The 72,089-nt window shown below is 37.9% G+C and overlaps 2 protein-coding genes across 7 annotated transcripts; both read left to right on the plus strand.

Annotated features, from left to right (window-relative positions):
• Positions 1-10,899: 10,899 nt before the first annotated feature.
• Positions 10,900-13,297, plus strand: LOC122009359 (rac-like GTP-binding protein 6). 6 transcript variants are annotated; one of them, XR_006119541.1, is made up of 7 exons: positions 10,900-11,271; positions 11,431-11,518; positions 11,595-11,704; positions 11,885-11,948; positions 12,425-12,489; positions 12,582-12,679; positions 12,948-13,297. XR_006119541.1 is itself a non-coding variant. In XM_042565478.1 (7 exons), exons 1-7 carry the CDS (start codon positions 11,173-11,175, stop codon positions 13,002-13,004), a joined length of 549 nt encoding a protein of 182 aa, XP_042421412.1. In that variant the 5' UTR covers positions 10,900-11,172; the 3' UTR covers positions 13,005-13,297. The 6 variants fall into 6 exon arrangements, 4 of the variants coding, with proteins under 4 accessions (XP_042421412.1, XP_042421410.1, XP_042421413.1 ...); XR_006119540.1 differs by lacking the exon at positions 12,948-13,297 and adding an exon at positions 12,766-12,907; XM_042565478.1 differs by having other exon boundaries at positions 12,614-12,679.
• Positions 13,298-14,546: 1,249 nt separating this feature from the next.
• Positions 14,547-17,070, plus strand: LOC122009361 (rac-like GTP-binding protein RHO1). Its single transcript, XM_042565482.1, has 7 exons — positions 14,547-15,031; positions 15,235-15,322; positions 15,388-15,497; positions 15,632-15,695; positions 16,185-16,249; positions 16,333-16,398; positions 16,485-17,070. Exons 1-7 carry the CDS (start codon positions 14,933-14,935, stop codon positions 16,578-16,580), a joined length of 588 nt encoding a protein of 195 aa, XP_042421416.1. The 5' UTR covers positions 14,547-14,932; the 3' UTR covers positions 16,581-17,070.
• The last annotated feature ends 55,019 nt before the right edge of the window (positions 17,071-72,089 follow it).

Below are 72,089 nucleotides of genomic sequence, written 5' to 3' on the forward strand. Positions count from 1 at the left end.
ACTATATAGACAATAATAGAGATACCTAGTGTAACATTACATTAAGTCTTCAGACTAAATTATAACTTGCTATTGGTACTCTCCAAACAACTCATAATTACCTTCATCCACCATATAACTCGCCTTCTTTTGGGCCAATTATGCGCATGATACTTTATTTATGAGTTTCCTTAGTTAGCTTTGTTGGAGGATCTTGCGGCCGGCTAGAAGGGGGGTTGAATGGACGACGCCCCCAAATCCTTGCTTCCTACGATGTTAGTGCAGCGGAATACAAACGAACACAAATAGAAAGCTAAACACCAAATACAAGAATGGAAATGCAAACCGCTAACACGTTCGTTTACGTGGTTCGGAGATAACTTGCTCCTACTCCACGGCATGTCCGTAAGGTGGAGGATCGCTCAATCCGTCGGTGGATTAGTCCCCGGCAAACTCTGGCTAGCTCAACCTCCTTGTGGGTGGAGAAACCTCACCACAACACTCACCAAAAACACTTGGACACAAGGGAACCTTTGAGCACTTAGTGACAACTAATTAGGCTTTAACCAAGTCTAATTTCGTCGCCTTGGCCGGCCATCCCAAGCTCCTTCTTATAGAGCCTGGAGCAAATCAGCATCCTGATTTGCCCGTTACCAGTCGACTGGACCATGCACCAGTCGACTGGTGCCAGCCCAACGGCTCTCTGCTACAGTGCATCAGTTGACTGGTCCATTCACCAGTCGACTGCTACAGTAACTGCTACAGTAATGCTACAGTGCCGCTACAGTAACCCCCTAAAACTAGGATTTTACTCCGAGTACAATCTCTCATGCACTCGTACCCTCACGACTCATTTGACTCTTCTTTGCAGCCTTGACCTTTTGCCTTCAAGCCTACTTCCTTTGGCTCTCGTCTCTCGGATGCATCCAAGCCCACGGCTTGTCCCCAATGCCATCCTTCGAGTATGTCTCGAAGTCGCTTCCCTCGGCCATTGTCCTTGCTGCCTTGTCCACGGTCCCTCCGATGCTCTATCCTTCACCGGACCCGAAGCCGTCAACCTGAGACACATGTGTATCCTGCAGTCCTGCACAACTCAAGTACACATATCAAATAACAAGGGTGAACCTAATTTAAACCTTTTGCCCAAACACCAAAACACATGGTCCCACGGACCATTGAGATTGCTCCAACAATCTCCCCCTTTTTGGTGTTTGGCAATACGTTTAAGTTAGGGAAAATAAATAGCAAATAAACAATACTAATAACAGATGGACTTACGTCGCCAAGGCTACACACTTGGACTTACACCGCCGAATGGACTTACGTTGCTAAGGCTACACACTTGGCAACCGCCGAACACAAAATGCAAACATGCATTGGAACCTATCCCAAGGCTCCCCCTACACCTAAGCTCCCCAATGAGCTAGGATTTTCCGACAGGGATTTTTAAGAACCTATCACAAGGCTCCCCCTACGCAAAGGCACTTAAGGTTTCCCCAACTAAACCTTACTTCTCCCCCTTTGCCTAACATCAAAAAAAATCCACAACAATATCCCAATTGTTGAAAATTTATCATCCAAACTGACCCTAAACTCATGTATTTATCCCCCATAAATCCCATACATCTAAACGAGTTGACATGTTCAAGAACAGCCCTGAAAAACAACATCAGGCTGGTATCAGTCGACTGCCCAAAGTACCAGTCGACTGCCCCCTTCGACGCAACCTTACAGAATCATTCTGTGATCGAAAAACACTGTTACCAGTCGACTGGTGTTGGTACCAGTTGACTGGTGTCGTCAAAATGAGCTTACAGAAACATTCTGTGCTCAAAAACACTGTTACCAGTCGACTGGTATCTGCACCAGTCGACTGGCACCCTATTTCTACAAAAATCAGTCATTTCAGGCCAACTTCAAAAATGCACCAGAAATTCCCTAGACTTCCAAAAATTACCAAATTTTATGGAGAGGTCTATTTTACCCTTGTCTACTTGGGAAAAATACATTACTAAATGTATCTATTACCAATCCCAAGATTGACACAAAATCCAAAACTAGCTAAATGGTTCAATTGAACCTTGACCTAAAGTCCTAGTTTTGGCTTCCTTTTGATGTATTTGCCCATACCAACCCACAATGCATCCCTAGCATTGGTTTATATGGCATCTATACATCCAAAACCAAATATCATGCAATATGACCCCAAATGTCATATTTCTTGAATGAAACATAAACCATGTATGTCAAATCCCTAGGTTTGAGACTCAAGTCCGCCTCCAAACCACTTGGCACATTTCATGACCCAACCTAGACTCCCAAGTAGTACCCACCTGAGATCCATTAGCCATGGGTCCCAAATTGACACTTTGAGCGCCCCCTAGAGCTTTTAGCCTTAGCCACCTTCCTAGGTGACTCATCCACAATGGCTAGGCCATTCCAGTGCACCTCCGGTGACACTTGGCCTACAAATCTAACTTTCTTAACCTTGGACACTTTGTCCTTGGTTAATTTCTCCTTACCATTAAATGACTTTTCCTTTCCATTTATTGGCTTCTCTTTGCTATAGTCATATGCAACCCTAGCATAAGACTTTCCCTTAGCTTTGGAGAACTCTCCCTAGCCATGATCATTTGCCACCCTAGCACATGATCTCTCATTAGCCTTGGAGGAACTAGATCGGTATCCCAAGCCCGATCTATCATGGTTGGGTCTTTGGCTACCCAACACCATATTTAATTCCTTAGATCCAACATTGAATCTCTTAAGGAATTGTTCTAACTTATCAAGCTTTCCCCTTAAGACTTGATTCTCCTTCTCTAGGTTCCTAACCCTAGAGTTAATTTGTCCAAATTGGACATTCCTAGACCTACCTTTTCTAGGCATGTCTCCCCTTCTTGGGATTAATGCCTTGGGTCTCCTTAGGTCTTCCATTTCTAGATTTTTCATGAATGAGTCTCCTAGGGTTTTGATCTACAATTACCCTACTCTTAACATGATATTTGAAACCAAAATTTTACATGGGCATATAATGATTAACATTATTTTTCCTAACATGCATGGGAACATAAGAGTTTGAATTTGAATTACATTTCAAATTAGGGTATACCTCCCTTACCCTTGAAGCTCCCCCTTGACTTGAGCTCCTCTTCTTCTTCTCCCACTTCTTTAGATGCTCCAACCTCTTGAACTCTCCCTTCCTTGAGCATCTTGTGTGGTAGTGTCCAAGTTCTCCACATGTGAAGCATCTAATGTGCTTCTTCTCCTTCTTCTTCCTACAACTCAAATTAGATTCTAAAGAGATTGAATTGAGTTTAGGAGATACCTCTTTCTTACCCATAGGACATCTACTCTTGTAGTGTCCCTTCTCATTGCACCCGAAACAAATGATGTGATCTTTTGACTTTGCTTCGGTGGAGGTGCTTGCTAGATTGACCACTTCCAAGACCTCTTCTTCTTCTTCACTTGCCTTGGAATTTTCTTCAATTCTTGAGGATATAGATGCTATATCTTCCTCATCCACACTTGTGGATAACCTTTCTTCATCCTTTTCCTCAAATGTGATCAAATTTACTTCCTCTTCTTCTTTTGATGTTGAATTGGTCTCCACATCCGATTGGTCCTTCTTCTCCTCTTGGACCACTTCATCACTTTCTTCAGATTTTTCTTCTTCTTTTTGTGTAGGTAAAAATTCCTCCCATGGTAATTTCTTCACTTTACTCCACAATTCATGGGTGTTCTCATATTTACCTACACCACTTATCACATTAGGAGGCAAAAAATCAATTAAAATTGCTATTACCTTTGAGTTTGCCTCCGATCGTGAGGTTTGCTCCTCCGTCCAATATCGTGTTCGGAGCTTCTTTCCTTTCTTGTCCTTTGGGACTTTGAATGGCTCCTTTACCACCATCATGGTGTCTCAATCGGTGTTGAAGAAGATCTCCATCTTCATCATCCAATAGGTGATGTCCCCAAGGCTTCCTCCTTCAAACTTTGGAGGTTCAATCAAGCCGGTCATCTTTTGCCTCCTTGGCGGTTAGTCCAATAGAGAGCATCCTTGCTCTGATACCACTTGTTGGAGGATCTTGCGGCCGGCTAGAAGGGGGGTTGAATGGACGGCGCCCCCAAATCCTTGCTTCCTACGATGTTAGCGCAGCGGAATACAAACGAACACAAATAGAAAGCTAAACACCAAATACAAGAATGGAAATGCAAACCGCTAACATGTTCGTTTACGTGGTTCGGAGATAACTTGCTCCTACTCCACGGCGTGTCCGTAAGGTGGACGATCCCTCAATCCGTCGGTGGATTAGTCCCCGGCAAACTCCGGCTAGCTCAACCTCCTTGTGGGTGGAGAAACCTCACCACAACACTCACCAAAAACACTTGGACACAAGGGAACCTTTGAGCACTTAGTGACTACTAATTAGGCTTTAACCAAGTCTAATTTCGTCGCCTTGTCCGACCATCTCATGCTCCTTCTTATAGATCTTGGAGCAAATCAGCATCCTGATTTGCCCGTTACCAGTCGACTGGTCCATGCACCAGTCAACTGGTGCCAGCCCAACGACTCTCTCAACGACACTCTGCTACAGTGCATCAGTCGACTGGTCCATGCACCAGTCGACTGCTACAGTAACTGCTACAGTAATGCTACAGTGTCGCTACAGTAAAATCCTAAAACTATGATTTTACTCCGAGTACAATCTCTCATGCACTCGTACCCTCACGACTCATTTGACTCTTCTTTGCAGCCTTGACCTTTTGCCTTCATGCCTACTTCCTTTGGCTCTCGTCCCTCGGATGCATCCAAGCCCACGGCTTGTCCCCAATGTCATCCTTCGCGTATGCCTCGAAGTCGCTTCCCTCGGCCATTATCCTTGCTGCCTTGTCCACGGTCCCTCGGATGCTCCATCCTTCACCGGACCCGAAGTCGTCAACTTGAGTCACATGTATATCCTGCAGTCCTGCACAACTCAAGTACACATATCAAATAACAAGGGTGAACCTAATTTAAACCCTTTGCCCAAACACCAAAACACATGGTCTCACGGACCATTGAGATTGCTCCAACAATCTCCCCCTTTTTGGTGTTTGGCAATACGTTTAAGTTAGGGAAAACAAATAGCAAATAAACAATACTAATAACAGATGGACTTACGTCGCCAAGGCTACACACTTGGACTTACACCGCCGAATGGACTTACGTTGCTAAGGCTACACACTTGGCAACCGCCGAACACAAAATGCAAACATGCATTGGAACCTATCCCAAGGCTCCCCCTACACCTAAGCTCCCCAATGAACTAGGATTTTCCGACAGAGATTTTTAAGAACCTATCACAAGGCTCCCCCTACGCAAAGGCACTTAAGGTTTCCCCAACTAAACCTTACTTCTCCCCCTTTGCCTAACATCAAAAAAAAATCCCCAACAATATCCCAATTGTTAAAAATTTATCATCCAAACTGCCCCTAAACTCATGTATTTATCCCCCATAAATCCCATACATCTAAACGAGTTGACATGGTCAAGAACAGCACTGAAAAACAACATCAGGCTAGTATCAGTTGACTGCCCAAAGTACCAGTCGACTGCCCCCTTCGGCGCAACCTTACAGAACTATTCTGTGATCGAAAACACTGTTACCAGTCGACTGGTGTTAGTACCAGTCGACTGGTGTTAGTACCAGTCAACTGGTGTCGTCAAAATGAGCTTACAGAAACATTCTGTGCTCAAAAACACTGTTACCAGTCGACTGATATCTACATCAGTCGACTGACACCCTATTTCTGTAAAAATCAGTTTTTTCAAGCCAACTTCAGAAATGCACCAGAAATTTTCTAGACTTCCAAAAATTCCCAAATTTTGTGGAGAGGTCTATTTTACGCTTGTCTACTTGGGAAAAATGCATTACTAAATGTATCTATTACCAATCCCAAGATTGACATAAAATCCAAAACTAGCTAAATGGTTCAATTGAACCTTAACCTAAAGTCCTAGTTTTGGCTTCCTTTTGATGTATTTGCCCATAACAACCCACAATGCATCCCTAGCATTGGTTTATATGACATCTATACATCCAAAACCAAATATCATGCAATATGACCCCAAATGTCATATTTCTTGAATGAAACATAAACCATGTGTGCCAAATCCCTATGTTTGAGACTCAAGTCTGTCTCCAAACCACTTGGCGCATTTCATGACCCAACCTAGACTCCCAAGTAGTACCCACCTGAGATCCATTGGTCATGGGTCCCAAATTGACTTTTTGAGCTCCCCCTAGAGCTCTTAGCCTTAGCCACCTCCCTAGGTGACTCATCCACAATGGCTAAGTCATTCCAGTGCACCTCCGGTGACACTTGGCCTACAAATCTAACTTTCTTAACCTTGGACACTTTGTCATTGGTTAATTTCTCCTTACCATTAAATGACTTTCCCTTTCCATTTATTGGCTTCTCCTTGCTATAGTCATATGCAACCCTAGCATAAGACTTTCCCTTAGCTTTGGAGGACTCTCCCTTGCCATGATCATTTGCCACCCTAGCACATGATCTCTCATTAGCCTTGGAGGGATCGGTATCCCAAGCCTGATCTATCATGGTTGAGTCTTTGGCTACCCAATACCATATTTAATTCCTTAGATCCAACATTGAATCTCTTAAGAAATTGTTCTAACTTATCAAGCTTTCCCCTTAAGGTTTGATTCTCCTTCTCTAGGTTCCTAACCCTAGAGTTAATTTGTCCAAATTGGACATTCCTAGACCTACCCTTTCTAGGCATATGTCTCCCCTTCTTGGGATTAATGCCTTGGGTCTCCTTAGGTCTACTATTTCTAGATTTTTTATGAATGGGTCTCCTAGGGTTTTGATCTACAATTACCCTACTCCTATCATGATATTTGAAACCAAAATTTTGCATGGGCATATAATGATTAACATTATTTTTCCTAACATGCATGGGAACATAAGAGTTTGAATTTGAATTACATTTCAAATTAGGGTATACCTCCCTTACCCTTGAAGCTCCCCCTTGACTTGAGCTCCTCTTCTTCTTCTCCCACTTCTTTAGATACTCCAACCTCTTGAACTCTCCTTTCCTTGAGCATCTTGTGTGGTAGTGTCCAAGTTCTCTACACGTGAAGCATCTAATGTGCTTCTTCTCCTTCTTCTTCCTACAACTCAAGTTAGATTCTAAAGAGATTGAATTGAGTTTAGGAGATACTTCTTTCCTACCCATAGGACATCTACTCTTGTAGTGTCCCTTCTCATTGCACCCGAAACAAAGATGTGATCTTTTGACTTTGCTTCGGTGGAGGTGCTTGCTAGATTGACCACTTCCAAGACCTCTTCTTCTTCTTCACTTGCCTTGGAATTTTCTTCAATTCTTGAGGATATAGATGCTATATCTTCCTCATCCACACTTGTGGATGACCTTTCTTCATCCTTTTCCTTAAATGTGATCAAATTTACTTCCTCTTCTTCTTTTGATGTTGAATTGGTCTCCACATCCGATTGGTCCTTCTTCTCCTCTTGGACCACTTCATCACTTTCTTCAGATTTTTCTTCTTCTTTTTGTGTAGGCAAAAATTCCTCCCATGGTAATTTCTTCACTTTACTCCACAATTCATGGGCGTTCTCATATTTACCTACACCACTTATCACATTAGGAGGCAAAAAATCAATTAAAATTGCTATTACCTTTGAGTTTGCCTCCGATCGTGAGGCTTGCTCCTCCGTCCAATATCGTGTTCGGAGCTTCTTTCCTTTCTTGTCCTTTGGGACTTTGAATGGCTCCTTTACCACCATCATGGTGTCTCAATCCGTGTTGAAGAAGATCTCCATCTTCATCATCCAATAGGTGATGTCCCCAAGGCTTCCTCCTTCAAACTTTGGAGGTTCAATCAAGCCGGTCATCTTTTGCCTCCTTGGCGGTTAGTCCAATAGAGAGCGTCCTTGCTCTGATACCACTTGTTGGAGGATCTTGAGGCCGGCTAGAAGGGGGGTTGAATGGACGGCGCCCCCAAATCCTTGCTTCCTATGATGTTAGCGCAGCGGAATACAAACGAACACAAATAGAAAGCTAAACACCAAATACAAGAATGGAAATGCAAACCGCTAACACGTTCGTTTATGTGGTTCGGAGATAACTTGCTCCTACTCCACGGCGTGTTCGTAAGGTGGACGATCCCTCAATCCGTCGGTGGATTAGTCCCCGGCAAAATCCGGCTAGCTCAACCTCCTTGTGGGTGGAGAAACCTCACCACAACACTCACCAAAAATACTTGGACACAAGGGAACCTTTGAGCACTTAGTGACTACTAATTAGGCTTTAACCAAGTCTAATTTCGTCGCCTTGGCCGACCATCCCAAGATCCTTCTTATAGATCTTGGAGCAAATCAGCATCCTGATTTGCCCGTTACCAGTCGACTGGTCCATTCACCAGTCGATTGGTGCCAGCCCAACGACTCTCTCAACGGCTCTCTGCTACAGTGCATTCCATGCAACAGTCGACTGCTACAGTAACGCTACAGTAACTGCTATAGTAATGCTGCAGTAACTGCTACAGTGTCGCTATAGTAAAACCCTAAAACTAGGATTTTACTCCGAGTACAATCTCTCATGCACTCGTACCCTCACGACTCATTTGACTCTTCTTTGCAGCCTTGACCTTTTGCCTTCAAGCCTACTTCCTTTGGTTCTCGTCCCTCAGATGCATCCAAGCCCACGGCTTGTCCCCAATGCCATCCTTCGCGTATGCCTCGAAGTCGCTTCCCTCGGCCATTGTCCTTGCTGCCTTGTCCACGGTCCCTCGGATGCTCCATCCTTCACCAGACCCGAAGCCGTCAACCTGAGTCACATGTGTATCCTGCAGTCCTGCACAACTCAAGTAGACATATCAAATAATAAGGGTTAACCTAACTTAAACCCTTTGCCCAAACACCAAAACATATGGTCCCACGGACCATTGGGATTGCTCCAACAAGCTTATTATTTCAACTCACTCAAAATACTTCTAATCGACCACATAGTGACCCTTCCTTTGGGGCGACACACCATGCGTATGAGTTAGAAGTTTAACTTAATTCTTGAGCTTCGTCAAACATACATCCAGCATAAGAATGACCTTCCTTTAGGTCAATCGCCTTTAGTATGGATATATATCCCACTACACAAATAGTCAAAGTTTCCCCAATAGTTCTCACTTTAGCGATAGTACAAATTTAACTAAGTAGCAAAAGCGAAGAAGAATTTTAGAAAAACTATTAAAAACTAATCTAAATTCAGTTATCAATCGATTGATATCAAATATCAATCGATTGACACTCTTCTTAATCGATTAAGAATAGATGGGACTTGATTCACACACGTGCTAATCGGTTTCCCAACATTGGTAATCGATTAGTACGCAACAATCGATCCCCTGATCAATTTCGAAGGTCACTGTTTGCAGTTCATCCACTTTAATTGTTGGTGTAATCGATTGATGAACACTAATCGATCAGCCGATCTATTCGGAAACTCTCTATGGACAACTCAAATAACTATAATCGATTACTCAATCGATTAGTGAAAATCAACCGATCAATTCAGAAATTCTCTGTGGGCATCCTTAAGTTCTGTAATTGATTGGCTTTTCATGGTAATCAATTGATGAACGTCAATCAATCATCCAATCGATTTGGAAACTCTCTGTTCACAAATTAGGTTCAAGTAATCGATTGGTTCAATTGATTAGTGAACACCAATTGATTTGGAACTTTGTCGCGATCTGGTAATCTCAATCGGTTGGCCCTCATGCTAATCAATTGGTAAACACCAATCGATTAGCCCAATCGATTTGGGAAACTTCGTTGTGATCTGACAATCCCAATTGATTGACTCTTATGCTAATCGATTGGTAAACATCAATTGATCATTCCAATCGATTTGGGAACTTCCTTTTCGCAATTTTGAGCATCTTAATCGATTGAACCCATATGGTAATCGATTAGCGAACACCAATCAATTACCTAATCGATTGGTAACTAAAAAATCTAATTTTTTATCACAATTTTTCAACCCAAAGAATCCTAAAACTGCGTCGCCAATTGTGTTCTTCGCGAATAATGTGAAAACCTCAATTCATTGATTAAATCTTAATCTATCCATCCATACTTCATTCAATGGATATATATCAATTTTACTCATCTATATGAAATCAAATGTAAAAATTGATATATATGTACCAAATTATTAAAAAATAATCGTCTTAAAAATTGATAATAAGTTAATTCTTAGCTCTGATACCAATTATAAAAATTATGATATACTAATAATGAATTAAAGTATGGGTATCTACAACAGAATTTAGTTATCATCGATTTCTAGCCCACCCTTGACCCAACCAGGTAGACTTACGCTCAACATCGACGCTGCCGTTCTTCTCGTCAAAGCTGGTCAAGGAATTGAATCAACATCCTCTGGCGAACTTGAAGAGGACGAGGTCGTCGAACGCGGTTGACATCGCGAAGGTGGCGATGGAGGTGGTAGAAGAGGAGGATGCTGCTGCGGCTGCGGAGAGGTGGCCGGAGTTGCCAGACAACAAGGAGTTCAATGGCGCGATCGTTGAGGCTCTTCTGGGCCCTGTTCTCGAGAACGAACAGAAGGGAGGAGGCGGCAATGGCGGTGGCATGGATTCGAAGACGAAGGCTGGGAAGAGATTGAGGATGTTTCAGGATTTAACGCAGGAGACGAAGAATCCAATAGCAGATTGAATGATTGATCCATGAACTCATGAAGGAATGGGGAAGGAGGTAAAATAACAATATGTAAAGTATACGAGGTAAATTGGATTATTTTTTAAATAAATAATATAATGAGGAAAGACTTCCAAAATATACGGGGTAAAATGAAATTTTCTCAAAGAGAAAAGAAAGGGGGTGCAGAGTGCATTGAATTGAGTCTTCCTATGCGACCGCATCGATTTCTCCTCTTCTTCTTCCTCCTCCGAAGCCTGCGCTGCGCCCTCGCCTCTCCCTCTCTCTCTCCCCTCTCTCTCCCCTATATATTCCTCTCGCTCGATCGCCAAAATGCATCGCATTTGTCGACTTCCTCTTGCGGCTTTCAGGTGCGTCGCGCTTGTTGAGGCTGCGAAGAGCCGCAGAAGCGAGAAAACGCGGTCTTCTTAGGGTTTCGAGGAGGAGGCGGAGATGAGTGCCTCGAGGTTCATCAAGTGCGTCACGGTGGGTGACGGCGCCGTCGGCAAGACCTGCATGCTCATATCCTACACCAGCAACACATTCCCCACGGTCAGTCTACAACTAATCTCCCTTTTCCCCCAATTCTTGGTGGTGCATTATTTTATGTTTGTATGATTTCCTCACCTGATTCTGAAATGAGGAAAGATCAAGAATCTTTAAGCTTTCTTGCGATTTCCTTCTCGTTAACTTCTTGTTTTGGATTCACAGGATTATGTTCCGACTGTGTTCGACAATTTCAGTGCGAATGTGATTGTTGATGGGAACACAGTTAACTTGGGTCTCTGGGATACTGCAGGTACCCTTTCTTCCTGCCTGCTTCTCCATTATTGTCTCCAAGCGATCTGTTCTAATGTGATGGTGTGAGGAACCAGGTCAAGAGGATTACAACAGACTCAGACCATTGAGCTACCGAGGTGCCGACGTCTTTCTACTAGCTTTCTCTTTGATAAGTAAAGCCAGTTACGAGAATGTGGCCAAGAAGGTAATGCTAGAGCAAGAAGTTCTCTTTGTTAAATCATTGTGTTCTTGCTTCACTTTGTCTTTTTTGGATTGCAATTGCCATTTTTCAGTGTAAAAAGTTATGTTTGTTGTAGTTCTATTTTTCTTGCTTCACTTGTTAATGCCTCACTTTGTTCTGGATTGCAACATTTCAATGTTTCAGTGGATTCCTGAACTGAAGCACTACGCCCCTGGTGTGCCAGTTATTCTCGTCGGGTCAAAGCTCGGTACTCGTAACTCTTTCATCGCATTTTGTTGAATTATGTGGCTGTATTTGTATAGATTCAAACTCCAAGCAACCTTTTCTGAATGTTATTTAGAAATCTTGTTGGGGGCATTTTGATAGGTAGGGATTGAAATTATGAGTAGTAAAAGCGTAATAAGATAGCATTTGATGTGTCGTTCGGAGTTGGGTACAAGTATATGATGCGAAGCTAAGTGTTGTATGCAACTATTTCTGAAATATTTTTGTTTGTGTTCAAGTAATCTCACCTAGGTATGGAGTTAAAAGGAAGATTGCGTCCAAGCATTGTTGAAGGGCATTTAAATGTAATCGTTTGGTTCTTGGCCAAGGACCATGTTTGTTAAAACTTTGTTCAATTCTAGAACTGCAACTTGAGAAGTGTTTCTGTCGATCATCTAGACCAGGTAGAAGCTTTTACTTTTGAATGCAGCAAGTGACTGTGTGTAGCATTGTTGGCAGATCTCCGTGATGATAAACAGTTTTTCATCGATCACCCGGGTTCTCAACCGATAACTACTGCTCAGGTACCAGTTGCAACCCATTTTAAGCTTGAACTGTTTACTGACACTATGAGGAAACCCATTTTAAGCTTGAGCTGTTTACTGACACTGTCTAGTTTATTGACAATAACTCTCACCATGATTCAAGGGGGAAGAGCTGAAGAGAACCATCGAAGCCCCTGCCTATATCGAATGCAGTTCCAAGACTCAACAAGTATGTCGCATCCACAATGCTACAAACTTTCAGATCGTAACATCTTTACTTATAAGTTTCCACTTTATTGAAAATATGATATGCAGAATATTAAGGGTGTTTTCGATATGGCAATCAAGGTGGTTCTTCAACCTCCAAAACAAAAGAAGAATAAGGGGAAGGGGCTGTGTTCCATTCTATGAATACGAAATGGATCACGGCCACCTTTCCTCATAGTGTCTAGTTTGATTTACAAAATTGGTGTATATTCAACTAACAACAGCTACAGCAATTCTTTTGTGATCATGGAAGCAAAAAGTCGCCCAGTAGCTATCTCGACATCTGAGGGTGTGGGGTGGAAAGAGCCAGTACCTGATGATGGTGCCCACCGTGAAGCTTGGCCTCAAACTTGAAGAAGCCCGGCGCAAAGCTCCTCTAGAAGAGGAACAACTCCTTCGAAGCACTGTGGGCATTGCTTTCGCTCTCCTCGCACACAAAGCAAGAATCATACCAGTAGACCAAATAGCCACCGCACGCTTACTAAATCTGAAACACATACATTGATGAAAGTACTGTCTTGATTGTAGCTTTGTTATCTTTAGTTAACTACATGGGGAATAAAGCTTGTGTTATGAAAAATACATTTCCATGATGGCTTTTAAGTTGCGTAGAAATGCTGCATTGGTGAAAATTTTTACGACCATCATGAAATTCAGAGTTGATTTTTGTCCGAAATACTATAATAGGAGTAAAAGGTGAAGTCGTCATCTTCGTGGCTACGCAAATCACAGAGGGTATTTGTCTTTGTGTAATGATTCTTTGCATAAAGGGGATCAAGTACCTGATGATGTATTTTATATCTGAAAATACTTCAATGATTGATGAAAGGGGTATTGATACCCTTTGCACAATTAACTTTTACTCGAAACACTTAAGATGATGCACAAACATATCTAAATGATCATTTGGTGAATCGATTAGAAGACAAATGGTCATTTCAAGTCAATAGTTAAAATTCCAATCAACTGAACCAATCTTATAGTCGATTCAATGTCGACAAAGAGTTTACAATCAACTAAATACTTAAATCAGCTCAATTTGCTATAGCTCTAGGATCGAGCTTGACCATAAACTTGAAAGCTTGATCTCATAATTTCTCACACTTTACCATCTTTCAGCCTCGTCTTCACGTAATTTCTCAAAACTCATCGCCTCCTGTTAGTCTTCTAAGTCCAAAGACTCTTTGTCTTATCGTCCTAGAGTTCATGCTGTCTTTAATCCAACAATTTGTATAAAAGTTGTTGCATCCACAACCTTTGAAAATCACTTGGGAGGCCTAACGATTAGAATTATCAATTTAACTAGATGCTTTATCAAATAATTTAAACGGATTGAATTAAAATTTTATTTATCAGTCCATTTAAATACGGGCTTAAATGAATTAGCTCGTGCGAATTGCTGATCTAGGCAGTCCGACTTGTGGTGAGCTTGGGTTACATCATGAGTTTAGAAATTTTGATTTCAAAATTTAAAATTAAAATTAAAAATTTAATGGGAACTGACCTCTTCACAATTCAAATTTAAAAATTCTAATTTTTCTATATTTTTTATTTTTATTTATTTATTTAGTGAGCTGATGAATTCACTTGTCTAACTCATAATTTACTTGAATTTGGTTGAAGATTTCCTAATTCGATCGGCCGACCGGTCTTCCACCAGGTCGGACGGCTCAAATAAGGATAGATGACATAAATATTTTTAAGACAATAAAAAATAATAGTAAAATTATAAAAAAAACCATTTTTAATTAATATTTATTTAAATTATAAAAGGTAAAATGATTAAAAAATTATATTAATGAGAAAAGAATTGTAAAATTATACGGAATAAAATGAAATTTTCTCAAAGAGAGTAAATTCTACGGAGCCTTCCAATGCGACCGCCTCTACCGCTCGATTTCTCTTCTCCGCCACTGCTTCTTCTTCCTCCTCCGAATTCTGCGCTGCGCCTTCGCTTCTCTCCCTCTCTCCCTCTCTCCCTCTATATATTCCTCTCGCTCGATCGCCGAAAGGCATCGCATTGCAGACCTTCTCTCTTTAATCCTTCTCCTGCTTGTGGCTTCTCTCGGCTTTCCCTTTCTGGCTTCGGCTGACGAACTTGGGACTTCCTCTTGCGTCTTTCAGGTGCGTCGCGCTTGTTGAGGCTGCGTGGAATAAGGGTTCGAAGATCCGCAGAAGCCAGAAAACGCGGTCATTTTAGGGTTTCGAGGAGGAGATGAGTGCCTCGAGGTTCATCAAGTGCGTCACGGTGGGCGACGGCGCCGTCGGCAAGACCTGCATGCTCATATCCTACACCAGCAACACATTCCCCACGGTCAGTCTGCAACTAATCGACCTTCCCCCCCAATTTTTGGTACATTTTGCTGTTCGTATGATTTGACATGGGATGAGGAAAGATCAAGAAAGCTTTCCTCCCATAATTCTTTGAGATCTCTTGCAATTTCCTTCTCTTTCCACTGCAGATGTGAGGGGATGAACAATGATTATGCCCAATAACTTCTTGTTTTGAATGCACAGGATTATGTTCCAACAGTCTTCGACAATTTCAGTGCCAATGTGATTGTTGATGGAAACACAGTTAACTTGGGTCTCTGGGATACTGCAGGTAACTCTTTTGACGAATGGCCATTGTCTATTTCTCTGTTCTAATGTGATGGTGCGAGGGACCAGGTCAGGAGGATTACAATAGGCTGAGACCTTTGAGCTACCGAGGCGCCGATGTTTTCCTACTAGCCTTCTCCTTAATAAGTAAAGCTAGCTATGAAAATGTGGCCAAGAAGGTAATGTTTCAATAAGAACTGACAATTGCCATTCTTCAGTGTAGAAAAGTTATGCTTGTTAAAGTTTTATTCTTTTGCTTCACTTGCTGATGCCTCATTTTCTTTCTCTGGATTGCAACATTTCAATGATTCAGTGGATTCCTGAACTGAAGCACTATGCCCCTGGTGTGCCAGTTATTCTCGTCGGGACAAAACTCGGTACTCGTAACTCTTTCCATGCCTTTTGTTTAAATTATATGTCTGTATTTATATAGATTCAAACTCCAAAAAGCCTTTTCTGAATGATACTGTGTGAGCCAATGAAACTTTATGTACACTTAATGGATGCTACTGGGCACTATCCCAAGTTCCTCTCTACAAAGAAGTCAACTTAAATTCTTGAGTTGAAAAGGCATAATAGAATAGCATTTGATGTGTTGCTCCTAGTCATGGATCAATGTCTGACATTGATGCAAATCTGACTCAAATGTTCTCCACGTTGAGTGTCATCTATCAACATTTGAATGTTGTAAACTTGAGGTTTTTCTTGACCAATGACATTCTTTGTTAAAGTTTGTTCAATTCTAGAACTGCAATTTTCCGTTATTGAGCTAGAGCAAGAGGACTTTCTGTCAATCATCCACTAGATCCATGTAGAAGCTTTTGGTTTTGAATGCCGCAAGTGATTGTGTGTAGCTTTGTTGGCAGATCTCCGCGATGATAAGCAGTTTTTCATCGATCACCCAGGTTCTCAACCAATAACAACTGCTCAGGTACCAGTTGCAACTGATTTCTGAGCTCGAACTGTTTACTGACACTGTCTAGCTTATTGACAATAACTCTTGCACGATTCAAGGGGGAAGAGCTGAAGCGAACTATTGAAGCCCCTGCCTATATCGAGTGCAGTTCAAAGTCCCAACAGGTATGTCGTGTCCCCAATGCTACAAATTTTCAGATCGTAACATCTTTACCTATAAATTTTCACTTTATTGAAAATATGATATGCAGAATGTTAAGTCTGTTTTCGATATGGCTATCAAGGTGGTTCTTCAGCCCCCCAAGCAGAAGAAAGCTAAGGGGAAGGGCCTATGTTCGATTCTGTGAATACTTTTGTTCCAGAAAAATGAGCATTCCTTTTAGTGTCTAGTTTGACATAGAAAATAGATTTATATTCGACTAACAGCCGTAGCAACGCCTAGAAGAACAGATAAAGTAAAAAGGCCACCGAAGCTAGGAGCGGATGAAGAAGCAGTACCTAATGACAACACACACTATGAAGCCCACCCCAAACCCGGAGAAGTCTCACGCGGTGCTCACCCTCCACTCCTTCCAGAACACCATCATAGTGATTTGGGCGTTGCTCTCGCTCTTCTATTATCCTCCTTCCCTTGTTGACGGAGGCAGTGAGGCGTGTGGATTGAAATAACGGTGATCATGGCGGCGACGGCAACATGATAAATTGAACCTACTTGGTGCTTTGTGATCATGGTGTATATATTTTCAATCTCTACTTAGTGCTGCGTTTAATTTTATTGGCCATTATAAGATTGACATTGTCTCAAACACATAACTTTGATAATTCTAACTATTTTAGTCACTAAAACTTGATGATTTCCTCTTCTCTTTGTCGAGTGGAGTATCAATAGACTTTGTTGCACGAGTAGATATGATGTTCTTAATCATGTAAGGATAAATAGAACCTCCCGCTAAACCTTTAAATAGAAGCTCTTAATCCCAAGTTTCTTGATCCTTTACAAATTCTCCACACACTATCAAGTCTTCAATGTATAACTCTAAGAGATATCAAACTAGGAAGAGAACAACGAAGACTTGATTAGTAGTAATAAAATAAGATAAAATTTATTTAAGCATAAATAATGATATAGCAGGGGATATAACTCAATGACATAAAACTTGTAGGATAAGACTTGTACAAGTCTCTTGTAATGCCATTTAAGTTGTAGAACGCTCCATTGGTGAAAAATGTTATAGTCATCGTGAAATGTGCAATCGAATGATGATTGTATAAGCATACACGAATGATATTTTCTTGGAGGATATGGCATTTTGCTCGAAACATTTTAGATGAGCATATTTGAATGATGTAATAAAGTAACATATAAGCATACATAATTTGTTAGAACTGATAGCTAGAGGGAGTGGGAGTGGGTGAATAGTTCCTTCCGCATCGATTGAATCTTGTGTTAGTCTACAACACGGAAACAAAAACAAAACACTACAAAAGAAAAGGCAAGCACAAAGACAAATTAATTTTACTTAGTTCACCGCCTCCCAAGGCAGCTACATATAAGGCCTAGTCCTAACGACTATCATCACTAACCTTCTCCTTCTCGGATATCTTTCGAAGGCGGAGAAGCCTCTGACAACCTATTTCTTGTAACAAATACAAGCAATACAATCAAATACAAAGATACAAATGGATTTAAAGTAAAGCAACTTTATAAATGAAAATTTCACTTTGAATGCTTTTTTATATTGCTTTGGATTATCTCTTGATGGTAAGAAATACAACATTTCGTCTCCAAACCCTCATGAACCAGCGTCTCAAATTCTCTTCCAAATCCTCATTTATAAGGTTGCTTTCAAGTTGTTTTCTGCCTAATAGTCGGTTGCTAGACACCATCAATCAATTGTTGTATTGTGATTTCGACCGTTGCTTTGATCTGTCAGCTTAACGACTCATTTCTTGCTGCATTAGTCGATTGCTAAATATTATCAATCAATTGGTGTGCTTACCGATTGATTGATATTCCATAGCAATTGATTGGTAATCCTAAATATTGGGACTCGACCAATCAATCGATTACAAAACCTACTATATATTGCTACAGTGCTAGCAATCACCAACAATCAATTGATAGCCAACTAGATGAATCGCACAATTGAGTTCCAAACTCTCTGTTTGTTACTATAGTGTTGGTAGTTGACCAATTGAACCCCGCAGTTGAGTTCCAAACTCTCTGTTCTAGCAATCAATTGGTACTCGACCAATTGAACCCTACAATTTGTAGGATCATAGGGGGGGGGGGGGATGAATCACATGAATTTTAAAATTTGTTCTTTTTCGGCTTTTTAAAACTGAGTGCGGGACAGAATACAATTAAGTAAGCAAGAATAAAAATAAAACATAAGCAGTTTTACTTGGTTTAGAGCCTTCGACAACTCCTTCTACAAGACTCAAGTTCTTTGGATCTTTCCGATGGATAATCCACTAACCAATCATAATCAAATACACAGATGAACAAGAAGTGTAATAACCTACACTTCTTTTATACAGTAATTTAAATGACTTAAGAAAATATTACCAACACAAATATGAAGAATTGATTAGCTGGGGTGTTGGAGTTGATTCATCTGTAGTAGTTAGATGTAGCAGAATCGCAATACAGCAGTAATACGAGGTCGGAGCAGCCAAACAATCAAGGAATCGTGTAGAACATGTGTTGGATATTGGGTTTTAAAATGATTACTACGGTTTTGCAAGGAAAAATCGAGGTGCCATCAATCGATGAAAGTCAGAATTGACTTCTAAATCGAAATCTATGTTTCGCGTAGATGAATCTAGACTATTAATTTGCTCAAAATCAATTACGGGTGAATGAGAAATTAATTGTTTAAAGTTAAGCCCAAAATAACGTTAAGGAAGTAAATGGGGAATAGTTCCACATCTGAAAATTCCAAGAGTGACTGCTTCCTTATAAGTACTGCTGTGTTAATGAAGTTAACGTAAAAAGCACAAGTGCTCTCTTCCCATGGGCGATCAAGTGAGCCCGTCACTCGTACACGCGTATGTGCGCAATAGGCGTTTTGTTAGCGCACTTTGCACTTCAAATTTATGCTCCAGGTGATGATGACATGGCACTCGGATGACGTGTCATGTGCCTATGTGCACTACAACAAAAATGTTAAAAGACAACACCCCTACGACAACGATTTTAAGAGAAAATGTTGCGTATTTGCTCAAAGACAACGGTTTTTGCCAAAACCGTTGTCTTTGAACTCCCCATTTAATATAAAAGACAACAGTTTTGTGAAAACTGTTGTCATTGAGCGACTTCTTTTTAAAACAACAACACTTTTTACAACGGTTTTATAAACTGTTATCTTTAAGCGTGTTTTTAGGGGCAACGACAATAGTTTTGATAAAACTGTTGTCTTTGACTTTATTTGTTTCGTCATCCCCCCTGCAGTTTTGCTTTCCCTCTCTCCGAAAATCTTTTTAGCGCCGTGTTTTCCCCTTCGCATTCTCGAACCCTAAGCAATTTTTCATTCCCTCTCCCTTTCCCATCCCCCCACTTCGCTCTCTCTCTGTTCCATGGTGTGATGTGGACTGCAGTGTGAGAGCTGGAACCCTTGCTCGCTTCCTGTCTAGCGATCTCAAGGTCTAAACTTGTCGCAAGGTGTGGTTTTGCTCACGCTTTGCTCCCATTTTTTTGTCTTGTTTCTTGGGTTTCATCTTAGTTCTGCTAATGTCTGGTCTGGGAGGGCTAGATCTGCGTTCCTTGTGCTTCGATGTTCATAATCCGGGCGTGCAACATTCTTTTCCAGCGTGATTTGTGTTATTTTGGGGCTTGCGACTCGTCTGTCGTCGAAAGATGGTATTTTTATGTATTTGGGGTCGATTTATCAGTGCTCTTTGTCTTTTTCTCCATATCTTTAGTTTCTCTTGGATTGATGAGATTTTTGGGGTTCCTTTAAAGAGAAAAAACACATTTTTCTCAACGATCTAACGTCCCAAACCAGGTTGTATCTATCCTTTGCGTGGTAAAAGTTCCTTGATCTGCCGATCCTACGGAGGGACATTGTTTCTTGATACCTCTCGTACTACTTTCAGAATAATGTTACAATTTCTAAGATCTTTATACCATTTTTGTTTCATGCTGATGCGTTGTTTGAGTTAAAATCTTTATCTATTCGAGATGTATGAGATGCATAGCAGTTTTAGTCCATTCCATTGGAAATGCTTGCAAAATTTGCTTGTAAATTTTTGTTCAGGGAGTCTGGCTACATGGATCAGAACTCTATAAAAAGCTATATCTGTATTAATGTTCTATTTTGATTCTTGGTACTTCCTATAAAGGACGCATTTGGTTCATTTTGTTGCTATACTCTCAAATGCTCTATTCTCAACATTCAAGCCAACTTTCAAACATTCTTATTTTTGGTTGTGTGTAGTTTTCATTTTGAACACAAACTATCTCACAGAAAGCATGCCTTTTCAGCCATACTTGCTTTTCATTTCGTTCCAGTACATTCATCTCAAACAGACTGATAGACTATTTCATAGTTCACCAGGTACTGCTTATTTATTTATACTGGCTATATCTTCATTTTGTTTGTTTATTTATTTATTTTAAGCCTCGTGTACTGCTTATCGTGTGTTCATATATTTGTGTCATTTTATTTTACAAGTTCTATGGTTTCTGAGCGCTATGGAGAGAATGATTTTAAGTAGGTTTTTGTTTAGAAGGTAGGAAATGGTGAGTTTCTCTTATTCAACTATTTTCTAATATTCCACAAGTCTAGTTCTAAATAGTAAACATATTTGCTTCTGTTCTCTACTGCTTATTGAAATTTAGTTGTAAATGTATTGATAGATATGCAGCTATACAAGCTAATGTAATGTGTATTTGCTGGAAGTAATATCGATATAAAAGAAAATTCTGTTATATTTTGCAAGAATCTCCTATTTATCTTACTATGCTCTTCCGCTTTCTCTCAGCATTCCTCTTGTCTTCTCTCTTCTCCTCCACTTTCCATCATCTTACTTGATTGCTTTGGTATACTTTTCCTTCCTCAGGCCCCTTGTCTCCCTAATTATTCTCACCTTCTTTCTAGTTTCTTGACTTCTTGTTCTTTCTTTCCTACGTACCCTCTTCTCCCTCTTCTCTTTGTAACCACTGACATTTACCCTTCATCTCTTATAAAGCTTGGCATTTACCATGAGTAGGGTTGAGCACATATCTATTTTCAGTTTGTAAATTTTCAAACCAAAACTAGATCAAACAAAATTACTAAGATTTTTGAACTGAACTGAAAGTTTCATTTTGGTTTAGTTTAAACCAACTAATAAGTATATATATATATATATATATATATATATATAATAGAGCAATCTTTCTATTTAAATTACACCCATATGTGAATACATATGCATGTGTGTGTATATGGACTATGGAGTTATTCCTAAATACATATAATGTGATTGTGAGGCTACTGAGTAAAGAAGGGTGAAAAGGATTGATTTAGGAATACATGACTATGTTTTTTGGTTTTTGAATAGTAGTTATGATGTAAATTAATGGTATATTGGGCTATACTTGGTTCTTTCACTCTGCTGGCTTGGGTAATGGAATCATAGATACTAGCCAATGCATATAGTCCTTCGTATTCAAAATTTGGCCTGATGCAGGGCCTGTAAGATGTTTTAAGTTTTGGTTTCTTTACATCTTGTCTCATGTTTGTGACAGACTAGCCCTGAAAATTGTGTTTCTAGCTCTTGTGTATTTTTGCTAACTTACAAATCTGACAATTTTCATAATTGCATCATTTTCTATTTATTTCAAGTTTTTGACCTTTACTCTAAATAGCAATTACAGAAGACTTCTCTTGTCCTTTTTGTTTAGTGAAGTGTGCGAGCTTTAAGGTAATGTACATGATTTTTCTGCTTCTGCATTGTTTTTACTACTTTTGTAGCAAAGGTGATTACGCTCACCCTAGACACCCTTCACAACTTGTCTCCAAGTTCGGTGAAGGGTGATAAATTACGAGTTAGCTTATAGCCGACTGCCAAGTTAGTTAGGTGGTGGGAGGTGTTATTTATACTACTTGGTTTCGTATGTGGTGGTGTTTTCTGCAGGGTCTCAGATACCACTTGAACTCTTCTCATGACCTATTCAATTTTAAGTTTTGGGTTCGTAAGCTTTTGGAATTCTTTTTTGTATATATGTGTTGTGTCAAGCATAACATGTATTGTTTGGCTAATCTTTCCTCAGGTAACTGAAGAGTATCAAGCTGTAAATGTTTCTGTGAGAACTAATGTATGGAATTTTGAGGTTAGATTCCATTATCCATACCTTTTCTTGAAGTTCTGTGATTATACTTCTATTAAAATCATTGGTGCTGATTAGCCTGCTTATTATGAAAATGCTAAGTAGGACTTACTGTGATAAAAATTTATCTCCTGATAAAACTTGTTGCATCGTATAATTGTAGGTAAGTATGGAAATGAACAGGAAGAAAGGTCTTTAGACCTATTCTGACTCATCAGACATTGAGTTATTCGTGGTAGAGAAGGTAGAGAAGGCTGGCTTAAATATAATAAAGCTACTTTGCTAGTTCAAAGATGACTGGTCTGATAGAATAAATCAATTCAAGATCTAAGTTACAATTTTTTATTTATTTCTACTAGGTATTAAGTATGTTATCTTGTTAATTGAACATTTTGTGAATTTAGTTATAGATATTGTCGTGGTGTCCTTATAATTTTATTTTTGTTTTGTCAATTAAACTTTGCCTCCAGGAAATAAGCTCGTCGTATAGTGATTAAATTCGGCTGAGTTAGTAGACGGAGTTTGTAGCATGTTGACTGGAATTATGAGCATGTTTTATTTTTGTATTACGTATTTCTAATAGATGGAGTTTGTAGCAGTATGATTGGAATAAGCTCATCGTATAGTGATTTTGTGTAGATTTTTCTCTTTCGTTTTGTAGACATTAAGTGTTGTCATGGAATTCTAGAAATCCTTCTCTCATGTCCAGATATTAGAGCTATGCGAAATGTTTATTCTATAGTTATAGTTCAAGCAGTACTTACTACAATTCTCTTTTTTCTTATATTTTATATTTTTCTTTGATAAGTTTTGTTTAATTTTTCTCTTGCAGGTATGTAACTCGGGCAATTCATGTGGCTTGAGATTTTAGATGCAAGGAGTGAGCTTCGTTAGGTTGTAGATTGCCTTGCTAATGTGTAAAAGCCATATGGAGAACAGTAATGGAAAACATGTGATTTATGGTTTGATACTACTAAATTTGATGAATACAACTCATTTTGTATGTTTTGTATTGGTGGTTTGCTTATATTAAAAATATAATTGTTGTTTGGTATTATCATGTTACAACATGAACATTAAAGACAACGGTTAGAAACGTTGTAAAAAATACATAAACCACAACGATATTTTTTTTTTGTGAAAAGTGATAAAAGAAAATGGTTTTATTAGTTGTAAAAACATATTAAAATTATATTACAACAGTTTATAACGGTTGTAAAATACAAAATGAGTAAATACTATCTACCACAACAGTTTATATCTGTTGTAAAAAGGGTCTACCACAACGGTTTATATCTGTTGTCGAAATTATCTACCACAACGGTTTTAAAACGTTGTCGTATCCTTCGTAAACAAATTTTGAGCATATAAACAACAACAGATAAAAACCGTTGTCAAATGTCTACAAAGACAACGGATTCAAAACCGTTGTCATAGGGTAATACATTCTACAACGCCCTCAGTTACAATAGTTTTTTGACCCTACGACAACGGATAATATCCGTTGTCGTTTGCAGTTTTTGTTGTAGTGGTGGCATGGGAGAGGGAGATATGACTGTGCAAAACGAATGGCAACTGTTGGATAAAAGAGGGTGATGGATCATAAGTGACACAATCTGGAACGTTGATCACGCAATCTGACCATTGGCGACCGACCTGATCTGAAACGTCAAATTGAATTAGTTAATCTAGCGGTTAAGATTAAAAGACGATCTGAAGGGTTACAACCCTTCAGATATGAAAGCTCAGATCAAAGGCTATCTGAAAGGATACAACCCTCTAGATTAAACGACTCAGATGAATCCTCACCGAAAGGTACCTCACCTCTTTGTCTCTATAAATAGAACTCTCCAGATGTTGGAAAAAACATAGAAAAACAAGTACAAGAGAAAAACAAATCAATTCATTCATCCCATCTTCTGCATTCGGAGTCCAAAATGCCTATGAGAAGGTTCGTCGATCTCGAAATTTGAAGTGCTGTAATTTCGAGATAACGTCATTGTATCTTGGAAAACGAATTGCTGCTATCCGTAAGCACCTATAGCGGAGCAATATCATTTTATGGAGATAGTGTTGAGCACTAGCCTCAACGATATCCAATATCAGTTTGCATCCTCCCTGCGGCAATCCTCGACAGTGTCGATAGTCGTAAAGTGACTACAAGCATGAGCTCTTTCAAGACCTAACAAGCGTTAAATTATATTGTGCAAACTGATGGTTGGGATCAAAATGGTTCGACTGCCATTCCACACGGAGAAAAGTCAGAGAAGTTCAACAGAACCGACTTCAAATGATGGCAGCAAATGATGTTGTTCTACCTGACAACGCTAAACCTCATACGATTTTTGCATGAAGACCAGCTAGCTGCTGCGAAAGGTAAGTCTGATAGTAAGGATGCATGTGATACGTTGTCGAACAGAGATTTTCTGTGCCGCAACTACGTTCTCAATGCATTGGACAACACGTTGTATAATGTATATTGTTCGATGGAAACGACAATATCTCTGTGGGAATCACTTGAAAAAAATACAAAATCAAAAATGTCGGATTGAAGAAATTCATTGTCGAATGGTTTCTGGATTTCAAGATGATAGATTCCAAGAGCGTGACATCTCAAGTCCAAGACATGCAACTGATACTGCATGATCTGGATGCCAAAAGCATGAAGTTGAATGAGTCGTTCAAAGTAGCCTCGGTAATTGAAAAACTCCTTCCGTCGTGGAAGGATTTCAAAAATTACCTGAAGCACAAGCAAAAAGAGATGAGACTTGAAGACCTAATCCTGAGGCTACGAATAGAGGAAGATAATCGAAAGTTATCCGACTCCAGAGGAACGAAGCAGGTAGTTGATGAGATGTCCAACATGGCTGAGCCAAATGCTAAAAAGCCGAAGCAATCCAAAAAGAAGGCTCAAGGCAAGAAATTCAAGGGCACATGCTACAACCGCGGAAAGCCAGGACACATATCCAAAGATTGCAGACTCCCGAAGAAACCAACCAAGAGTCAGAAGGATGCTGCGAGCCAGGTCGCAATTTCTGACGACATGGTATTGGATCTCACTGCGGTTGTGTTTGAAGCCAACATGGTAATGGACAACCCAAAGTAGTGGTAGATCGATATTGGAGCAACACGTCATATTTGTTCTAAAAGGCGATGTTCTTCAAGTATACTCTGATAAGTGGAAGAAAGCTCTATATGGGCAATTCCACGACATCCCCGATTGTTGGAATCGGGAAAGTTGTTCTAAAAATGATGTCTGGGAAAGAGCTAATGCTTATTGATGTGCTCTATGTTCCCGACATCATTAAGAACCTAGTTTCTGGATCATCACTTGTTAAGGCCGGTTTCAAACTAGTGTTCCAGTTAAACAACTTTGTACTTATGAAAAATGGTGTCTTCGTAGGTAAGGGGTACTTAGAACAGGCTCTGTTCAAAATAGTTGTAATAACTGTACACCATGATTTTGATGGTAATAAAATAAAAGCTTCCAGCTATGTTGTTGAGTGTTTTAATTTATGCCATGATCGACTTGGGCATGTTAATAATAATACTCTGAAACATCTCGTCAAGTTAAATTTATTACCAAATGTCAATGTGGACGAAACACACAAATGTGAAGTGTGTGTGGAAGCAAAAGTGATGAGACTACCTTTTCATTTGGTGGAAAGGTCAAAGACTCCTCTAGAGTTAATACATAGCTAGTGATCTATGTGAGTTAAAATTCGTGCAAACTAGAGGAGGTAAAAAAAATATTTTATTACTTTTATCGATGACTGCGAGAGGTTCTGTTATGTTTTTCTTTTAAGAAGTAAAGACGAAGCCTTAGAAGCTTTCAGAACCTATAAAACAGAAGTTGAGAATTAACTTGATAAATGAATTAAAATAATTCATAACGATAGAGGTGGAGAATATGTTGCACCGTTTGATGAGTTTTATTCAGAATCTGTCATTATCCATTAGAAAACGACATCTTACTCGCCTCAATCAAATGGTGTTGCCGAACATAAAAATCGGACACTAAAGAAAATGATGAATACCTTGTTAATAAATTCAGGCTTACCCTAGAACTTGTGGGGGGAAGCTATATTATCGGCAAACCATATTCTCAACATAATCTCTCACAAGAAAAATGATAAAACATTATATGAACTATGAGAATGCCACGAGCCATCGTATAAATACCTGAAAGTGTGAGGGTGCTTAGCAAAGGTCGAAGTACCCAAGCCAAAGCAAGTAAAGATTAGACCTAAAAGGTTCGTTTCATAGTTCACAAGTCAGACATTCCTGATATTCATGTGGGAACAACCATAGAATCTCGAATGAGATATTATTTGAAAACATATTCCCGAATAAGAAGGGAAACATTCAAAGTGATAACAACGGAAGTTCTAACAAAACTAACGTTTCTGAACTTAGTTTTCTGAACTTAGTTGTCATAAAAGGACTATTGACAACCAAAATGAAGAGTCACGTGGGAGCAAATGGGCTAGAGTTGAGAAATCATTCGGGCCGAACTTCATGACTTTTATGTCAAAAATGGACCCAAGAATATTAAGCGAAGCTCTCTCTAGTCCCGACGCCCCATTGTGGAAAGAAACTATCAATAATGAAATCGAGTCTATCATGAATAACCATACTTGGGAATTAGTCGACCTTCCTTTTGGTACTAAACCATTAGGTTGTAAGTGGATACTAAAATGTAAGTATAAAGCTGATGGATCGATTGATAAGTATAAAACCAAACTTGTAGCCAAAGGATATAAGCAAAAGAAATATCTTGATTACTTTGATACCTACTCAGCGGTGACAAGGATTACGTCTATACGAGTGTTGATAGCCATCGTAGCACTGTTTAACCTTGAAATACACCAAATGAATGTTAAAACTGCGTTCGTAAATGGTGAGTTGGAAGAAGAATCTATATGGAGCGACCTGAGAGGTTCGTAACTCCAGAAAAAGAGAAAAAAGTGTGTCAACTTGTTAAGTCGTTGTACTTACTTAAATAAGTGCCTAAACAATGGCATGAAAAATTTGACAAAACAATGCTGTCAAATGAATTCAAAATAAATGAATGTAATAAATGCATTTATGTCAAACACACCTGAAGGCCATGTAATCGTTTGTCTATATGTAGATGACATACATATAATGGGCAGTAATCATGAGGTAATCATGAGTACAAAGAAAATGTTCACCAAGAATTTCGATATAAATGATATGAGTCTAGCAGATGTTATTCTCAGGACATCCGATGGGATAGTTTTGACACAATCCCATTATATAGAGTCAGTGTTGAAAAGGTTCAATGCGTACGATCTCTCTACAGTAAAAACACCTATGGATCTAAGTCAACACTTAGCGAAAAATCATGGTGATCCCATATCGCAATTGGAATCTCAGTTAATAGGTAGCTTGATGTATCACAAACTGCACATGTCCAGATATTGGTTGTGTGGTAAACAAGCTGAGTCGTTTTATGAGTAATCCAAACGACACCCATTGGAAAGCACTGATGCGAGTTCTTAGATATTTGAAATATAGTATGAACTACGGATTACATTACAGAGCATATCCCGCTGTCTTAGAGGGATATTGTGATACTAATTGGATATCAGATATAAAATATTTCAAATCCACTAGTGGATATGTATTCACAATCAGTGGAGGAGCGATATCTTGGAAATCCATAAAACAGACATGCATTGCTCGGTCAACTATGGAATCCGAGTTTATAGCACTAGACAAAGCAATAGAAGACTCTGAATGACTGAGAAATTTCTTGGAAGATATTCTGAACTGGACGAAACCTATGCCGCCGTGTACTTATACACTGTGATAGTCAATCGGTGATTGGAAGGATACAAAGTAGTATGCATAATGGCAAGTCATGACATATACGTCGTAGACACAATATCATTAGACAGTTGATCTTGAACGAAGTGATTACAATCAACTATGTCAAGTCAAAAGATAATTTGGTAGACCCTCTTATGAAGGGGCTAAGTCGAGATCAAGTATACTGCTCATCGAGAGGAATGAGATTAAAATTCTACAACTAAAACGACTGTAGTGGTAACCCAACCTTATTGATTGGAGATCCCAAGATATTGGTTCAATGGGACAACAAAGTTACAAAAGTTGTGTTACAACACATGAGATATATTATCTCTATCCTAATCCTATGATGAACTTGTGCTATCCTACCACATGTAGTGAGATTAAGCGTATGCTTTTAATGACTTCTATACCTTTATAAGGTGGAGTATGGAAGGAAACTCTTGATAGAAGTGTCAGCTATGTGAGTGTGAAGAAAGACCACTTCAATAAAACACTCATGAATCCAAGATTGTGTTCATGGCCAAAACAGAACCAACCATGAGAACCAAAAGTAGGTGAGATAAGTCTTTGTGTGGGTGTTATTGTCTGAGTATACACAAACAACTGAGTAGTTCAAGACATCACGTTCACTACGCAACCTAATATGCTCGATAACATTCCACTATGGAAGGTTTAAAGCCACAAGCTACCTCTCCCGATGCCTTGACTTATCGATTGGACTCTTGTAAAGTGTCAGCATGCATACATGCATTAATTTTCATTCATATGGGGGATTATTGGATATTAGGTCTTCAAACGACCAATATAATTTTATAAAGAAAAATTGAGGTGCCATCAATTGATGAAAGTCAGAATTGACTTCTAAATCGAAATATACGTTTCACATAGATGAATCTAAACTATTAATTTGCTCAAAACCGATTACGAGTGAATGAGAAATTAATTGTTTAAAGTTACGCCCAAAATAACGTTAAGGAAGTAGATGGGGAATAGTCCCACATCAGAAATTTCTAAGAATGATTGCTTCCTTATAAGTACTGCTGTGTTAATGGAGTTAACACAAAAAGCACAGGTGCTCTCTTCTCATGGGCGAGCAGGTGCATGCACCTGGGAGCTCGTCACTTTGCACTTCGCATCACCGCGAGGAGCATTGAGGAGCTTAAATTTATACTCCAGTTGATGATGACATGACACTTGGATGACATGTCATATGCCTATGTGGCACGGGAGAAGGAGATATGACTGGGTAAAACGAATGACAACCATTGGATAAAAGAGGGTGATGGATCATAAGTGACATAATCTGGAGCGTTGAACATGAAGAGTCGTAATCTGACCATTGGCGACCGGATTTGATCTGAAGCGTCAAATTGGATGAGTTAATCTAGCGACTAAGATTAAAAGACGATCTTAAGGGTTACAACCCTCTAGATATTGGAAAAAACATAGAAAAACGAGTACAAGAGAAAAGCAAATCAATTCATTCATCCCATCTTCTGTATTCGGAGTCTAAAAAGCCTATAAGAAGATTCGCCGGTCTCGAAATTTGAAGTGCTGCTATTTCAAGATAACGACGTTGTATCTTGGGATACGAATTGTTGCTATCCGTAAGAACCTATAGCGGAGCAATATCATTTTACGAAGATAGTATACGATATCCAATATCAGTTTGCATCCTCCCGGCGGCAATCTCCAGTAGCGCCGACAGTCATAAAGCAACTACAAGCACAAGCTCGTTCAAAACCTAACAACATGTGCATCTTGAATGTTGTCACTGACCTCTGTAGGTCCAGGTAGTGCAGGCTAAAGGGGGTGAATAGCCCTGAAAATAAGGTAGAAAAATCTCTTGTTATTTGAACTAATAAAGGACATAATATTGGCAAAAAAATAACTAACATAAAAGAAATAACAAAAAAAAGGTAAAATGACTCAAAGAGTTACTTGGTTATAACTTAGATGGTTGTTAATTTAAAGCAATGAAAAGCTCACTAAAAAACTCCTTCATTGAAGGTAGAGTAGCCTCTTACAGACGTTGATAACTCAAGAAATTAGCTAGGAAATGAATACAAGCATTAATTTCTAATTCCTAGCTTCAGGGGGTCTTTTATAGCCTCCTAGTAGATGTTACCATTGTGTTGACGTGACCTGGAGATGCCTTGGATCAATTGGAGGTGCCTCTAATGTGGATAATGTTAGGACCGATGATCTCGGCTAGAGAGGGGGGGGGGTGTGAATAGCCGCCCCAAATTCTTCGTTTCTTTCTACAATTAGGGTTAGCGCAGCGGAAATAAAACGAATAGAAATGAAAGCGGAGAGATCAAACCTCAAACTCGTCGATGTAACGAGGTTCGGAGATAAACTCCTACTCCTCGGCGTGTCCGTAAGGTGGACGAAGCCTATCAATCTGTCGGTGGATGAGTCCCCGGAAAATCGGCTAATAAGAACTCCTTCTGGGTGGAGAAACCTCACCACAATATCTCTTGCAACAGCAAGAATGAAGTACAGAAATATAGCAAGAAATACAGACAATATGAATGTAAAACACCTTGCTTGCCTTTGACTGGTTTCCGTTGACGAAGCAGCAACTTCACGGAAGAACAGCAGCAGCTGACCAGCCGGGGAAGCTCACACGAAGCTTCAGAAACAAAGAGCTCAGCAAAGCTCAGATCACAGCAGTGAAGAAGAAGAAGCAGTAGCTTCGAACCAGAAGTAGAAGAAGAGAAACTGTACAGGCCCTCGAACTCCTTTTATAACCTGTGAAGAAGACACAGAAGAAACTAGCCGTTGCTACGCAACGGCTAGGATGTGGACCGATCAGGCTTCATCCTGATCGGTCCACAAGGGTCCTGATCGGTCACAAGACCGATCAGGCCCTTCCCTGATCGGTCATGGAGACCGATCAGGTCCTTCCCTGATCGGTCCCATGACCGATCAGGTCCTTTCCCTCCCGAAGGTGATTTCCTTCTGATCGTCTACTGATCGATCACTGATCGGTCTGCTGACCGATCAGATAAGCAACAGAATACTTCTGTTTGGTTACTGATCGATCACCAGACCGATCAGATAACCCAGCGTATCACTGGATCGGTCATCAGATCGATCCAGGTTTAGAGCTCCCAGCCCTAAACCCTACTTGGTCCTGAGAACGAGCTACAGAGCCCTCTATGACTTCGTCCGGTCCAGAGAACGAGCTACCGAGCCCTCTCTGACCACAGTCCGAAGAACGAGCTACCGAGCCCTCTCCGACTTCGTCCGGTCCAGAGAACGAGCTACCGAGCCCTCTCCGACCTTCCGTGCCAAGTCTCCATCTTGGTCTTCTCCGTGCCAAGTCTCCATACTTGGACTTTTCCCGTGCCAAGCTCCCTGCTTGGACTTTTCACCAGATGTCTGGTCAACCTTGACCCATTTGGATTTCCCTTGCCTGGCTTCACTCACCAGGACTTCCAAACTGCCTAGCTTCACTCACTAGGTCTTTTACGTGGCTTCACTCACCAGGGTTTCCCATCTGCCTGGCTTCACTCACCAGGACTTTCTCCAACTGCCTGGCTTCACTCACCAGGACTTTCACTTTCACCTAGCTCCACTCACTAGGATTTTCTCCAACTGCCTGGCTTCACTCACCAGGACTTCCAAACTACCTGGCTTCACTCACCAGGACTTTCCGAACTGCCTGGCTTCACTCACCAGGACTTCCAAACTACCTGGCTTCACTCACCAGGACTTTCCGAACTGCCTGGCTTCACTCACCAGGACTTTCCGAACTGCCTAACATCCCAGTTAGGACTTCCCAGTATCCGGTCAACCTTGACCTACTTGACTCTTCTTCATCCAACCTGATCAGACCCTGATCAGTATCTCTCCGCATGGACAACTGCACCTGCATTGTCCATGTCTACATGTCTTTCTGTATTGTCAAACATCGAAACCATGACTAAGGTTTACGCTTGGTCAACTAGGTCAACCTTGACCTAGTGGAAATTGCACCAACAATCTCCCCCTTTTTGATGTTTGACAATACCTTTAAGTTAGGCTTATCCAATAGCCTCAGACTTTCCTCATGCCACTAGGTAATGAAACATAAGTTACAACCTTACATTCTCCTTCTAAGAAGGCAACCTCCTTCTTAGATAATGAAGGCCTAACTTAAACCCTTCATTCTCCCCCTATTGGCACACATCAACAAACTCTCCCCCTGAAGAGTAAGTTATCATTGTTCACAACTTCACTCGTCGTGATCAACAAAACTCTCCCACTAACTCCAATGTTCTTCCTTGAACATTCTCTAGACATTCTTCCCCTTTTTGACACACATCAAAAGGAGTGAATCAAGATCAAGAGTTTCTTCCTAATGAAAGTCCCATACCTTTCATTGAAACCCTTAATTTCCCCCTTGATACTAAATTCAACAATCAACTTAGTGATAATCCCATATCACTCATCCTCAAAAATTTCGACAAGTAAAAACTCCCCTAAAAGTCAACTCCTCCTTGACTAATAGGTAAAACTCCCCCTAAAGGTCAACTCCCCCTTGACCATTGCACCAACAATGTCTTGGAGAGTTTCAAACCTTTAAAAATCCAAAATACCACTTCCCGAGCTGCAATTTCAGACAAACAGTCGAAATTCAGCAGGTTGGCACACCCTGATCGGTCACCAGACCGATTAGGGATTCCCTGGATCGGTCACGGTGACCGATCCAGGCACCCCTGGACCGATCAGAATCCCCTCTGATCGGTCCACAATTCTGATTTCTGATTTTTGATTTCTGATTCCTTCTCTCGAAATTCAGAAACCTCTAGAAAATCACAGAAAATTCGAAAAATTGTGAAATTTTGAGGATACATTCCTCATAACATATACTATCATGGAAAAATAGTTTTCTATGAAAATAAGTTCCATTTTTAAATCGTTATACAAAGTTCAAAAACTTTGAAATAGTTCAAGTTTACCTCAACTTTGTATCAATTTACTCAATGATGAATGCTATCACTAGAAAAGCTTCATCAAGGTTTTTCAAATCAATTTTGAAATGATTTTAAACCCTTTAATTTGGGACCACAATCTTTGGGCTATATGTACATGACTTGTACATAAACTTTCCCTATGATCCCCAATTTTTGAATTAGGCTCATCTAGGTACAAGAACTATGCACCTTGATCCTAACTCATCATCCTAATATCTCACACACATCTAAGGTGTATCAAACACATCCAAGTCAATTTTGATGTGAGATATGAGTTTAGGTTATCTTAGGCTAAGTTTTCATGCATTTTCTAAAACAACAACTTGATCTCCATATCAAATTGTGTTGTTTATCCTTATATCAATTTCATTGATCATAAATGCAAGAAATGATGACATGGCATAAAATGATATCATAAATGGAAACATGTGCCAATGTCATGATGTCATGGCATAAAGTATGAAACTTAAATAAAGTATGACATTTAAACTAACCTAAGCATTATCATGACATTTTAAATGATCATAAAATAAATATGATGTCATGACATGACATATGGCAAACAATATATGGCAAATAACATGTAAAGGTATAGAAAATACCTAATTCTAGCCTTAGTTGCCATTTTTGATAATTTTTATCATTTTGCCATAAAATTCTATATTCCTAAGTGTAATAGACCTAAAGTCATATCCTCAAGACTTTTAGATCATTATGTGCCAATTAGATTGACCTAAGAGAACTCCTCAAATGTAGTTGGCACATTCTAATCACCTTAGGAATAACTCTTAATTTCATTTTCAAGGCTTCACACCTTGAAAATTCCTAAAGTGCCACCTTTTGCCATGATTAGGTTAACTACCTATTCAAGTAAGGTTGGCACACCCTAACTCATCTAGCGTGATGAAATCACGCTCCTAGGAACCCAATACCTATTTGAGCTCATTGGGTTCACTAAGTATTCACTAGGGATGACTTCCCTAGCAACCCTTCTAATGACCCTCCTAGGCTTTGAAGCCTTGGTCATTTGGGACTCATCAAGATCAACTCTAGGGGTGACTCCCCTTGTGACCTTGGTGATGGTCTTCCTAGCCCTAGATTTTGTTCCATAATCGAATGGAACATTGTGATAAGTGGGCTTGACCACTTGGGACTTAGGTTTGTGACCCAAACCTTTCTTGTCCTTGGACATTGGTTTTTGACCCTTAAACCCTAGAGATGACTTCTCCAAGTTCTTAAGAGCCTTTTCCAAAGTATCAAGTCTTGACCTCAAGACTTGATTCTCCTTCTCTAATACCTCAATTTTTAATTTTTCATTTTTCTTTGAGGTATTCCTAGGCATGTGTCTAGATGATTTGGGATTTCTACCTAGGTTATCCTTAACCTTAGATGAGTTGATCCTAGGGTTGGCTTTCCTAGTGTTATCCTTATCTAGGCTCACATGTTTGGCACCTAAGCATGTGTATCGATTTCTATAATTATCATGCTTATCATTATTGTTAACAATTGCAATCAAACTACTAGCATGTGTTCTATTTGAATTGCAAAAATGAGCCTTAGAGATTACCTTAGGGTTTACCTTAGCTCCCCCTATAGACGTGCTCGGTTTCTTGTCCTTGTGAGATTGTCTCCCCCTAGGACATTGACTCCTATAGTGTCCCCTTTGATTGCATTGAAAGCACACCACATGCTCTTTGCCTTTGCGTATCGGGACTCCGACTTTCTTGACCTTTGGCGCCGGTGGAGTCTTTCTAATCCTCTTTGGACACTTACTCTTGTAGTGCCCAAATTCCCTACACTCAAAGCACATTATGTGTAATTTGCTAGAAACTAAATGGCTTGAGTTACCTAGAGGTGAGGATGGATGAACGCTCTCTCCTTCATCCCTTCCGGAGGTAGAAGCTTCTTCTTGCTCCGAACTTGAAGAAGAACTCTCCTCCTCTTCTTCTTTAGATGTTGAGTGGCCCTCAACTTCTAAATCCACATCTCCATGAAGTGAGCTACTTAGCTCACTTGACTCTGTTGGTGCAGTGAGCACCAGATGATCGAACCTGAGTTTTGATAATGACAAAGGGCTCAAAGTTAAGTGGTGGTGTTATCTAACAAAGTTCATGGAGCTTGCAGGAAAGTCCTAAGTGATACTTAGGCAAAAGTCCTAGCTGCGGTTAGGCAGGTAAAAACCCTAGGGGGTGGTAACCCTAGGTCATAGGGGGTGGTAACCCTATGCGGGAAGTCTTGGCAGGTCGATGGCTTCAGGCAAAAGTCCTAGGGGGTGGTAACCCTAGGTGAAAAGTCCTGGTGTCGCGAACCAGGTGAAAGTCTGAACTAGCCGGGAAGCGGATGTCCAGCAGAAAGTCCGGAAGCGTCAAATGCCGAGCAAAAGTCCAGTCGATCTAGAGGATCGTACTGGCAACAGGTAAATCTCCTGAGTGGAGTAGGTGAGGACGCGCTCCCCGTAGAGGGAACAGTAGGCGTCGGGTCGACCTAGGGTTTCCGGTTGGAAACCTGAAGTCAGACTCGGACAGTCCGGAGACTGTTAATACTTCATTTATAATATCTATTGTATTATGTGCTAACTTTGTGCTGCAGGGTAGTGTTTGAGACTAACGTATCTTGCAGGTGCAAAGGAGCAACTTAAAGCCTCGGATAAACAGTGTCCAAGGCGCCTCCATGGAGCTTGGAGGCGCCTCGGATGCAAGGCTGGAGCTGGCTGCGAGAAGCTGCTCAAGGCGCCTTGATGAACAGTGGAAGGCGCCTTGAACAGATGAAGGCGCCTGGTGAACAGTGGAAGGCGCCTTGAGTCTGTGATAAGATTCGACCAGTTCGCTCCTCATCTCCCCGGCTGACTCGGCTATTCAAGGCGCCTTGGTGAACAGTAGAAGGCGCCTTGAACACCCTTTATAAGGGGTTTCGACCAGCAGCTCCTAACAAGAACTTCCAAGCAATCTTTCTGCTACAAGCTGCTCACGAGACGATCCCGAAGTGCTGCTACGAGACACCGACGACCCGGAGCTCCGAAATCTTCAGATTACGATATTGTCGTCGGTATAACTGTACTTTTTCATTATACTTAACTGTAATACTTGTACTCTTGTCGAACTTATAGTTGTTGCCCACGGAAAGCGATCAAGGATCGCGGGCCTTCGAGTAGGAGTTGTCACAGGCTCCGAACGAAGTAAATTCTCTTGTCTTTCTGTGTGGTTGTTTACTTTCCGCTGCGTTACTTCTCCGATAGATTTTACGATTCCGATAATCGAACGATTTTAGCCACGAGCGCTATTCACCCCCCCCCTCTAGCGCGTCTCGATCCAACAGACTCCTCTTCATGACTTGAAGTGGAGCTCCCCTCATGGAACTTGGCCAAATTATTCCACAATTCCTTGGCATTGTTGTAACCACCTATCTTACACAATATATCGTTAGGTAATGAGAATTCAAATATTTTCATTACCTCGTCGTTGACTAGGGATTGGTGGACTTGTTCCTTGGTCCACTTCTTCTTCTCTAGGGTTTCTCCTTTCTTGTCCATCGGAGGCTTGAACCCTAATTGAACACAACTCCAATTTTCGAGGTTAGTCATAAGAAAATATTTCATTCTTACCTTCCAAAACGCGAAGTCGTCGCGATCGTAGAAGGGTGGAATGGTGATGTCGTCTCCGAGTTGATCCATCTCTAGCTTGTGCTCCCTCGGGTGTTAATCCGGCGAAGAGCGACCTCGCTCTAATACCACTTGTTAGGACCGATGATCTCGGCTAGAGAGGGGGGGTGTGAATAGCCGCCCCAAATTCTTCGTTTCTTTCTACAATTAGGGTTAGCGCAGCGGAAATAAAACGAATAGAAACGAAAGCGGAGAGATCAAACCTCAAACTCGTCGATGTAACGAGGTTCGGAGATAAACTCCTACTCCTCGGCGTGTCCGTAAGGTGGACGAAGCCTATCAATCCGTCGGTGGATGAGTCCCCGGAAAATTGGCTAATAAGAACTCCTTCTGGGTGGAGAAACCTCACCACAATATCTCTTGCAACAGCAAGAATGAAGTACAGAAATACAGCAAGAAATACAGACAATATGAATGTAAAACACCTTGCTTGCCTTTGACTGGTTTCCGTTGACGAAGCAGCAACTTCACGGAAGAACAGCAGCAGCTGACCAGCCGGGGAAGCTCACACGAAGCTTCAGAAACAAAGGGCTCAGCAAAGCTCAGATCACAGCAGTGAAGAAGAAGAAGCAGTAGCTTCGAACCAGAAGTAGAAGAAGAGAAACTGTACAGGCCCTCGAACTCCTTTTATAACCTGCGAAGAAGACACAGAAGAAACTAGCCGTTGCTACGCAACGGCTAGGATGTGGACCGATCAGGCTTCATCCTGATCGGTCCACAAGGGTCCTGATCGGTCACAAGACCAATCAGGCCCTTCCCTGATCGGTCATGGAGACCGATCAGGTCCTTCCCTGATCGGTCCCATGACCGATCAGGTCCTTTCCCTCCCGAAGATGATTTCCTTCTGATCGTCTACTGATCGATCACTGATCGGTCTGCTGACCGATCAGATAAGCAACAAAATACTTCTGTTTGGTTACTGATCGGTCACCAGACCGATCAGATAACCCAGCGTATCACTGGATCGGTCATCAGATCGATCCAGGTTTAGAGCTCCCAGCCCTAAACCCTACTTGGTCCTGTGAACGAGCTACCGAGCCCTCTTTGACTTCGTCCGGTCCAGAGAACGAGCTACCGAGCCCTCTCTGACCACAGTCCGAAGAACGAGCTACCGAGCCCTCTCCGACTTCGTCCGGTCCAGAGAACGAGCTACCGAGCCCTCTCCGACCTTCCGTGCCAAGTCTCCATCTTGGTCTTCTCCGTGCCAAGTCTCCATACTTGGACTTTTCCCGTGCCAAGCTCCCTGCTTGGACTTTTCACCAGATGTCTGGTCAACCTTGACCCATTTGGATTTCCCTTGCCTGGCTTCACTCACCAGGACTTCCAAACTGCCTAGCTTCACTCACTAGGTTTTTTACCTGGCTTCACTCATCAGGGTTTCCCATCTGCCTGGCTTCACTCACCAGGACTTTCTCCAACTACCTGGCTTCACTCACCAGGACTTTCACTTTCACCTAGCTCCACTCACTAGGATTTTCTCCAACTGCCTGGCTTCACTCACCAGGACTTCCAAACTACCTGGCTTCACTCACCAGGACTTTCCGAATTGCCTGGCTTCACTCACCAGGACTTCCAAACTACCTGGCTTCACTCACCAGGACTTTCCGAACTGCCTAGCTTCACTCACCAGGACTTTCCGAACTGCCTAACATCCCAGTTAGGACTTCCCAGTATCTGGTCAACCTTGACCTACTTGACTCTTCTTCATCCAACCTGATCAGACCCTGATCAGTATCTCTCCGCATGGACAACTGCACCTGCATTGTCTATGTCTACATGTCTTTCTGTATTGTCAAACATCGAAACCATGACTAAGGTTTACGCTTGGTCAACTAGGTCAACCTTGACCTAGTGGAAATTGCACCAACAGATAAAACTTTATCCAAACTTTAATGGTCAACCAACGGCTCTGGTCGTTGAGAGGCACCTCGATTGATTTAGGGAGCCTCTAAGGGAGGTGCGAGGGCTCCTTCATGCTCCAGCAAGGCACCTTCTCCATGAGGCGCAAGGGCGCCTCCATCTTGACAGCTGGCAGATCTGACTTCAGCTTCAGAGTTGACTTGTTAGAACCCAACTTTGCATGGGTGATACTCTGGTCATCCAGAGTTGAGCTTACCCAAAGCTAACTCCAATCTTCTCCTCAAGTAGGCTTCCTTCCGGCTTCTCATCCCTCGAACTCTCTGACATACATCCTTCTCATCTGTTAGTATATTCTTCTGCAATTTTTCATCCCTCGGATGAACTGAGTCATCGACTTGCTTCTCGTGCCCTCCTTCTAGCTGGCTGTATTTTTCACTCAACTTCTTGTGTTGCTAAGTGTTGGTACAGTTAGCACCAATGGTCAAACTCAAGTTTTGATAAATAATAAATAGATTAAAGTTAGATGTTATGCTTGTCTAATCTTTTTACTGAGTGTGTAGAAATTGACGAGTCTAGAGGACCTGATACTAGACTGAAGTCTAGATGTGTGATTCTGGCAGGAAGTCTAGCTAGGTCTAAGGACTCGACATTTGGTTGAAGTCTGGATGTGCGATTTCGGCAGGAAGACTTGGTGGGTCAAGAGGCAAGTTAAGAGACTGCAAATAGTAAGTGAGGTAAGTCAATTGAAGGAGAGTGATCTAGTGAGGACGAGTCCCGGTGGGATGTTAGGCGCTAGTCTAGTTTAGGTCCGTTTTGGAAGCATAAAATGAGACCATGACTAGATCTTGGTCTTGGTAAGACATGATCTAATTAATAATACTATTTTATTATTATGCTAACTATGTTTTACAAGTCATAGTATGTTATTTGGACTAACAAATTTTACATGAGTGAAAAGCACTTTAAGCCTCAGATAAACAATGATTTAAGGTGCCTCCTATGCTCTGAAGGCACCTTAGATGCCTCGGTTGAAGATTCTGCGCAGAAAGGTGGGGAGGCGCCTTGGAGACTCTGGAGGCACCTCGGAGGTGCATTGGAGGTGCCTCAAAGGCGCATTGGAAGCACCCCTTGCAAGGATAAGCTATGGGCATTGCGCAGATAAGTAGTGAAGCTTTCAAAGCTAATAAGTCTCAAAGGAGGTGCCTCCAATAAGCTTTAAAAGAAGGTCACGAGCATCCCTAAAGATACAATTGATACACGAACTCCTACGACCATTTTGCTGCTACGACTTAACGTTGTTGTCGTGATACTACTCGACGACTTCCAGCCACTGTCGACAGACCGAAACCAATACACGGGCTTGATCAAGTTCAACTATTCTAAGTGTTGGTAACGATTTATTTTATTATGCTTTTGTTTATACTTTCAAAAGAAAAGTGTAGGGTTATTACACTTTTCTTTATACTTGTACTTCATTCTTTCTTCTGGCGGTTTCGGAAGAGGTTTGTAGTAAAGTGTCCATCGATATAGTTCGATGGATCGTAGGTCTTGAAGTAGGAGTCTCCGAAAGCTCTAAACCAAGTAAAAACCGAACGTCTCTTTTTTGTGTTCTTCTTTTATTCTTTCCGTTGTACACTTGCTTTATAAAATCGAAAAAGATGTTTTTTTTTTAAATACACGTGATTCAACCCTCTCCCCCTCACGTGCATCGATCCTACACTAAGTTCTTACACACTTACACACAAGATATTAAAATAATACAAGACCAAACTGAACTTAGTTGAACACATCAAAACTAACCTGGGGTACTTACAATCTTCTCCTTTTAGATGTACATTAACCTGAGTTAAGATTAAGGTTAAACAAACCAATAAAATGCAATTAAAATTTAAATATGGCATTTAAACTGATTTAATTAAATTGTAAAAAAATAATATGACAATTTAAAATAAAACCTTCTCCTAAACTTAATATCTACTCTCCCTTTAATCATATTAAAAAAAGAAAAAAAATATATTTAGAAAAAAAATTGAAAATATTTCTAGATGTAGTACACAAATATTTTAAAGTTGTGGATTTTCACTGAAATTAATTTGCAAATAAATTAATTTTAAGAATTAAGTATTAGATTTTCTAAAATTAATTTAAAAATTATTTTAAGATTTTTGAAAAGTATTGGAATTTTTTTAAAAGTCAAAGATAAGCTTTTGGATCAGTATAAAAATTTTCATGAACAAACTATTAACTTTTTTATCAAAAAAAAAAAAATATTGTAAGGCACAAATGCATATTTTTGAAAATTTAATATTAAAAATATTTCAGACTTCCAAAAATCATGCCAATTTTTTTGAGCAATTGAAATATAATATTTATTCACAGAAAAAAATATTGTTTATCAATAGAAAATAAAGGGTTTTATCAAAAAAAATTTAAGTCTTTCAATAATTAATTTTAAAAATAATTTTAATTTTAAAAATATTATTTATGAGAAAAAAATTAAAAAAAATAATATAACAGTAAAGCAATTGAAAATTTGTTGTTAACATATGATATTTTTATTTTTATTCAAATTTCTAACAAACTTAAAAAAAAAAAATCTAATATGTCAAGATAGAGATTGGAAGCCAAAATAAGTTCTTACTTGCTGGATTAATAAGATAATTTTTTGAAATATATTTCATATCACTTTTTTAATTTGGTTCTTATGAAATCTAAAATATTAATTAAGCTCTTAAAAATTTCTAAAATTTTGAGCATTTGATTTTTTATAATTCTTTTCTAATGTTTTTATTTGATTCTTTATTTTTTTATTTTTAATTTTCAGTTTATCATAATCTTCTAATAAATATTCTTTTGCTAAGGTAACTTTTATTCGATATTTTCTCTTTTTAATAGTGTAAGTTTTGTTTTTAATTTGTACAAACTCCTAGAAAGTATTTTTATAAACTCGTACCATTTTTCGAGAGGTAAGGAGTGTTGGTTGGTCCTAGGAAGATCGTACCGGTTCCACTATACAAAAATTTTGTACAAGTGTCGAACCTTTCCTAACAACCTATTGTGTTCTTTAGAAATTAAATTCGAAATCACAAACGGAACTTAACATTATTGATTCCAAATTTAACTTATCTGTTCTTAATGGTTTAGACTTGGATCGCAAACGATACTTAACATTATTGATCTAAATTCACCTATGTTATAAATTCAATTAAATATTAATTTCTAAAATTGACTTCCAAGATAAACATGGCGAGGCACTAGGCCTTCTTGGATATGGGAGCAACCACCACTTCCTAGACAAAGCCTTTTAAAGAAATTTAATATTTAATTTCCTTATATAACTCTAGGTTTAACCAAAAGGAACAATCAAATCACAAGATCGAAAAATAAAACAAAAAAAACACAACATCCAATATCTAATCCGAAAATCTAGAATCACTAGCCTCTTGTGTTTGGAATTCATACAAAGGAAAACTAGTATAATGCGGAAAATAATTACTAGTTATACCTTTCTTTGCACGTAAACAACCTCTTGATCTTCTACCATATTCCTCTTCTAATCTCAGACGTTGTGTGGGCAATAATCTTCCGAGATGAGAACCACCCAAGTCCTTCTTTCTTCTTCACCAAGTTTCGACCACCAAAGCTCCTCCAAGGATGTAGAGGTCCGACCACCAACCTTCAAGCTCCAAGGGATGCAAGAGCAAAGCCTCGTTTCTCTCCTTCTTCTCCTAGCTAGAACTGGCCACCAACAAGAGCTCCAAGAGATGGATGAACCGACCACTAAAGAAGAATAGAAGAGGAGGATATGGCCGGCCACACCAAGGAAGAAGAGAAGAGAAGAGAGGAAAATAGAATAGAGTTATTAGCCATGAAGGCACCCCTACCCTCTCTTTTATAATCTTTAGTCTTGGCAAATAAGGAAAATTTAAATAAAACCTTCCTTAATTTCTTTGCCATGAAAAGGAAAATTTAATTAATTAAAATCAAATTCCTTTTCTTAAATCATATGGTCGACCACCTTAAAGCTCCAAACAAGGAAAGTTTTAACAACACAAGAATTAAAACTTCCTCATTTGTTTTCAAAAATTTTAATAAAAATTTCTCTAACAATTTTTCCCTTCATGGTTGGTTATAAAAGGAAATTTTATAAATTAAAATCTCTCTTATTAAAACATGTGGATGATTTCCAAAAAGGAAAGTTTTCTCTAAAATTAAAATCTCCTTTCAATCTACAAATAAGGAAAGATATCTAATCTTTCTCTTATTTTTTTGTAGAAAATTATAAAAGGAAATATTTAATTTTTTAAACTCTTCTTTTAAATCATTGCTTCCACATAAGAAAAGATTTTAAACAAATAAAAAATCTTTTTAATATGATGTGGCCGACCACACCAAGCTTGGGTTCAAGCTAGGGCCGGCCACACCATCTTACTCATCCTAATTGCTTTAGCCGACCCAAGCTTGGGTTCCAAGCTTGCTTGGCCGACCCCATTAGGATGGGTATAAGGTGGGTAAGAAGTAGGTATGTGGTGGGTATAATTCTCTATATACAAGAGGCTATGATAGGGACCAAGAGGAGGAATTAGTTTTGGTCTCCCGATGAAATTAAGCTTCCTGTGTTCGCCCCGAACACCCAACTTAATTTCATCAATAATAATTCATTCCACTAAAGAATTATTATTGAACTACCGCATCAATCCCAAATTACATTTTGGGCTCTTTCTTATTATGAGTGTGTTAGTCTCCCTGTGTTTAAGATGTCGAATGCCCACTAATTAAATGGGTTACTGACAACTCACTTAATTAATATCTCAATCCAAGAGTAGTACCACTCATCCTTATCATCATGTCGGACTAAGTCCACCTGTAGGGTTTAACATGACAATCCTTATGAGCTTCTCTTGGGGACATTATCAATCTAGATTACTAGGACACAGTTTCCTTCTATAATCAACAACACACACTATAAGTAATATCATTTCCCAACTTATCGGGCTTATTGATTTATCGAGCTAAATCTCACCCTTTGATAAGTCAAATAAATAAATACTAAATATATGTGCTTGTTATTATATTATGATTAAGAGCACACACTTCCATAATAACTAAGGTCTTGTTCTTTTATTAAGTCAGTATAAAAAGAACTTACCTTAAATAGTCCTACTCAATACACTTAAAGTTTACTAGTGTAATTTATCAGTCAAGATAAACTTATACTTAATTACACTACGACTATTCCAATGGTTTGTTCCTTTCCATCTTAGTCGCAAGCTACTGTTTATAATTTATAAAGAACCGTGATCTTCTGTGTGTGACACCACACATCATGTTATCTACAATATAAATTAATTGAATAACTACACTTAACATAAATGTAGATATTTTTTACCAATGTGATTCTTTATTTCAAAATAAATATTTACAAAAGCTAGGCTTTTAGTATACACTCCAACAAGGAACGTACCTCACTTACCATGTTGTTCTCATAGTCTGACGTTTCCCCTTCAATGTTGCTTTCTTCCGACAAATCTCCCTTTTATCGATGCTCATTTCGGACGAGCTTTCGGTGTCTTCTTGATGATCCACCACCAATACTAACGCAGCATATTCTTCTAGCTCGGACTAGGATGAGGACTTGTCCCATGTTGTTTTTAGGTTCTTATGCTTGGATCTTCTTGGTCCTTTGCCCTTTCCTTTACTTTTCAACTTTGGGCAGTTATCTTTGACATGCTTTTCTTCTTAGCAATTATAGCATTCAACCTTCCTTTTACTCTGAAATGATTTTATTGTCTATCTCTTGTCAAAATTCTTAGATTTTAAAAATTTTAAAAACTTTCTTACTAGAAAAGCTTCTTCATTTTTGTCGAGGGAAGCTTCGGAGTCAAGTTCATCCCTTTTTTTTTTATTTTAGGGTGATGTTCTTACTTGACTCCTTTCTTAGTCCTATACATCTAGATTTGTGAAGTTTTAATATAGAAAATAAACTTTTTAATGTACTTAACTCTAGATCCTTAGAGATATATTAGGAGTCGATTATTGATATCCAATCTGGGGTCCTCAGAAAAGCATTAAGAGCAGACCTTATGGAGCCTCTATTCGTTACCATTTCTTCAAGATTTGTGAGTCTGGTGATTAACTTCTTCAATTTGGCGTGTAGTTGAGCGACTAACCCCCCTTCTTTCAGCTGGAGGTTCGTAAGTTGATTCCAGAATAGGTCCCATTTTACGAGTTTGGCCTTCGAGATCCCTTCATGCAACTCTAGGAACTTCTCCCAAAGCTCTGTAGCAGAGTCGTAGGAGAAAATTCGGTTGACTTCTTAGGGTGGTAGCACGTTCAACAGGTGGAATTCAACTCTTCCATTTGCCATGAAGTCATTTTGATCCTTCTTGTTCCACAGATGCTCTTCTTTTTCTTCTCCATATTGATCTTTAGCTATATAAAATCATATTTAATTACTTAAAGAATGTCGAAATTGGTTTTGAAAAATACCTCCATCCGATATTTCTAAAGTGTGAACTCCCCCTCAAACTTTAGCAGGTAGATACTAAAAACCTAGCTTTTTGTAAACATTTACTTAGAAATAAGAATCACATTGGTCAAATGTCTACATGATTAGTGTAATTGTTCGATTAATTTATATTGTAGATAACATGGTGTGTGGTGTCACACACAGAAGATCATGTTATTAGTTCTTTATAAATTATAAACAGTTGCTCACGACAAGATGGAAAGGAACAAACCATTGAAATAATCGTAGTGTAACTAGGTATTAGTTTATCTTGACTAATAAATTATACTAGTACACTCTAAGTATATTGAATAGGACCATTTAAGGTAAGTTCTTTTTATACCGACTTAATAAAAGAACAAGACCTTAGTTATTATGGAAGTGTGTGCTCTTAATCCTAATATAATAACAAGCACATATATTTAGTATTTATTTCTTTGACTTATCAAAGGGTGAGATTTAGCTCGATAAATCAAAAGGCCCGATAAGTTGGGAAATGATATTACTTATAGTGTGTGTTGTTGATTATAGAAGGAAACTGTGTCCTAGTAATCTAGGTTGATAATGTCCCCAAGAGGAGCTTATAAGGATTGTCATGTTAAACCCCGCAGGTGGACTTAGTCTGACATGACGATAAGGTTGAGTGGTACTACTCTTGGACTAAGACATTAATTAAAATGAGTTATCAGTAACTCAATTAATTAGTGAACATCCGACATCTTAAACACAGGGAGACTAATACACTCATAATAAGAAGGAGCCCAAAATGTAATTTGGGATTGGTGCGGTAGTTCAGTAATAATTCTTTAGTGGAATGAATTATTATTGATGAAATTAAGTTGGGTGTTCGGGGCGAACACGGGAAGCTTAATTTCATCGGAAGACCAAAACCAATTCTTCCTCTTGGTCTCTATCGTAGACTCTTATTTATAAAGTATTATACTCACCTATACCCACCTTTATACCCATCCTAAGGTGGTCGGCCAAGCCTTGCTTGGAGCCCAAGCAAGGGGTGGACCAAGTTAATCCTTGGATGAACCAAGTGGTGGTTGGCCCTAGCTTGAGTCCAAGTTTAGGTGGTCGACCGTAATAAAATTAAAAGGATTTTATTTTTTAAAACTTTTCTTATGTGGATTCCATGGTTTTAAAAGAGAATTTAAAATTTAAATCTTTCCTTTTATAGCTTTCTACAAAAGATTAAGAAAAGATTTGATATCTTTCCTTATTTGTAGATTGAAAGGAAGATTTTAATTTTGATAAAACTTTTATTTTTTGTAAACATGTTCATGATTTAAAAAGCGAGTTTAAAATTAAATATTTCCTTTTATAAGTTTCTATAAAAGATTAAGAAAAGATTTGATATCTTTCCTTATTTGTAGATTGTAAGGAGATTTTAATTTTAAAGATAACTTTCCTTTTTGGAAATCATCCATATGTTTTAATAGAGAAATTTTAATTTATATATTTTCTTTTATAACCAACCATGAAGGGATAAATTATTAGAGAAATTTTTATTTTAAAATTTTCGGAAACAAATTAGGAAGTTTTAATTCTTGTTAAAACTTTCCTAGATTGGGATTGTGAGGTGGTCGACCATATGATTTAAGAAAAGGAATTTGATTTTAATTAATTAAAATTTTATTTTCATGGCAAATAAATTAAGGAAGGTTTTATTTAAAATTTTCTAATTTGCCAAGACCAAGGATTATAAAAGAGAGGGTAGGGGGTGCCTTCATGGCTAACCACTCTATTCTATTTTTCCTCCCTCTCTTCCTTGGTGGTGTGGCCGACCCTTCTAAGTTTTCCCTTCTCCTTTTTCTTCTTCTCCTTGGTCGAAACTCTTCATCCTTTGGAGCTTGGAAGGTGGCCGGATATTTCTTGGAGAAGAAGGAGAGAAAGGAGGCTTTGTTTCTAGCATCCCTTGGAGCTTGGTGGTGATGGGCGAACCTCACATCTCTTGGAGTTTTTTGTGGTGGCCGAAACTAGATTGGAGAAGAAGGAGCTTGGGTGGTTCTCGTCTCGGTAGATCATCGCCCACACGACGTCCGAGATAAGAAGAGGAATACGGTAGAAGATCAAGAGGTCATTGCATACAAAGAAAGGTATAACTAGTAATTATTTTTCGCATCATGCTAGTTTTTCTTTGTATGAATTCCAAACACAAGAGGCATATGATTCTAGAGTTTCGAATTTGTGATTCGAGTTTGTGTTTTTTTTTTGTTTTTCGAATTTGTGATTCGATTATTCTTTTTGGTTAAACCTAATGTTATTTTAGGAGATTAAATATTGAATTTCTATAAAAGGCTTTGTCGAGGCAGTGGTGGATGATCTCATACCTAAGAAGGCCTAGTGCCTCGCCATGTTTGACCTAGGAGCCGATTTTAGAAATAAATATTTAATCAACTTTGTAACATAGGTCGGACTTGGATTAATAGTGTTAAGTTCCGCTTGTGATCTAAGTCTAAACCATTAAGAACAGATAAGTTAAATTTGGAATCAATAATGTTAAGTTCCGTTTGCGATTCCTAATTTAATTTCTAAAGAACATAATAAGTTGTTTAGGAAAGGCTCAACACTTGTACAAAATTTTGTATAGTGGAACCGGTACGATCTTCCTAGGACCAACCAACAATTGGTATAAGAGCTAGGGTTTGCCTCTGTGTGTTTGGTTTTCAGTTTAATTATGCACATGTCATACATAATTTAGGCAGGATAATAGTAGGATGTGCTAACTTTGTGGTTGCAGGCTTCAACTATTATGACTTTTAGATGTTGTGTGTGATTGGACGCTTGGACATGTCAAGGGCATTTTATTGTGTGTGCATGATTGTATTTAACTAATATAGCAGGAGCTGTATTAGCCCTAGGATTTTACATTTATGTTTGATCTAGACTTGATGTACATTCCCTTGTGGAATATAGGATCGATGTATGTAAAATTTTATTTTTTCTGTCGCGGATCGTATCCTTGCGAGGCGTGGTGCTATTGAAGGACCAGAGGCGCAGCGGAAAAGGAAGCTTGATGGACCCGACGACATGAACTCTAGGGCTAGCAGCACGCGAAGGACAGTGATGGAAAATGCCATAATAGTTGAAAAATTAATTTCCATATTTATTGCTTTTATTTACTGTGATGTGTGTGTGCATATGATGTGTGCTTGCATAGTTAAAATTCCTCACCTTAAATAACTAAGTGGGAGAGGGATTTTTAAATAAATTCCATGGTCTCCATTACTGGTTTGTAAGTGATGCAACAAACTTACGTGTTGGCTCTGAGCGCCTCCCTCCACAACGGATGAGTTTGTTGCGGATCACTAGATCAAACTTCCTTTATGGATGGTTATAGGAAATTATTTAGGAGCGTGTGATTTTCTCTAACTGAAGGGGCATAATCCTATTTAATAGACTAAGTATAATGTAATGGTATATACTTAGACACATTCAATAGTATATTCCCCAACGGAGTCACTGCCATTGTTTTGTGGGACCAAAAGAATGCCAACTATTAATTTGTCATAAATCTAGGTAAACCCCCCTCTTACAAATGTTTGAATTTGTATATGCCCATACTAACGTGGCATACAAAATTCATGATGTTTGAGTTAATTTTATTTGTCATAAAGTTAGGTTGACAAAATAAAATGGGTAAAACCTCCTCCTACAAACAATTGAATTTGTATACGTCCACACTAACGTGACATACAAAATTCATGGTGTTTGTGGTTGACAAGATAATTAATGGGTAAGACCCTCCTTTACAAATGTTTGATTTTGTATACGTTCACACTAACGTGACATACAAAATTCATGGTGTTAAAGGTGTTGGTGAATTTAAATGATATTATTTTGAGAAATCAATATTATTTTAAATTCAAAGTTTTGATAAAATATTTGATCAAAGATATACCAACTATTAATTTTATTTGTCATAAAGTTAGGTTGACAAGATAATAAAATTAATGGATAAATCACAAGGATTTTAAGGTGTTGGTTTTGACCAAATATTTTTGTGATTCTTAGGATTTCAAATGTTTGTCAATCCCCTAGCTGTTATACTATAGAATAGACTTAGTTGTCCCAATTATAATGATTAGAAATAAGACTTGGACATTAAGATGGACTGTCCTCTTAGAACTGAGAACAATATAGGTGTATTTTATTCATTAGTTGTTGAAACATATTTAGTGGTGTTATCTACCAGTACTTGGTGTGTAGATACGAGAAGTCACTGATCATGTCTGCAATTCATTGCAAGGTTCCAGGAAACTCGATAACTACATAAAAGGGAAAACACTGTCTATATGGGCACTACTGCAAAAGTAGCAGTTGTTGCAGTGGGAGATGTTTATCCTCTCATAGGAATAAAATATGGATTTTGAGAAATTGTCTTTACGTACCAAGTTTAGAAAGAATTTGATTTTGGTTTCTAAACTATCAAAGAACTTGATATTCTGTCTCTTTTGAAAACAAAGTTGTTATCAAGAAAAGAGGGAAGTTATCTGTTCTGGTACGTTGGTTGGCAATTTATAAATCCAATAACTCCCACGATGTAAATGGAAATTAATAACACATCTTCTAACTTTAATAAGAGAAAGCAACCTTCGGAGATGAACCAATCATATTTTTGACATCTAAGGTTAGGTCATATTGACTTGAGTAGGATTCAAAGAATAATAGCCGATGAACTTTTGGGTTCATTGGTGGTGGAAAACTTTCCAACTTGCGAGTCTTACTTGGAAGGAAAAATGACCAAGAGGCTTTTTAAGTCTAAGGGGTATAAAGCCAAAGAAGTGTTGGAATTGGTTCATTCTGATTTGTGTGGATCTATGACTATCTAGGCAAGAGGTGGTTTCAAATATTTCATCTCTTTTATAGATGACTATTCGAGATACGGGTATATTTACTTGATGCGCCGCAAGTTTAAGTGCTTTGATAAGTTCAAAGAGTACAAGACTGATGTGAAGAAACGTCAAAGTAAAAGTATCAAGACACTACAGTGAGATCGTAGTGGCGAGTACCTCTTAGGAGAGTTTAGGAGTTACTTATCAGAGAAAGGGATTCAATCCCAACTAACTGCACTTGGTACACCCCAACAGAATGGAGTAGTAGAAAGAAGGTATAGGACTCTTATGGAAATGATTAGATCGATGATGAGTTACCAAAATCGTTTTGAGGATATACTCTGGAAACAGAAGTGAACATAGTACCTTCTAAGTCAGAACTCTCTACTCACATAGAATTACAGAATAGGCGTAAGCCTAATTTGAAGTATATTCGGATTCTGGGTAGTCCATCACATGTGCTGAAGGGAGACACTGATAAGATGGGCAGGAGTTCACTTGTTTGTGGGTTATCCTAGAGAAACGAAAGAATGTATATAGTCTTAAAAATCAGAAGGTCATGGTTGCCACCAATGCCTGATTTTTAGAAGAGGGCTATGTAATGAACCACAAGCCCATAAGTAAATTTGTTCTTAAGGAAATAATAAAGGACACATCTAATTTAGTACCAACTGTACAAGATGAGATATCACAAGAAACTGCAACACGTATCACATATGATACACAATTACAGAAAGTGGGTCGTCGTAGTGGGAGGGTTATTAGGCAACCTGAAAGATTCATGTTTTGGGAGAGTCTTTGGACTTGATCCCTGGTGAACATGAACCTAATCCTCGGACATATGATGAAGCACTCCAAGATAAAGATGTAGCATCTTGGCAAAGAGCAATGAATACTGAATATTAGAATATATGTATTCTAATAAAGTCTGGGAGCTTATAGAATCACCAAATGGTGTAAAAGCCATTAGGTCCACAATAGAAAAAGAAGGATAGGCGGGAAGGTGAAAACTTTCAAAGTAAGGCTTGTTGAAAAAGGATATCGATTATAAGAAAACCTTTTCACCGGTAGCCATGCTTAGAGTCTATCCGGATTCTTTTATCTATTGCTGCTCATATGGATTATGAGATTTGACAAATGGATGTCAAGACAATTTTCCTTAATGGAAGTCTTAAAGAAAACATCCATATAACGCAACCAGAGGAGTTTATTGCAAAGGGCTAAGAGCATCTAGTATATAAGCTCAATTGGTCTATGGACTGAAGCAAAAGCTTTAAGATCTTGGAACATCCGATTTAATGAAGTAATCCAGATCTATAGATTTATTTAGTGTTCGGATGGGTTTTTGTGTATACAAGAAGTGTGGTGGAAACGTGGTGGTATTTCTTGTACTATATGTAGATGACATTTTTGATAGTTGGAAACAATATCAAAGTGTTATCGAAAATAAGGGTATGGTTGTCCAAGCAATTTAATATGAAGAACTTGGGAGAATGTGCACATATTCTAGGGATTAAGGGATCACAAGAAAAAAATGTTGTGCTTATCCCGAGCTTCATACAATCCTAGCTCGTTTTAGCATGCAAGCCTCCAAGAAAGGTTTTCTACCTTTTAGACATGGAGTAACTTTATCTAAAAGAGATGTCTCCGAAGACATCAAAGTAGATAGAGGGCATGAAGGTAGTTCCTTATGCTATCGAAAGCCTAATATATGCTATGGACAAGACCAAATATCTACTTTGTTGTGGGCATAGTTAGCAGATATCAAAAGTAACCTTGGACTGGGACACTGGACTGCTGTAAAGTATATATTAAAGTACCTGAGAAGGACTAGAAATTATATGCTTGTTTACCAAGCAGATGGTTTGATCCTTGTAGGTTACACGGATTCTAACTTCCAATCAGATAGGGATAATAGTAAGTCAACCTCGGGGTTTTATGTTTACTTTAGGAAGTAAAGTCATAACTATAGAGGAGTGTTAAGCATAGGTGCTTTGTCAGACTCTACTATAGAAGCTGAGTATGTGGCAACCTTTAAGACAACCATAGAAGTTATATGGCTTATAAACTTCATGATGGACTTAGACATGATTTCTGGTTTACCCAAAAATTTATTACAATTTATTGTAATAATAGTGGTGCAGTAACAAACTTGAAGAACCCATAAGACTATAAGGCAAGTAAACACAATAGAGAGCAAGTACCACCCAATACAAGACATCGTATAACGAGGAGAAGTTGTTGTCGTCTAGATTACATCAGGTGATAACCTAGGAGATCCTTTCACTAAGGCCCTTAAGGCAAAAGCTTTTGATGGGCATGTAGAAGGGTTGGGAATCAGATATATGGCAGGGTATATGGCAGCATAGTCTTTTAGTATAAGTGGGAGATTATTGGAATGTATACTAAAAGCCTAGCTTTTTATAAACATTTACTTAGAAATAAGAATCACATTGGTCAAATGTCTACATGATTAGTGTAGTTGTTCGATTAATTTATATTCTAGATAACATGGTGTGTTGTGTTATACACAAAAGATCATGTTATCAGTTCTTTATAAATTATAAACAGTTGCTCACGACAAGATGGAAAGGAACAAACCATTGGAATAGTCGTAGTGTAATTACGTATTAGTTTATCTTGACTAATAAATTACACTAGTACACTCTAAGTGTATTGAGTAGGATCATTTAAGGTAAGTTCTTTTTATACTGATTTAATAAAAGAACAAGACCTTAGTTATTATGGAAGTGTGTGCTCTTAATCCTAATATAATAACAAGAACATATATTTAGTATTTATTTCTTTGACTTATCAAATGGTGAGATTTCGCTCGATAAATCAAAAGGCCCGATAAGTTGGGAAATGATATTACTTATAGTGTATATTGTTGATTATATAAGGAAACTGTGTCCTAGTAATCTAGGTTGATAATGCCCCCAAAAGGAGCTCATAAGGATTGTCATGTTAAACCCCGCAGGTGAACTTAGTCCGACATGACGATAAGGTTGAGTGGTACTACTCTTGGACTAAGACATTAATTAAAATGAGTTATCAGTAACTCAATTAATTAGTAAACATCCGACATCTTAAATACAGGAAGACTAATACACTCATAATAAGAAGGAGCCCAAAATGTAATTTGGGATTGGTGTGGTAGTTCAGTAATAATTCTTTAGTGGAATGAATTATTATTGATGAAATTAAGTTGTGTGTTCGGGGCGAACACGGGAAGCTTAATTTCATCGGAAGACCAAAACCAATTCCTCCTCTCGGTCCCTATCGTAGCCTTTTATTTATATAGTATTATACCCACCTATACCCACCTTTATACTCATCCTAAGGTGGTCGGCCAAGCCTTGCTTGGAGCCCAAGCAAGGGGCCAGCCAAGTTAATCCTTGGATGAACCAAGTGGTGGCCGGCCCTAGCTTGAGTCCAAGCTTAGGTAGCCGACCACAATAAAATTAAAAGGATTTTTTTTTTAAAAATTTTTCTTATGTGGGTTCTATGGTTTTAAAAGAGAGTTTAAAATTTAAATCTTTCCTTTTATAGCTTTCTACAAAAGATTAAAAAAAGATTTGATATCTTTCCTTATTTGTAGATTGAAAGGAAGATTTTAATTTTGATAAAACTTTTCTTTTTTGTAACCATGTTCATGATTTAAAAAGAGAGTTTAAAATTAAATATTTCCTTTTATAAGTTTGTACAAAAGATTAAGAAAAGATTTGATATCTTTCCTTATTTGTAGATTGTAAGAAGATTTTAATTTTAAAGATAACTTTCCTTTTTGAAAATCATCCACATGTTTTAATAAAGAAATTTTAATTTATATATTTTCTTTTATAACCAACCATGAAGGGATAAATTATTAGAGAAATTTTTATTTTAAAATTTTCGGAAACAAATTAGAATGTTTTAATTCTTGTTAAAACTTTCCTAGATTGGGATTGTGAGGTGGCCAGACATATGATTTAAGAAAAGGAATTTGATTTTAATTAATTAAAATTTTCTTTTCATGGCAAAGAAATTAAGGAAGGTTTTATTTAAATTTTCCTAATTTGCCAAGACCAAGGATTATAAAAGAGAGGGTAGGGGGTGCCTTCATGGCTAACCACTCTATTCTATTTTTCCTCCCTCTCTTCCTTGGTGGTGTGGCCGGCCCTTCTAAGTTTTCCCTTCTCCTTTTTCTTCTTCTCCTTGGTCAAAACTCTTCATCCTTTGGAGCTTGGAAGGTGGCCGGATATTTCTTGGAGAAGAAGGAGAGAAAGGAGGCTTTGTTTCTGGCATCCCTTGGAGCTTGGTGGTGATGAGCGAACCTCACATCTCTTGGAGTTTTTTGTGGTGGCTGAAACTAGATTGGAGAAGAAGGAGCTTGGGTGGTTCTCATCTCAGTAGATCATCGCCCACACGACGTCCGAGATAAGAAGAGGAATACGGTAGAAGATCAAGAGGTCATTGCATACAAAGAAAGGTATAACTAGTAATTATTTTTTCGCATCATGCTAGTTTTTCTTTGTATGAATTCCAAACACAAGAGGCATATGATTCTAGAGTTTCGAATTTGTGATTCGAGTTCGTATTTTTTTTTTTTCGAATTTGTGATTTGATTGTTCTTTTTGGTTAAACCTAATGTTATTTTAGGAAATTAAATATTGAATTTCTATAAAAGATTTTGTCGAGGCAGTGGTGGATGATCTCATACCCAAGAAAGCCTATGCCTCGCCATGTTTGACCTGGGAGCCGATTTTAGAAATAAATATTTAATCAACTTTGTAACATAGGTCGGACTTGGATTAATAGTGTTAAGTTCCGCTTGTGATGTAAGTCTAAACCATTAAGAACAGATAAGTTAAATTTGGAATTAATAATGTTAAGTTCCATTTGCGATTCCTAATTTAATTTCTAAAGAACACAATAGTTTGTTTATGAAAGGTTCGACACTTGTACAAAATTTTGTATAGTGGAGCCGATACGATCTTCCTTGGACCAACCAACAAGATGCTCTTCTTTTTCTTCTCCATGTTGATCTTTAGGTACTATAAAATCATACTTAATTATTTAAAGAATGTCGAAATTGGTTTTGAAAAATACCTCCATCCGATATTTCTAAAGTGTGAACTCCCCCTCAAACTTTGGCAGGTAGATGCTTAGTCTGTCCATCGTCTCCTTTCTTTAGCAGGCGGTTAGTCCTTCCAGAGCGGTATGACTCTGATACCACTTATAAATCTAGGTAGTGCCAACTACAGGACGATGAATACCTCTAAAAATAAGTTAGAAAAATATCTTGCTATTTGAACTAAGTAAGGACACAATATTAGCAAAAACAAATAACTAACATAAAAGAAATAACTAAAAAAGGTAATAAGACTTAAAGAGTTACTTGGTTATAACCTAAGTGATTGTTAATCCAAGACAATGAAAAACTCACTAAAAAAATTCCTTCATTTTAAGGCAGAGTAACCTCTTGCAGACGTTGACAGCTTAAGAAAGTAGCTAGTAAATGAATACAAGAGTTGATTTCTAATTCCTTGCTCTAGTGGGATTTTTATAGCCTTCTAGAAGATGTTACTATTGTGCTGACGTGGCTTGGAGGCACCTTGGATCAACTAGAGGCACCTCCAGCGTGGATAAAACTTTATCCAAACTCCAACTATCAGTCAACGGCTCTAGTTGATGGGAGGCATCTTGATTGATTTAGGGCGCCTCTAAGGGAGGCGTGAGGGCACCTCCATGCTCCAGTAGGGTGCCTCCTCTATGAAGAGTGAGGGTGCCTCCACCTCCAGCAAGGCGCCTCCTCCAGCAGACGTGAGGGCGCCTCCAACTCCTTGGAGGTGCCTCCATCTCGGCAACTGGCAGATCCAACGTCAACTTCGGAGTTGACTTATCCAAACCCAACCCCACGTGGTGATGCTCTAGTCATCTAGAGTTGAGCTCACCCGAATCCAACTCCAACCTTCTTCTCGAGCAGGCTTCCTTCTGGCTTCTCGTCCCTCAAACACTCTAACGTGCGTCCTTTTAGTCCACCGGTATATTTTTTCGTAGCTTTTCATCCCTCGGATGCACCAAGTCATCGACTCGCTTCCCGTGCCATCCTTCTCAGTCTACGCATCTTCCGCTCGACTTCTTGTGTTTCTAAGTTCCTGCATACTTAGACACAAGACATCAAAATAATATATGACCTAACTTAACTCAGTTAATCACATCAATACTAACTTAGGATACTTACAACCTCCTTTTAAACAGTGTTGGAGGCACCTCCAAAGCTTAAGGGCACCTCTAATAGCGATTATCTGATCTGAAGACTGTGGACTTTATCCGTGCGATGGCACCTCTATCAGCTCCAAGGTGCCTCCAATGCACTCTGAGGCACCTCTAATCACCTCTGAGGCTCCTTCCTGCAGTGAAACCTTATCTTCAAACTTTATCCCCGAAAGGATGCTTTCACCCTATCAAGGGCACCTCCATTTAGCTTCGAGGTGCATCCCTGCAGATTCGAGGTGCCTCAAACACTATTCATCCAAGGTTAACTTGTACAGTTTAGCTCCTGTAAAATATGTTAGTCCAAATACTAAAGATATCCTATAAAACAGAGTTAGTACATGAATAAAATAAATTTATAACTTAGATTTTATTTTACCAAGACTAAGATTTTATCATGGTCTCAACTTAGACTTCCAAAATGAATCTAAGTTGAACTAGCATCTATTGTTCTCTCAACGGGGAATACGTCCTCACTAGATCTTTCTCCTTCAATGCTTACCTTCACTTACCTGCCAAACATCTAGTCCTCTGACTTTCTTTAGTCCTGCTTAGTGTATGATCAATCTGATCTACTAAGACTTACCTGCAACACTGAGTTAATATAATATAATAAAATAATAAAGTAAAAAATAGTGTTAGCAGTATTAAGAACTCACTGGTTCTGTTGACTGTGTGTAGTCGACCGGAAACAAGTCGATCACACATGCTTGGAGTTTATTCTTCCAAGACTTTTCATTACCTAGGGTTATCTCCCCTAAGATTTCCTAACTTCACTTACTAGGACTTCTATTGTTTGACTTCACTCACCAGGATTTTCACCACCTAGCTTCACTCACTAGGGTCTAGTTTCACTCAATAGGACTTCCACCACCTAGCTTCACTCACTAGGGTCTGGCTTCACTCACCAGAACTTCCACCATCTATCTTTACTCACTAGGGTCTGACTTCACTCACTAGGACTTCCACTACCTAACTTCTCTCACTAGAGTCTGACTTTATTCACCAAGACTTCTACTTACCTAACCTCCAATTAGAACTAGTCACTCAATAAACTTCTCACCTGTCTAATATCCAGTTAAGACTTGCCCTTTCTTAAGCTCCAGCTAGGATTAGTCACTTAGTAGACTTCTCACCTACCTAATAGTTAGGACTTACCCTTGCTAGTCATTTAGTCTTAACTAGACTTCTCTCTTCCAAATATCAAATCCTATTTAGATTGACCCTTAATCAACCTGACCTCACGCTGGTATATTATAAAACATTGAAACCCTAGAAGCCAATCACATCAACAATCTCTTTTTTTTTTTATATTTGACAATTTTCTTAAGTTAGGCTTGAGTCTTAAGAGTTGTATGTCAGACTAAGAGCTACTAGATTTTTCTAACTTAAGATTTACTTTCTCCCTTTGACACACATCAAAAAGATTTACTTAAATTTACTTAAGATATGCACCAATAATAACTTTGGAAAGACATAATTAGGGCACATATGAATTTTTGAAAGCATTTAGAGTATTTGAGATGAAGCATTATTTTCAAAAATATTTTAAGCACTTTAAGGATTTTAAAAAAAATGTTAAGTACGCGAATATTTTCAAGAAAAACGTATTAGTTTCACAAGTATTCAAGAGTTTTCAAAAGATTTTTTAAGTATTTTTAAGGAATTTTCAAAGATTTTTTCAAAACATTTAGGAAAAATGTGTTTTGAAAGATTTTCTACCAATATTTATTAAAGGATTTTGAAAAAATATTTCAAAGTTTTGGCAAGTTGATTTTTCAAATATTTTTCAAACAACTTTACAAGATTTTTTAAAGAGTTTTCAAGGTTTTTATAATTTCAAAGATTTACAAAACTATTTTTTGAAAGATATACTCTTAGGAATCCTTGTTAACTACAAGTAAAAACTTCCTATATATCTTAGGAGTTGATTCTGTTGGTGCAGGTTACACTAATAGTCTAGTTTTGATGTATGACAAATATGTTAAAGTTAGATCAGTTGTTTGTCTAACGCTTCTACCAAGTTTGCAGGAGTTGACTAGTCTGAAGGATCTGACACCAGACTGAAATCTAGCTAGGTCCGCGGGACCTGATAGCTGGTGGGAAATCCATCTAGGTCAGCGGGATCCGATAGCTGGTGAGAAGTCCAGATAAGTCCGCGGGACCCGATATTTGGCGGGAAGTCGGTTGAATCCACGGGACTTGACAACCAACCAAAATCCAGTTGGGTCTGCGGACCTGACAACTGACAGGAAGACCTGATGGGTTAGATGCAAGTCGAGTGACTGCAAGTGGTAAGTAAATGCAAGTAACCAGAGAAGAGATCCAGTGAGGACGCGTTCCCCGTTGAGGGAACTGCAGGCGTCGGTCTAGCTTAGGTTCATTTGGAAAACTTAAGCTGAGACCTTGACTAGATCTTGATCTCGGGGAGACAAGATCTAATTACTACTCATAATCTATTATGTTGTGATAACTCTATTTTGCAGGGTAAAATATATTTTTTGATTGCCTAGACTAACCTTTTCTTACAGGTGGAAAGGCTGAAAAAAAGGGATCCGGGAGCCCGAAGGAGTCCGAGCGCCTGAAGCTGGTCCAAGCTCGCTTGGGCAGGGATTGGGCGCCTTGGCGGTTCGGGCACCTGGACTCGGTCCAGGCACCCAGACTTGAAAATTGATCCATAAGCTTACGTGGAGCGCGTCAATTGACCGAGTCACGTGGTCCAAGCGCCCGAAAAGGTTCCAGGCATCTGGAAGGGACCTATTTAAAGGCCTTCGATCCGGAGGTTCAGAACAACAACTGCAACGACTTTCTCATATGCTTGGTGCTCCAAAAAGGCTCCCGCAACGCTGCTATATTCCACCGACAATCGGACTTCAGCTTTAATCAGTTTTTTATTGTCGATAATTTTTATATATAGTTCTTGTACTTACAATTTGTAACCATTTCGAACTATTAGTGGATTGCCCAACAAAAACACTCGACGAGTGCGGGTCTTGAAGTAGGAGTCATCGAAAGCTTCGAACCAAGTAAAAACTTGATCGTGTTAGCATTGCTTCTTATTATTTTTCCGTTACGTATCTGTTTTAAATCGAATTTCCAATGATCGCTATTCACTCTCTCTAGCGTTCTTTCCGATCCTACATATTCAAATCAAAAGAACAACTAAAGTATTTTTTTAAAAATATTTTTTAAAAAAATTCAAAATATTTTTTAGAAGTTTTCAAAGTATTTTTCAAACATGTTTCCATAATTCAAAATGTTTACTAATACATGTATTTTTAGAAATTTTTTAAAAGAATTTTTACAAATGATTTTGGAAATTGTCAAAAGAATTTTAAAAATTATGTTGAAATTATTTTGTAAAAATTTGAAGATAAAATTTTCAAGATATTTTTTAAAATATTTTATTTGAATGTCTTTCTAAAATGTTTTTCAAATGAATTTCTCCCATAACCTGACACGTACTTAAGGAATCTTATTAACTACACGTAAAAATGAAATCACGTAAGGACTATCTTGGATAATAGCCCAGTCCTTACGTGGCTTCTCTTCAATAGAAAGATAGCTTCTTCCCTTTGATCATGCTAATAAAATATGACAATCGTTGACCAACTAGGGACGGAGCTATGGAAATGCTATTCTCTTCATTCACCAGTTTTAGGAATTTAAAATAGTTAATAATATGATATTGAATTATTATTGTACTTAATAAATAAACAAATTGAATAATTAGAAGTGAAAATGCTAATTTAAAATCGAATTGAAGTCAAACAAAATTCATTGGAGAGATGGGAAGGTAAGGAGTATGTTGGTCTAAATCAGTGTTAATTTTGATTTAATTTGATAAAATTATGACCGAATTAAATTTAATTAAATTAAATAGATTATTTAAAAGAGTTAGGAATTATTAAATATAAATATTATTTTCTTTTTTTTTATTCTCTTTAGAGCTATATGCCAATTTTTCTTATTATCTATATAAATTTTATTAGGTACAAATCAAATATGAAATGAAGGTGTTGAATTAAAATCAAATTTAGATCTAACAAATTAAAATTGGTTAAGTGCAGAGATAAATAATTAATATGTTGACTCAAATTGGAATTAACTTGGACTTGATTTAGTCAAATAAATTAAATTAAATTAAATTGATTTAGCATATTTAAAATGAGTTAATTGATTTTAAAACAAACATATTCGTTTTTTTTACTTTTCATTCTCTTTTACGCAGCCTCATTTTCATCATCTCACATGTAAACCTTTGTTCGCGGCAATAGCGACTCCCTCAGTGGCCAGACCCTCTCCCCTGAAAGTATAGTTGTCGACATGGCCATTATTGGCTACGGCTGCCATGACTTAATCAATGTATCATTCATGTCGTCGTACCATTATGAGTTACGTTTATACTGAAAGCAAGTAATAGTGGATTGAGGTTTTGCACGAGATGTTGGAGCATAGCCTCGCGCCACACTCACAGACCAACTACCTCTATATCTCACTATCGACAACACTCTCTCTAACAACATATCAGAGTCCAAGCCTTCTGCTATGACCTCTACATTTTCAACGTCTATGAATTAAATAACAGATAAATTAATTTAGTAATTTCATAAATAATAAAAAAAATCATCCAATCAAAATTTAAAATTATGTCAAATATAAGAAAAGGTGAGATGGTAACATGCTTGCACAAAGTGAACTTGGAATTTTGACGAACTCAACCAACTTGAGATCAACCCAACAAATCTCTCACTCTTGAATATGTCCCTGACAATAAGGATTACATGCATATGTGTATGAGGATATAGAATTTTATGGTTAACCTAAAAGATCTAGACACTACGTGTGTTGGTCAATAATCATTTTAAAAAATATATATTTTTGAACATTATACAAATCATTTGCAATCAATCATGAATTAATTTACTTTTCCTAACATCTCAACTATTCTAGGTTTATGGTAACCTTATATATTTAGAGAGATGCTTAACATATTTTATCTAAGGTAGAAATAATTTATTTTTTAATTAATTTTAATTAAAAATTCTAACTTAAATAATCCAAAATTAATCATGAATTTTTAATTAAGTTTGATTAAAACAAAATTGCTTAAATAAATTATTAATTAATTATGGATTAATTAATTATTCCTGAATTTTGAATTAAAATTCTAAATTAATCTCGGATTATGATTAATCAATTAATTTCAGATAATATGAATTGATTAGTTATTAATATATTATTAATTAAGTTAAAGATTAAGTTAATTAAGTTTGAATTGTTAAGTTCGATTAACTTAATTAAATTTGGATTGATAGATAAGTTATAATTATTTTTCGATTAATAGTTAACTTAAGAAGAATATTATTAATTAGTAATTCAATTTAATTTTAATTTAATTTAATTTTACATTTTAATTGAAGTTTAATTAAGTTTTAATTTAACTTTTAATCGAAGTTTTTAATTTCAGATTTAATTAAAGTTTTAATTTAAGTTGAAATAAAGTTTTAATCAAGTTTTAACTGAGGTTTTAATTAACGTTATAATTAACGTTATAATTTCAGATTAAAGTTAACTTAAGTTTGAGTTTTTAATTAAGTTAAATTAAGTTTAAATTTTTAATTAAGTTTAATGTTTTTAATTATTTTTAAATACGTTTTATTTTTAATTAAGTTTTTAGTTAATTATGTTTTTAATTTAGTTTTAAATTAATTTTAATTACATTTTTAAATTTATCTTAATTTTAAAGTTTAATTTTAATTACGTTTTTAAATTGATTTTAATCTTAATTTTTTATTTTAAGTACGTTTTTAAATTGATTTTAATCTTAAAGTTTAATTTTAATTAATTTATTTTTTGATTTAGTTTAATTAATTTAAAGTTTAATTTATTTATTTTAGTTTAATTAATTTATATATTAATTTTATTTAAGTTTAATATTTAATTTAATAATTTAATTAAGTTAAATAATTTATTACGTTAATGTTTTTAGTTTAATTAAGTTAATTAAATTAATTAAATCAATTACATTAATGTTTTAAGTTTGATTAATTAATTTAATTCTGAACTTTTAATTTAAATTTTAATCTAATATTTTAAATTTAGGGTCCTTAATGATCTCAATCGGTCTAGTTTTTCAACTAAGATATTCTTATAGTTTTGTGAGATGAGTTACTTAAAGTTTTTATTTTGAAGATAGTTTAACCTTGTGTTAAATTCAGGTTAACTGTCAGTTAATTAAATATACATTTCAAAAATTAATTTTTAGATTGTGACGAGGTATATGAGTCTTCTTCGGTATCATATCAATGACCACTTCTAGATAAAATCTTTTTAAGAAATTGGACATTTAACCTTCCTATTAAAAAAACTTTAGTCTAACTAGTCTATAATGTGGCGAGGTGACTTCGGTTAGTTCCACTTAGCTAAGTAAACCAAGTAGGGCACATCTTGCCCTATTTGACTCCCTAAACTAAGCTTTCCTAGCCTATTATCATCTTGTTACATCTTGATACTATTGTTGAATAAGAGTCAAAATATCTTTTTTTTTAGTTTAGTCCTAAGTACCCAAACAGGCGGGCTTTGCTTTTGAGGTGTCAATTAATTTGGTGTCTTTCCTATGATTATCATAGAATCTTTGTTTTTATTTTTTGATTTAGATTTATTATTTTTATTTGTTAGTTTCATAATTAAAGAACACTTGATAACTTGGTTCGTGAAGTTTAAGAATTTTTATTTAAATTTGACTTAAACTTATAACCTAATTCTTGATTTTTTTTTTAGTTGGTAAAATTATTAATAATCTTTTCTAGTTATCAATTTTATCTTTCAAAAGCTTATTTTTATCTAATTTTTTAAAACTTGAATATGAATTGTTAAGGATTAAAGAATTATTTTCTAAATTATTATTTTAGTTTTTATTTATTAATTTATTTGAGTGAGTATGCATATAATGATTAGGCAAGTAATCATTACTAACATATTTTGTAAAAATTAGATTTTCATATAATGTAAATTTACTAACCTTGTTTGCTCTCCTTGGACTCTTGGATTTTCTTTTTGGACATTGACTTTTGTAGTGATCCATCTGTTTGCACTTGAAATATTCGATGTCCTCCCTTTCTGGACTTCTGGTATCGATATCTCCTTTGCCTCCGATTGTGTGGATCGACTCTTATAAGTGGAACATTTACTTTTGTAATGTCCTCTTTTACTACATTTAAACATATTATATGATCTTTAAATTTTGAATTTACAAGTTTACCTTTCAAATCCTCGTTAGGATTATCTCCCTTGTCCACTGTCATCTCAGATTTGGACTCTGACTTTTGCTCTTACTCGAATTCGGATCCAACTACCTCCTCCATATTTATGAGTGTCATGAATCTGGCATGATCTAGTTCTTCTGAATATGATTTTGATGATAATTTTTGAGATTCAAACTAAAATTCGAACTCGAGTTTGACTTGATCGTCCAACTGTGACAGATCCCCGTGAAATTTGTTTAGCAGAGTCCAAAAGTTGTAGGTATATTTGAATTCTCCAATTCTGCATATAATTTAATTAGGTAATAATTCTAAAATTAAATTTATTATCTTTTAATTTTCTTTCTAATTTTGAATAGATCTCTTCAATATTATATTACAGTCGAAGATGATCATCATAATGAAGCACTCCATCCGATGCTTCCATATTCTGAAGTAGTCCATTTCATATTCATATGATGGAGGTTCGTGCATGCTTCATCATTCTTGATAAGACATCAGTATACTTGCAAGAGATATAAATAAGAAGCAATTTCTAAAACTTTATCTTGAGATTAGTAGTGCGGGAGAGAATAAAGCAAAAAGAACGACTCGAGACATGTTACACCAATTTCAAGAAAAATAAATAAAAATAATGATAAATTTGTTAGAAGGGATAATTGTACTAATTTTGACTAATGGCAAAAAAAATAAAATAAAAAATAAAAAAAAACCACTTGTAGGATTGTAAGCATTGGGGGGAGGGGGGGGTGAATCACATGAATTTAAAAATTTGTTATTTTTTGACTTTTTAAAATTAAGTGTGCAATATAATACAATTAAGTAAGAAAGAATTAAAATAAAACATGAGTGATTTTACTTGGTTTAGAGTTTTCGACGACTCCTACTCTAAGGCACAGGCCCTTTGGACATTTCCAATAGGTAATCCACTAATCAATTGTAATCAAATACACGAATGAACAAATAAGAAGTGTAACAACCTACACTTTCTTTATGCAGTAATTTAAATGACTTAAGAAAATGTTACCAACATGAATACGGAGAATTGATTAATTAGCTCGGGTGTTAGATCAGTTGGTCCGTCTGTAGTAGTCGAGTGTAGCAGCATCGCAATACAATACTAATATGAGGTCAGAGCAGCCGGGCAGTCAAGGAATCATGTAGAAGATGTGTATCTTGAATGCTATCGCTGACCTCCTTTTAAACAGTGTTGGAGGTACCTCTAAAGTTTTAGTGCGCCTCCAATAGCGCTTATCTGATCCGAAGACTACGGTCTTTATCCGTGCAAGGGCACCTCTATCAACTCCGAGGTGCCTTCCCGCAGCGAAACCTTATCTTCGAACTTTATCCTTGTGAGGGCACCTTCACCCTATCCAAGGCACCTCCGTTCAGCTCCGAGGCACGCCCCCACAGCTCAAAGGCATCTCAAATACTATTCATCCAAGGCTAACTTGTGCATTTTAGCTCTTGTAAAATATGTTAGTCCAAATATTAAAGATACCCTGTAAACATCTAAGTCCCATGTAAGCCAGCTAGAGGGGGAAGGTGAATAGCCTTGAAATTCAAGTTAGATAAATTTCTCTTGCTTTTAGTTCAGCAAGGATTCATAATTAATTAACAAATAATTTGCATAAAATTAAAAGAAATAAAGTAAGAGGACTAAGAAATTTTTTACTTGATTACAAATTAAATGGTTATTAATCCAAGACAATTAAAAGCTCCATTAAGAAAAATCTCCTTCGTGCAGGCGGAGTGACCTCATAGAGACTTTGAATGCTCAAAAAAACCTAAGAAAATGAATACAATGATTCTTATGTAATTCCAAACTTTAGGAGTTTTTTTATAGCCTCATAGAAAGTTACCATTGTTTAGAGGCATCTCCAAAGGGATCCAGGGTGCCTCTAAGTGGATAAAAGTTTAATCTTTTTTTAACGGTAGTCTAACAAATACTATTCATTGGAGGCACCTCTATAGAAGTTCCAGGGTGCCTCCAAGGGAGGCACGATTGTGCCTCGAAGCTCCATAAGGCGCCTCCATCAAGATGCGTCCAAACTCCTTCAGGGTGCCTCCAAGCTCTTTTAGGACATCCTGTTAACCTTCAATCGGTTAATTCTTCCTCGCGCTTCTTTGGGTGATGCTCTGGTCATCCATAGCTGAGATCATCTGAACACAACTTCGATCTTCTCCTTGAGCAGGCTTACTCCCCATATTCTCATCCCTCTTGTTCGTTAGGGTACTCTTCCACAGCTTTTCATCCCTCGGATGCACCGAACCTGTCAACTCATTTCCCATGCCATCCTTTTCACTCTCCACGTCTTCCGCTCGACTTCCTATGTTCCTAAGTTTCTATACACATAGACACAATATATCAAAATAATACATGACTTAACTTGATTAATCACATCAAAAATAACTTGGGGTACTTACAAAATAGAGTTAGTACATGAATAAAATAAATTAATGACTCAGATCCTGTCTTACCAAGACTAAGATCTAATCATGGTCTCAATTTAGACTTCCAAAATCAATTTAAGTTGGATCAGCATCTACTGTTCCCTCAACAGGGAATACATCCTTACTGGATCTCTCTCCTCCAGTGTTTACCTCCACTTACATGTCAAACATCTGGTCCTTTAGACATGTTTGGTCAATTTGATCTACTAAGACTTACCTGCAACACTGAATTAGTACAATAGATATAAAATAATAAAATAAACAGAATTAATAGTATTAAGAATTCGTTGGTCCGGTCAATCGCAGACGATCGATCAGAAACTAATCGATCACACATGCTTAGAGTTTACACCTTCAAGACTTCTCATTAGCTAAGATTACCTCCCCCTAAGAGTGCCTAACTGTTAGGGTCGAAATGTGCTAGAGGAGGGGGAGGGGGTGAATAGCTCATCGCGCTTCTCGTAGCTTGCTTCTTTGATGATGATATGCAGCGGAATGAACTCGAAGCAAACTTACAATGCTAACAGAAAGGATTTACTTGGTATCCACCTCAAAAAGAGGTGACTAATCTAAGGATCTGACCCTCACTCACTCATCTATTATGAAAACACTCCTTTACGGTAACTACCGAAGGTGGAGAAGCCTTACAACACTCTCAATACAAGAAGAAAGAAAGAGAAGCAAATACAAGCAAAATCTTACAAGATTTACACCAAGAAACCCTAGCCCTAACTTCTTCTTCTTGTTGTAGAAATGCCTCTTGACCTTGGAAGTGCAGCAACACTTTGCTCCAAGAAATCTTCAAGAACTGGCGTCGACAACCGAGAGCTCAGTGGAGAAGAATATCTAAGAGTAGAGAGGAAGCGCTCGAAGTCGTATCGAAGAAATCGCTCGCAACAGCTTTAAACCTGCGCAACAATCATATCTCAATCAATTAAATAACTCCCAATTGATTGGGAGGCTTTGAATCGATTGGTTGATCGATTCAGAGCGTTTCTGTGCTCTTTAGGAATAGCTGAATCGATCGACCAATCGATCCAACATTTCTCGCGCCTGCATGTAAGAAATCCCGTCCCCAATCGATCGGTCGATCGATTGGAGGAGCCTAATCGATCGGCTGATTGATTGGGAGCACTTCTGTGTGCGCGATATAAGCTCCCAATCTATCGGCCGATCGATTGGGCAGCTGCTTGTCGCAGCACAACCCCAATCGATCAGTTGATCGATTGAACCCCTATTCAATCAATCGACTGATCGATTGAACCCCTGTTCAATCGATTAGTTGATCGATTGGTTACCCTTTGACTTGCTTAAACCAAGTCTAGGGTCCCCACTTCCAACATCTGGTCAACCATAACCTGTTGTAACATTATGTCTAGCATCCGGTCAACCTTGACCTGCTAGGACTGCTTCACCAAGTGTTCGGTCAATCCCTTTGACTCACTTGGACTTTTCTCCTTGTGCCAAATGTCCGGTCAACCTTGACTCACTTGGAATTCCTTCCACCAGATGTTCAGTCATCCTTGACCCATCTGGATTTCTTTGTGCCAAGTATCCGGTCAATCCTTTGACCTACTTGGACTTCTCAATACCAAGTTGCCGATCAACCTTGACCCACCTGAATTTCCACGTGTCTGGCTTCACTCACCAGGTCTTTCCATCTGCCTAGCTTCACTCATTAGGACTTCTCATCTGCCTGGTTTCACTCACCAGGACTTTCCATTTTCCTAGCTTCACTCACTAGAACTTCCTATCTGCCTGGCTTCACTCACCAGGACTTTCCACCGCCCGGCTTCACTCACTGGATCTTCCCATCTGTGTGGCTTCACTCAGCAGGTATTTCCATCTGCCCGGCTTCACTCACCGGGACTTTCATCTAGCTTCACCCACTAGGATTTCCCATCTGCCTAACCTCCATTTAGGACTTTCCTAGTTAAGTATCCAGTCAACTCTTTTGACTTACTTGACTCTTCTTCACATCTAACTGGTCAACCTTCACCAGAGGAGAATTATATCAACAATCTTTCCAATCGGACGATTGCACCTATAATCTCCATGTATTATCAAACATTGAAACCCAAACATCAAGACTCAAGCTTGAGCCAACCCAAGCTTAGTCAACCAGGCCAACCTTGATCTAAGGATATTGCACCAACAATCTCCTTCTTTTTGATATTTGACAATACCTTTAAGTTAGGCTAATCTCATAGCCTCAACTTTCTTTCATGCCAAGGCATGAATGAGGGTTTCCTTCATTCTCCTCATTTTCTAGAGGGCAAACTCCCTCTTTAGGTAATGAAGGCCTAACTTAAATCCTACATTCCCCCCTATTGGCATACATCAAAAACTCTCCCCCTGAAGAGTTACTCAACGTTGTTCACAACTTCAAACGTTGTTCACAACTTCAACCGTTGTTCACAACACCACAATGAAGGTCTCATACCTTTCATTGTATTCAATGCTTACCCTTGAGCATTAACCCATCCAAGAGAAGGATATACTACCTTCCATGGTTTCAGAAAATAATTTTCATGTCCTTAGCAAATGACTCCCCCTAAAGACATGCTTCAAACTTCTGTCATTGCACCAACAATGACTTGGAATTCCTAAACCTTTAGAAAATCCAAAAATTTGAAGTTTTGAGGCGCAAATATCAAAATTTGAATGCAAACCTCAACCTAAACTTCAACTTAGTATTCCTTAACCACTCCATCCTTGTTTTCATCATGAAAACTTCCCTTAAATGTATACAAATGTATGTCAAGGGGTTCGGAATAGTTACCTAGACTCAAAATGGTTTAAAATATTGAAATCAGGCTTTCCCAGCCAAAATTAGCATTCCCAATCGATCGAAGTTGGGTCTCAATCGATTGAAACCATTTCAATCGATTTCCTGATCGATTCCGCGAGCTTTTGTTCACGGAAATTGCCTCTAAATCAATCCACTGATCGATCCAGGCAGATTGAATTGATTGGCTCATCGATCCAGTGAGGCTCTGCTCGCAAAGAAACGCATCTCAATCAATCGACTGATCGATTGAGACTTCTCAATCGATCGGTTGATCGATTGACTTCCTGAAATTCTGAAATTAACTTTCAGTCGAATTTCAGAAAATACCCTAGAAATCCTCTAAAATTCTAAAAATCATGAAAATTGTTGTAGACATTATTTAGGGTATATACTATCATGAGAAAATAGTTTTCTAAGAAAATACTTCCTATTTTCAAAGATTGACACAAACTTGAAAACTTGTAAAAACTTTAATGTTTTCTTCTAGTTTGTGTCTAACTTTTCAATGATGATTATATCAAAAGATAGTCTTCACCAAGGTTTTCCAAAGTATATTTAAAATCATTTTCAAAACCAATGTCCAACCATGTTCTTTGGGCTCAATGCAAATGACTTGTACATTAGCTTTCCCAATGATTGGAAAACACATAACTTGTGTTTTGATGAATCTCAAACTCAATAAGAATGCACTAAATCAACATCTTGAGTTTTGTTCATCATCCTAACATCTCACTTGTATATAATGTGTACTAAAACACATACAAGTCACCTTATAGTTCTTTGTGAGATGTAAAGTTTGATTTTTCCCTAAGTTAGGGATCATGCATATCTATCTAGGCATTTTAGATTATGAACACCCACCTAGGATGTTACTTGTTGATAAATGTCATTTGTCCTTAATTGCAAGAATCTAAAAATAATGCATGATGATTTTTATGGCATACATCAAAATGAAAATAATTTTCAAAAGAAAATATACTATAGCTACATGATGTATGTTTGACATGCCATGATATTTTTATTGTTTTTCATAATAAGCATGAGTGCAAAATATGATGTCATGACATGTGATGGATAAACAAAGCATGACAATTAGCATAAATAAAATATACCTAGATTATCTATCTCAGTATCCTTAAATCCTTATCTAAACCTAAAGGTAGTCCTAGATTGCCCATATTTTCTTGAGAAAATGTCAAAACCCAATTTGACATTTCTTTTGCACTTGATTAATTTGTGCCAATATAAATTACATCAAGTTTCTCAAATAATGGTACATTTTATTCTTACAAAGAGCAAACAAATTAAATTAAGACTTAAATTTTCCCTTAAATCCTTAAGAAAAATGTCAAAATCCCAACTTGACATTTCTTGTGCTTTTCTTATTTGTGCCAATTAAAATTAAATTCAATTTCTCAAGGCTTGACACATTTTACTTTTTCAAAGAGTAAACAAATAATCCATTTCATTTTCAATGGTTAACAATAACCTTGAAAATGCTCTCCGAGTGTCAACTTCATCAAAGTTGGGTTAACTACCCTTCCAATTAGAGTTGACACTCTCTAACTCATCTAAGGGGTAGAGAAAATGCTCCTAGGAATCCAAAATCTATTGGTGCTCCTTGGATGCTCTAGGTATTCACTAGGGATGACTTCCCTAGACACCTTCCTAATGACCTTGTTAGACTTCTTAGAAGCCTTGGTCACCTTCTCTAGGTCAACTCTAGGGATAACTTCCCTTGTGGCCTTCTTAGTGACTTTGTTAGACTTCTTAGAAGTCTTAGTCACTTTTGTCATTGCAAAGATACTCCTAGGGATATCTTTCCTTGTATCCTTGACTTGACCCTAGACCTAGAATTTTTCCCATAGCCATATGGAACCCTATGATAAGAAGTTACATCTTTCTTAGCCTTAGGTTTGTATCCCAAACCTCTATAGCCATTGAATGACATTTGATGTCCTAGACCTAGGTTATGCTCATTTTTCTCTTTTAGAATATTTTCCATCCTTTTTAGGGTCTTTTTCATGTTATTAAGTCTTGAACTCAAAACTTGATTTTCCATCATTAAATCCTTAGTTTTGGATTTTTCTTTAAATCCTTGAGCATTTCTATTTTTGGGCTTGTGTCTACTATCCTTAGTGTTCTTGCCCAAATTTTTATTTACCTTCCTAACCCTAGGTATGGTAGTAGCATGAAGAGCTACAGGATTTTCATTAATTCTATCACGCGTCCTATTTTTATGGTAAATAGCATTAAAATGATATAGGTTAGAACTAACATCCTTTTTACCATTACTCAAAGGGATAGACTCAATAAATGATACCTTAGGTTTTACCTTGGAAGCTCCCCCTTAACTTGAGCTTCCTCCCTTGACTTTGACTACTTTCCTCCCCTTAGGACATTGATTCCGATAATGTCCTTTTTGATGACACAAGAAGTACACAATGTGCTCCTTCCTCTTCTTTGTTGTGGGGGCGATCTCCTTGGGCTTCTCCTTGTTGAAGTGTTTACTGAAAGCCTAAGCTTTGTAAACATTCATTATGAATAAAGAATCACATTTGGTCAAATTGTCTACATTTAGTTGTAGTTGTTCAATTAATTTATACTATATATAACATAGTATGTGGTGCCACATGCAGAAGATAATGTTATCAGTACCTTATAAATTATAAACAGTAGCTCACGACCAAAATGGAAAGGAACAAACCATTAGAAGGTTGTAGTGTAATTAGGTATCAGTTTATCTTGACTGTATAATTACACTAGTACACTTAGAGTGTAATGAGTAGGACCATTTGAGGTTGTTTCTTTTATACTGACTTTATAAAGAAACAAAGACCTCGGTTATTATGGAAGTGTGTGCTCTTAATCCTAATATAATAACAAGCACATATATTTGATATTTATTTCTTTAATTTATCAATGGGTGAGATTTAGTTCGATGAATCAATAAGCCCGATAAGTTGGGAAATGGTATCACTTATAGTGTGTGTTGTTAATTATAGAAGGAAACTGTGTCCTAGAGATACTAGGTTGATAATGTCCTCAAGAGGAGCTCATAAGGATTGTCATGTTAAACCCTGCAGGTGGACTTAGTCCGACA

This window comes from Zingiber officinale, chromosome 8A (assembly GCF_018446385.1).
Source record: "Zingiber officinale cultivar Zhangliang chromosome 8A, Zo_v1.1, whole genome shotgun sequence".
Classification (NCBI taxonomy): domain Eukaryota; kingdom Viridiplantae; phylum Streptophyta; class Magnoliopsida; order Zingiberales; family Zingiberaceae; genus Zingiber; species Zingiber officinale.

Bases quoted from the DNA above. Each gene is read 5' to 3' on its own strand.
- LOC122009359 (XM_042565476.1), top strand. From the start codon at position 11,173: ATGAGTGCCTCGAGGTTCATCAAGTGCGTCACGGTGGGTGACGGCGCC. The intron at 11,272-11,430 runs GTCAGTCTACAA...TTGGATTCACAG, and splicing joins CCAGCAACACATTCCCCACG to GATTATGTTCCGACTGTGTT. The intron at 11,949-12,424 runs GTACTCGTAACT...CATTGTTGGCAG, and splicing joins TCTCGTCGGGTCAAAGCTCG to ATCTCCGTGATGATAAACAG.
- LOC122009361 (XM_042565482.1), top strand. From the start codon at position 14,933: ATGAGTGCCTCGAGGTTCATCAAGTGCGTCACGGTGGGCGACGGCGCC. The intron at 15,323-15,387 runs GTAACTCTTTTG...GCGAGGGACCAG, and splicing joins GGGTCTCTGGGATACTGCAG to GTCAGGAGGATTACAATAGG. The intron at 16,399-16,484 runs GTATGTCGTGTC...TATGATATGCAG, and splicing joins GCAGTTCAAAGTCCCAACAG to AATGTTAAGTCTGTTTTCGA.